Raw genomic sequence first — 72,089 nt, 5'->3', positions numbered from 1 at the left:
TCGCGCATATGTGCGCCTAGTCTCGCGCATATGCGCGAGGTTTTCTGCCTCGGCATTTGCTGCTCGCGCATATGCGCGCCTCATCTCCGCGCATATGCGCAAGATCTTCTGGACTCCACACACATAATATCCCATGCTTTCCCAAAATCTTTCTCGGAGTTGTCCTTCTATAATCACATCAATTCATCAACTAAATAATTTCGGATTAAATGATATAATCTCGGACGTTACAATTCTCCCCCTCTGAGACATGATTTCGTCCTCGAAATCGCAGGAAATCAAATCACATAAAATAAAAATACATAACAGAAGCTGAATAAGAAAATCACATTAGTGAAACAACTTTCGAAATTTCTGTCTCATGTTTGATTCAGTTTCCCAGGTAGCTTCTTCAATGCCATGACGACTCCAATGAATTTTCACAAGTGCAATAGTCTTCGTTCTGAGTTGCTTTTCTTTACGATCTAGAATCTGAAGTGGTTTCTCAAAATAACTCAGTGTTTCATCGAGTTCTGCCTCATCAGGCTGAAGAACATGAGAAGCATCAGGAAGATATTTCTGTAGCATAGACACATGAAAGACGTCATGTATTCCAGATAGAGAAGGAGGAAGAACGAGTCGATATGCACGATTACCAATCTTCTCAAGAATCTCATACGGACCGATATAACGTGGAGACAATTTCCCTCGCTTGCCAAATCTAACAACACCTCTGAAATAAGAAATCTTCAGAAATGCTCTATCTACTTGCTAAAATTCTAACGGTCGACGTCGAATATTTTCATATTTGGCCTGTTTATCCCGAGCTGTCTTCATTCTTTGCTGAATCAGCTTTACTTTCTCAGTAATATCTCGAATCATGTCAGGCCCAAGTTCAGGTACTTCGGAGATATCATCCTAGTAAAGACGGGATCTGCACTTCTTGCCGTACAAAGCTTCAAACAGAGCCATCTCTATACTCGTCTGATAGCTGTTGTTGTAGGAGAATTCACAAAGTGGTAAGGAATCTTGCCAACTAGTGCCAAAGTCTAGCACTACAGCTCTAAGCATATCCTCCAATGTCTGGATAGTCTCTTTGATTATTCGTCTGTCTGAGGATGATATGCAGTACTCAAATGTAATTTCGTACCTAGAGCTTGTTGCAAACAGTGCCAAAAGTGCGAAGTAAATCGAGGGTCACGGTCTGATACAATGGATTTTGGTACGACATGCAATCTAACTACTTCTCTGACATAAATCTCTGACATCTGGTCGTGTCTATATGTCATTCTGTAAGGAATAAAACATGCTGATTTGGTTAATCTATCAATAAAGACCCAAATCACATCACAACCTCGGAAGGATCGTGGTAGATTCGTAACAAAATCCATGGAAATGTGGTCTCATTTCCATTCTAGAATAGATAAGCTATGCTACAGACCTCCTGGTTTCTTCCTTACAGCTTTCACCTATTGGCAATTAAAGCATCTGGACACAAACTCTGCGATATCTGATTTCATCTGTTTCCACCAAAACTGTTTCTTCAGATCGTTGTACATTTTTCTGCCACCAGGATGAATACTAAAACAACTACAGTGTGTTTCTGTCAAAATCTGTTGTCTCAAGTCCGAAACATCTGGCACAACAAGACGATTATTCACATATAACACACTATCACGTACCTGATATTCTGATTGATGCCCTGATCTGACCATCGCAATCAAATTCTGAATATTATGATCGAATTTTTGTGTTTCTTTGATTCTTAAAATCGGCTCTGGTTCAACTTGAATGATATAAAGTCTCAGAGGTTGACAATCTGTCTCAAATACTAATCCAGAAAGACAACAATCTTCAATCAAATTAGAGACACCAATCGTCGATAGGGATAAAGAACATACCTTTCGACTCAGTGCATCAGCTGCTGCGTTCGATTTTCCCGGGTAGTATTTGATTTCACAATCAAAATCTTTCAACAAATCAAGCCATCTACGTTGCCTCATATTCAGTTCTGACTGTGAAAATAGATATTTCAAACTCTTGTGATCAGAATAAATTTCAAATTTCTCACCATATAAATAGTGTCGCCAGATTTTCAATGCAAATACAATGGCAGCCAGTTCAAGATAATGAATCAGGTATTGAGTCTCATGTGATTTCAATTGTCTCGAAGCATAAGCAATAAAATGTCCTCGCTGCATCAGAACACAACCTAGTCCACTGTGAGAAGCATCACAATAAACAACAAAATCACCAGTACCTGACGGGATAGTCAACACCGGAGCACTGGTCAATCACTTTTTCAAATCCAGAAAACTGGATTCACACGCTTCTGACCAAACAAAAGGGGCATTCTTCTGAGTCAGCTGAGTAATCAGCTTAGCAATACAGGAGAAATCATTGATGAATCGACGATAATAGCCCGCTACACCCATAAAACTGCGTATCTCTGGCAATGATGTTGGTCTAGGCCAACTGATCACAGTCTCAACTTTGCTAGGATCAAGAAAAATACCATCTCCAGATATAATGTGCCCCAACAATACAACTTTTTTCAGCCAAAATTCACATTTCGATAGTTTTACGTACATTTTCTCAGCTCTAAGAGTTTTCAATACAATTCTCAAATGCTCAGCATGATCACTCAGATTCTTTGAATAAATCAGATTATCGTCAATAAAGATAATCACAAAGTCATCAAGATATTTATGAAATATACGGTTCATCAAGCCCATAAATACAGCTGGAGCTTTCGTTAAACAGAATGACATGACTATAAATTCATAGTGGTCATACCTGGTTCTGAAAGCTGTCTTCGATATATCAGAATCTATGACTTTCAGCTGATGATATCCAGATCTCAGATCGATCTTGGAATAAACAGAAGAACCCTGCAACTGATCAAATAGATCATCAATACGAGGCAAATGATATTTATTCTTTATCATAGGCTTGTTCAATTGCCGATAATCAATGCAGAGTATAACATACCATACTTTTAAACTATTTGAAATTTGCGGAAAATAATTTTTTTTTCTTAAAAATGAAATAAAATTTCAAATTGCGAGCATCCATAATCCGTTCAAAAAAAGTAACTGCAACCAAACGTTCAAAAATAAAAATATTGCTAAAGCATTTGACTAGGAATCATGACAGTAACATAAAATCATAGTATTTTAAACTTTCATAAATTCTTAAAAATATGGCGGTCCTCGGGTTTAGCCTCCCGCTCAGTCCAAGCCAGCTCACTGGTCCTCACCCCTCGTCTCCTCAAATGCATTCTCACCTGCATCGATCAAGTCTAGTGAGTCTAGAGACTCAACATGTATAAACTGGGAGTAACGAGTAATACATAATAAAATCACATTAAACTTTAAAATAGAGCGTACGTACTTGAAACTTGAACTTGCATACTTAAAAGCCTGAACGTAACATACTTGAAACTTGTGCATACATACATAAACATAGACGTGCCATCATCATAAGACTATTCTTAAACATGCTTGCATACTTGTACATACTTGAACATTCATAAACTTCATCATTTTGCGTAGAGGCATGTTTCAAAGCAAGTGACCCATACATAAATTCGCCTGATCAGACTAAACCAGAGTACTGGGCTGACAGGGAAGATCCACTGCCACATACATGAGATCCTCGTTCATGCTTTAACAGGTGGATTGGTCCCCGTTCATGCTTTAACGCTTCTCAATCCTGATCTAAACCCATTCATGCTTTAACGGGGTGGAGAGGTCCTCGGCCACGTTCACCGACTTCCAAACTCATTCATAATTTGGTCACGAGACATTTAGCATACCTCAAAAACTTAAAATATTTTCTTTTGCACGTCGAACATACTTACTTGGCGTTGAGGGATTCGTTGGACTTCGATTGGGGCCGTTGCTGCACATACTAACATGAATTTAAATACTTAAATTGCATGTCTTAGACGTAGGTACTCGAGCTCACCGCCAAAGTGAATAAGTAGCTTATGACATTCTAGTTCGCTCCGGACTTGACCTCGTTTAACCATCGTAATAAGTCATGATATAGAACCTCAAAACAAATCCTATATTTTTACATAAATAAATTTTAACCATCGTACTAAACCATGATATAGAACCCCGAAGCATATCCAAAAAAAAAAAATTTAAATTTTTTTTTAAAGAGGGGTTACACGGACCCTGTGTAACGGTCCGGGTAGGCTCGAAATTTTCGTATTTCTGAAGGAAAATGGACACGGACTCCGTGTAGCCTCTAGACGTGGAAATTCACTATCTTAATGATTCATTCTTCCAACCCAAGCCTAAGGACCATGAAACAACAACTCAAGACTCATCCTAGGATGCTATTACATTGATTCGAACCCGTACAAACACCCCAAACATCCCCAAGCATCGTCAAACAACTTCAATACACAATAACCTGTAATTCGACATCGTTTCGCTTCCTACGACTCCTATTACATCCCAAGCAAATCCCGACCCAAACGAACCACCAAATAACACTTAAACACATCTCACGACATATCTAAATGTAGTAGCACAAGCCCGGAGGTACCCAACGAAGCCTGCCACAAATAACTTCAAAACATGATAACATCATTTTCATAAGATCGCAGGTTTGAGCAGTCACCCGAAAACAACCATAACTCACTCGTTTCTTATCCATATATTTCGAATTTATAGTCAAATCGAAGATATCAAAAAGTTCTACGTTTTATTTGTTGAAAGGTTTTCCAGAATATCGACCGAAATGTCGCAGTTTTTAAAAATGAGAGCAAACTTGTGTTTTGAGATCCAAAATGTTTCAGAAATCGATTCAATGCATAATCACTAAAACGTTTCTCATAACAATCAAACTTTTACGCATAAAATACATCGAAATATCTACTATGACGAGATCGATGCATAAAACGAAAGAATATACATGCCTTTGATCTTAAAACTCATGATACGGTGAATATCGAAGCGACACGGTGCGGGAAATGATCCGGGCGACTTGAGGCATGATTTTTTTCTGCTAAATCAACGAAGGATTGTAGGAGGGAATTGGGAGAGGTAGATGATGAAAAAGGAAGTTGATGGAAGAGAGTTTCAAAGAAACTTCTCTTCTCCTTCACCAAACCAAAAATGAAAATGTGCATGTGTGTATTTGTAGAATAAATGGGTGATGTGAGTTTGGCCAAAACAAATGAATAAAACGTGTGTGTGTGCAAGTTTAGTAAGTTATTTAGTTAATGATAATTAATGGTTTTAAATTAATAATTAACTTGTTAATTAAGGCTACCAATCCACTAACAACCTTACTAAAAAAACCCAAAAGAAATAAAATAAAATACATAATTGATAAACTTTAAAATCTTAAAATAACCTATTATTTAAATTAGGCTTTAAAATGTTAAAACTTCATAAATCTTTTAAAATGCCTCAATCCTAACTTAAAATAAAATACCACATTTTAAAATTGCCAAAATCGTCGCCGGTCTCTTTCCCTCAATCCCGCATCGAATATTCGCCTGAAACATAAACTCGAGAAAAAATTTTAACGTGCATCAAATAAACATAAATAATTAAAATAATGAAATTTCATAAATCATGCATCTCTAAAATCATTTTAAACTAAAATAATTAATTTAACAAATTAAATAAATGCACGGGTTTTACGTATACTGATTTTGGGTTTTACAGTTTTCCCCCACTTAAATAAATTTCGTCCTCGAAATTAAATCTTACCAAACAGTTCCGGATTGCGACTTTTCATATCTGCTTCGGTCTCCCAAGTGGCCTCCTCTACTGATTGATTCAGCCACCGGCCTTTGACCAACTTGGTCACTTTGTTCCGAAGTCTCTGCTCTTGTTTGTCTAGAATTTGGACAGGTCTTTCCTCATACGACATATCTGGAGCCAACTGCAACGGCTCGAAACTCAAAACATGCGAAGAATTTGCAATATACTTCCTCAACATCGAAACGTGGAACACATTGTGCACTCCGACCAAATTCGGCGGTAAGGCTACACGATAAGCTAGTGTCCCAACTCTGTCAAGAATTTCGATCGGTCCAATAAATCTCGGACTAAGCTTGCCTCTCTTCCCAAACCTCATAACACCTTTCATATGTAAGGACCGAGATTTTATTACTGTAATCTGAGATTAATTTGAAATGATTTATTTATTAATTAAGATGATTATGAACGGAACGGATCAGACCGGGAGAACCGAAAGAAGATTTGACATGAAGTACAAGAAGAGTCCCCGCGCACATGCGCGACAGGCATCGGCGCACATGCGCGAAGATTACAGAAGCATCGGCGCACATGCGCGAGATAAGGCGCGCATATGCGCGACCCGTCCAGAAACTTTGGCGCATATGCGCGAAATGAAGCGCGCATATGCGCGAGTGGTTAAAAGCCGAGACCCGTAGGTCTCGCGCATATGCGCGGATTGTGTCGCGCATATGCGCGAGACGTGTTATGTGAAGGAGTGAGCCACTTGCCTTGCATGCACGAGATATATATATATATATATATATATATGTATAAATCGATTGTTCCTTCAGTAAGGAGAAGAAAGAAGTACGGAGAAGCCTGAAGAACTTCATACATCTTTTGCCTCGTAGATTTGAGTGTTACGCAAAATCCGTCCGTCTGTTTTTGAATCTGATTACAGTACTGTGTTCCTATCAACGCAGGCTACAACTGAACGTGAGTTTTATTACGTTTAGACATGATTTGAAATTATGATATTGTTAGAATTGAATACGAATCAGATATGATGTTTCTGCTACAGTAGACATTGTATAATTGAAGTCAGATTAAAGAATAGACTGGTTATACAATTATTATGAATTTCAGAGTTGATTTAGTTGAGATTCTATATCAGAGTTGTGTTATTATTCAGATTATGAATTGTACTGATACTGATTATGAATTCTGATATTATATCTGTGATGTTGAGATGGACGGGGTTATCAAGACTGTATTGTTATACCATCGAAACATCCGTAAATTGATATTAATCAGACACGGTATTGGTTGAGATGGTATTGTGGTATCATATGTCGATTGGCATTGATCAGATTATGTTTTGATTTGAGTATTAATCAGAACAGGTTTTGAACTTAGTTATATACTGATATTGTATCTATTCGATTGTCATTATCAGATTGGGTATGGACAGAGTTGACTTCGATACGTCGTCTTCGTCGGACCGAGAAGATAAAGGTATAAATTAATGTTGAGTTGGGATTGCACAACTCGAGTGAGGTTTGGCTCGAGTTTCCCTAAATCACATACTTTACCTTATTGTATTGATTTGATTGACGTACTTGTTCTCTTGATTTATAGACAGCAGGTACTAGACGAGTAATCTTGTGACAGAAGTGCCTGATAGTGGTGGGATCGCCACGGGCACATTGCACGATGTCACAAGATAGTGTATTGGCGATAGTGCCAAAGTCTGTCACCGGATGATTGGCTATCGATGTGGATAGAAATGTGGCTTCTTCTATTACTGGTGATCGGTACTGTATCGATGTAGATAGAATCGTAACTCTTCTATTACTGATGATCGATATCATATCGATGTGGATAGAATCGGAGTTTCTTCTATTACTGGTGATCGATACTATATCGATGTGGATAGAATCATAGCTTCTTCTATTACTGGTGATGGATACCCTATCGACGTGGATAGAACTGGAGTCTTTTCTATTACTGTTGGTCGATATGGGAATGCTAACATCTGGAACCGGGATCCCTAGACTAGGATTGAGTCTAGTCTAAAATGTGGAGTCATGAGTCAAATTGACAGTTATATTGATTCATGTTGATTATGTTCCTGAATATGGTACATATGGATTTATGTTCCTGATGATGGTACATGTTTAGAATAGGATTTATTCTTGATATGGATGTATATTCTGATCTGAATACATGTTAGACATATCTGTTATATGCTTTTATATTGTTTTTATGCTTGCATGTATACATGATTTATACTGAGAATGTAATTCTCACCGGAGTTATCCGGCTGTTGTCTTATTTGTATGTGTGCATGACAACAAGTGGGATAGGATCAGGGTCAAGAAGAGAAAGAGGCTGGACTAGATAGCGTGGAGATCCGGGCTTCGAAGCAACTTAGGATTCAGCACTGATATATAGTTGAACCTAGTTGAATTCTTGTAGATAATACAAGAATTGTATGCTATATTTAAGATGTAATTTGAATTGAATTACATTACGTTTCCGCTTTGTATTTTAAAAAAAAATTTAGACCCTGTTTATTATAATTGTTTGAATTATTTCTAAAGACGATTAAGGAATGCATTAGCGTCTGGGTCCCCACAACAGGTGGTATCAGAGCCATAGATCCTTTAGACTGAGATAGAAGAGAATGAGCGGGATAGATTGAGTTTTCTTTCCTTGCATGTGATTGCTAGCATGAGATTTATTTTAATGTTGACTTACATTGTGTGTGCTAGCATGACATTATGCTTTACTGCTTTAAAATACATGTTATCTAATTATCTGATTTGAATTGGTAATATGCATTATTGAGTATGAATCTGATTTGATTCTTGATCAGCAGTTAGATGATCAGAGAAAGATTGGAACAGATTTGTAGTATTTGAGTACTAATGTTTCGATAAGCAGATATACCTCCACGGAGAATTCCAGAAAGGGGTAGTACTTCGACTGAACAGATAGATGTATCAGAAACTCAGATGGAAATACAGTTGGAAGAGTTTCAGTTATTTCAGCTGCCGATTCTGAGTGGTATCGAGACGTCTGAAGATTGTGAGAACTGGTTTGATGGCATAGAAATACTGTTTGATTTACTTGATTATTCAGATGAGCAGAGAATTAAACTGATATTCCACCAGTTACGAGAGACTGCCAGGAGTTGGTGGATTACAAGTAAAAGAATGCTAGAACAGAGAGGTACAGTGATTTCGTGGGAAATATTCAGAACTGAATTTTATCGAAGATTTTTCTCAGTTTTGTACCGGGAGGACAAGAAAGAAAAGTTTGAGAATTTGAGACAAGGTCAACTGAATATTGAAGGATATGTTGCTAACTTCTCTACTCTACTGCGTTTTGCTCCTCATGTAATTGGGAATGATGAAGCTGTAACGGATCAGTTCATCAGAGGATTGAACTCGGAGATAGTTGCATTGATGAATATGCAGCGACCTTCCCATTTTGTTGATGCCTTGAGTAGAGCGAAGAGAGCGGAGGCGAGTCTGATTAGACAACTAAAAAGGGTGTGTGCGATGCAACCCCAGATACAGCAATCCCCTCTCCGATTTGATCGCGGCAGCACGAGTGGAAAGCAAGATTTGCTGAAAGCTCGAAAGAAGCCATTCAAGAAGTTAGGGAGTGGTTCCTCTAGTTCCAGTTGTTCGAGCTCGAGTTATACTGAGTTTACTGCAGAATGTGCGGAGGAAGACATCCCACGGAGCAATGCCAGGGAGTGACTGGTAGTTGTCATATCTGTCGACAGTCTGGACATTTTGCAAGAGTCTGTCCACAGAGAGTTTCCCGCAGATTTTAGGGAGCTGGATCATCTGGGTGTGGTGATCGAGGAACAGACCCAGGGCACACTTGATGATATAGTAACAGGTACTGATCTTTTACGATTATGTGGCTTATGTATTGAGATATATACTAATGCATTTTCTACGATTATCTTTGAATGAATTGCATTGATATATGCTGTACCTGTTGGGTCTGTATTTACTGTAGTATTGATTCCCTTATTTTTGGGAAAGAAAGATTGATATTGGAGATTTCTGTGAAATACCGTATACTACAGTAAGATGAGAATAAGATTGAGTTAGATTATGATGTACTTGTGTTTTCTGATTTGACCGCATTATTGATATTAATATGCTGAACAAGTACAGAACTATTATAGATTCCTTTCAGGAGAGTATAAAATTCAGACCAGATATGGCTGATGAGTAAAGATTTCACGGTAAGGATTCTAGATATAGAATTCCTTTGATATCTGTATTGTCTAAGACTCGATTGATACAGAAAAGAGCAGATGGTATCCTTATGTATTCAGTAGATGTACTGAAATCGAGCCTAGCATTGGCAGATTGCCAGTGATGTACGAGTTGGCTGATAATTGCCAGATAAGATTTCAGATTTGCTTTATATCAGAAAGATAGATTTCAGAATTGAATTGATATCAGGTACTGTTGTTGTTTTAGAATTCAATACAGAAGGATATTGAATGTACAGAATGATACAGAATGAATTGAAAGAATTAAAAGATCAGTAGAAGAGTACCGACCAGGAGTTAAATCTGATTTAGTGTTTCTCTATGACATGTTTCAGTATGTTTAGAGATATTCTGTTGATTTCATGCTGGTTGTATCTATGATATTTTGATATACTTGCAGCATCTGATTGACTGAATCGAATATCTGAAGATTGTGTTGAATTCTCTGAAAACTGTAATTATTGTATACAGAAATTATTCAGATATGAATTCTGCTTGAAACAGATTGTATTCAGAATATGCGATATCTGAAGTTAGTATACCGATTGATTTTGACACAGTTGAGATCAGAATCAGTGACTGAGAATGATACCGATATCAGAGAGATCAGAAATATCAGAAATTTCAGAAATGTCAGAATTGTCAGAAATTTACTTTTGGTCTGAATTGGCAGATTATCTTATACGATTGTTATTTTGTGTCTGCCTGAGTATTGTTATATTTTTACAGCAGTATTTAATACAGATCATTGTGAACCGTTGAGATTATATACAGATTATTTAAACCGAATCAGAGCTGAATTCGAGAATTACGGCAGTTCAGAGATTTAACCCGAATGTTCAGAACTTAATTTCGATAATCAGAGCAGAACATCGATCCGAGTGACAGATATGCGATTTTTACTGTATAAGAATGATTATCTTGTGACGTCAAATATTTCAGAATTGTACAACCGAATTTGATATCGATAATCAGAACCGAATTCCAGGTAGGTATTTTTCTTTAGTTTATATTATTAGCTGATTTCTTGTGCTGCATAGTTCGAATTTGAAATGACAGATAGGGTCAGAAGTGCACAGAAATGGATTCAGTAGTCGTTCAGGTAACAGAAAGTGTATGATAATTCAAACAGACAGTTTTGATATAGACAGATTGAATCAGTTATGATAGAATTATACTGAAATGTTGGCAGAATTGTACTGATATGTCTGAATTGTCAATAAATGAAGACAGAAAAATAGAAATCAGAAGATTTATTACAGAATTTGTATATTTCTGACTAGACCTAGGGAGTATATTTCGATGAATTTCGTAATGAGACCACTGCAATACTTTCCAGATTATGATATGATATGATTGTGATTGACAGATTGTTCAATCTATATCTATTAGTTTGTACAAAATATCGTACAAACATGACCGGAGGACAAAAATCGATGTCAAAGAAATGGTCAGATTGACCAGAATGTTGAAATAGATTATATCAAATTGTGAATTTGGATTGATTTTGTACTTGTGGCAAAATATACCATAAATTTTCTTATATATTATCCATCGACTGACAGATAGTCAGAGGGTACTATCCAGATATTGGAAGGTATCCAGGGAGCTGCAGTGCTGGATGCTAGCACTGATTGATATGACATATGGTCGCTGTGTGAATTATTGTATTCAGATTACCAGATGGATAATGAGATAGTTACAGATGACACATTGTACAGTGAGTACTACAGAGTTCTTTGATATAAGAATAATATCTCAGAGATACCTGAGATAGGGTCTGATACGGTCAGAGATATGACAAAGAAAAGGTAGCTAATTCAGAAAAGAATGAAGATAGCTCAGACCAGACAGACTTAATATGCCAACGTCGGATGGTGACGATTGGTATTCAAGGCTGAAGATGTAATATATCCTTGAATGGGATAAACAGATTTGATAACAGCTGATGGTAGTGATTTGTTATGAGCTGTGGTTTGGTATATACGGATGTTATATAGCCAGTATTGCGAGATTGATTTTGTCAGAGCTATTTTGAGAGATAGAATCTAATATAAGATTGAGATTTCAGAATGGATTCATTAAGATGAGTTTCTGATTTCAACTCGTTATACATTTCTTCTGATAGATCTGAATTGATTACTTACGAGTTCGAGGACGAACTCAGATCCAAGAGGGGGAGAAATGTAAGGCCCGAGATTTTATTACTGTAATCTGAGATTAATTTGAAATGATTTATTTATTAATTAAGATGATTATAAACGGAACGGATCAGACCGGGAGAACCGAAAGAAGATTTGACATGAAGTACAAGAAGAGTCCCTGCGCACATGCGCGACAGGTATCGGCGCACATGCGCGAAGATTACAGAAGCATCGGCGCACATGCGCGAGATAAGGCGCGCATATGCGCGACCCGTCCAGAAACTTTGGCGCATATGCGCGAGATGAAGCGCGCATATGCGCGAGTGGTTAAAAGCCGAGACCCGTAGGTCTTGCGCATATGCGCGGATTGTGTCGCGCATATGCGCGAGACGTGTTATGTGAAGGAGTGAGCCACTTGCCTTGCATGCACGAGATATATATATATATATATATATATGTATAAATCGATTGTTCCTTCAGTAAGGAGAAGAAAGAAGTACGGAGAAGCCTGAAGAACTTCATACATCTTTTGCCTCGTAGATTTGAGTGTTACGCAAAATCCGTCCGTCTGTTTTTGAATCTGATTACAGTACTGTGTTCCTATCAACGCAGCTACAACTGAACGTGAGTTTTATTACGTTTAGACATGATTTGAAATTATGATATTTTCAGAATTGAATACGAATCAGATATGATGTTTCTGCTATAGAAGACATTGTATAATTGAAGTCAGATTAAAGAATAGACTGGTTATACAATTATTATGAATTTCAGAGTTGATTTAGTTGAGATTCTATATCAGAGTTGTGTTATTATTCAGATTATGAATTGTACTGATACTGATTATGAATTCTGATATTATATCTGTGATGTTGAGATGGACGGGGTTATCAAGACTGTATTGTTATACCGTCGAAACATCCGTAAATTGATATTAATCAGACTCGGTATTGGTTGAGATGGTATTGTGGTATCATATGTCGATTGGCATTGATCAGATTATGTTTTGATTTGAGTATTAATCAGAACAGGTTTTGAACTGAGTTATATACTGATATTGTATCTATTCGATTGTCATTATCAGATTGGGTATGGACAGAGTTGACTTCGATACGTCGTCTTCATCGAACCGAGAAGATAAAGGTATAAATTAATGTTGAGTTGGGATTGCACAACTCGAGTGAGGTTTGGCTCGAGTTTCCCTAAATCACATACTTTACCTTATTGTATTGATTTGATTGACGTACTTGTTCTCTTGATTTATAGACAGCAGGTACTAGACGAGTAATCTTGTGACAGAAGTGCCTGATAGTGGTGGGATCGCCACGGGCACATTGCACGATGTCACAAGATAGTGTATTGGCGATAGTGCCAAAGTCTGTCACCGGATGATTGGCTATCGATGTGGATAGAAATGTGGCTTTTTCTATTACTGGTGATCGGTACTGTATCGATGTGGATAGAATCGTAACTCTTCTATTACTTATGATCGATATCATATCGATGTGGATAGAATCGGAGTTTCTTCTATTACTGGTGATCGATACTATATCGATGTGGATAGAATCAGAGCTTCTTCTATTACTGGTGATCGATACCCTATCGACGTGGATAGAACTGGAGTCTTTTCTATTACCGTTGGTCGATATGGGAATGCTAACATCTGGAACCGGGATCCCTAGACTAGGATTGAGTCTAGTCTAAAATGTAGAGTCATGAGTCAAATTGACAGTTATATTGATTCATGTTGATTATGTTCCTGAATATGGTACATATGGATTTATGTTCTTGATGATGGTACATGTTTAGAATAGGATTTATTCTTGATATGGATGTATATTCTGATCTAAATACATGTTAGACATATCTGTTATATGCTTTTATATTGTTTTTATGCTTGCATGTATACATGATTTATACTGAGAATGTAATTCTCACCGGAGTTATCCGGCTGTTGTCTTGTTTGTATGTGTGCATGGCAACAGGTGGGATAAGATCAGGGTCAAGAAGAGAAAGAGGCTGGACTAGATAGCGTGGAGATCCGGGCTTCGAAGCAACTTAGGATTCAGCACTGATATATAGTTGAACCTAGTTGAATTCTTGTAGATAATACAAGAATTGTATGTTATATTTAATATGTAATTTGAATTGAATTACATTACGTTTCCGCTTTGTATTTTAAAAAAAAAATTTAGACCCTGTTTATTATAATTGTTTGAATTATTCCTAAAGACGATTAAGGAATGCATTAGCGTCCGGGTCCCCACATCATAGGTGCTATCTTCACGAATACGTGGTCTCCTACGGCAAACTCAAGATCTCTCCTCCTCTTGTCAGCATAACTCTTTTGACAGCTCTGTGCGGTCTTCATCCTGTCTCGAATCTTGACCGCCACATCTGCAGTTTGCTGAACAATCTCTGGACCAAGTTCTGATCTCTCACCCACATTCATCCCAATGAATCGGCGATCTGCACTTCCTTCCATACAATGCTTCATAGGGAGCCATACCTATAGAGGATTGAAAACTGTTGTTGTAGGTAAACTCAACTAGAGGTAGCTTTGATTCCCAATTCCCATGGAAATCTATCACACAGGCTCGTAACAGATCTTCCAATATCTGAATCACTCTCTCAGACTGGCCATCTGTCTGAAGATGAAATGCAGTACTGAATAGCAACTTCGTCCCCATGGCTGCGTGTAAACGCTTCCAAAATGACGAGGTGAATCTCGGGTCCCTGTCAGACACAATAGAAACTGGAATCCCATGCAAACGAACTATCTCCCGGATATAGAGCTCTGCATACTGAGTCATGGAGAAAGTCGTCTTTACCGATAAGAAATGTGCCAACTTAGTTAGTCGATCCACTATAACCCAAATTTCATTATATCCTTTGACTGACCTCGGCAAACCAACCACGAAATCCATGGTGATATTCTCCATTTCCACTCGGGAATAGGAAGTGGCTTAAGCATCCCTGCTGGCCTCTGATGCTTTGCCTTCACCTGTTGACAAGTGAGACATTCAGACACAAATCGACGGATGTCTCGCTTCATACCTGGCCACCATTAAAGCATCTGTAAATCCTTGTACATCTTGGTACCTCCTGGATGGATGGAATACGGAGATGTATGTGCCTCTGACAAAATATCTTCTCTGATCGAATCAACACTAGGCACCCACATTCTCACTCTGTATCTCACAATATCATCAGAAACTGTGTAAAGTACACTGCCCTTGGTCTCATCCTTCAGTCTCCATTTCTGTATTGCTCATCTGAAGGCTATCCTTTACGGATTCGGTCCAGCAAAGAAGATTGGACTGTCAGATTAGACAGCTTGGAGCTCTGTCCTTAAGATAAACTTCTAAGCCAAACCTCTGAATCTCTGACTGAAGAGGTCTCTGCACTGACAGCTGTGCTAAGATTGCTACCTTTCTGCTCAAAGCATCTGCCACAGCATTAGCTTTCCCTTGATGGTAGCTAATTTCACAATCGTAGTCTTTTACCAACTCCAACCACCGTCTTTGTCTCATATTAAGCTCTTTCTGCGTGAAGAAATACTTGAGACTCTTGTGATCAGTGAATATCTGGCATTTCTCGTCATACAAATAATGTCTCCAAATCTTCAACGCAAAGACCACGGCAGCCAAATCTAGATCATGAGTCGGATAATTCTTTTCATGAACTTTTAACTGTCTAGAAACATAAGCTATAACCCGACCATGTTGCATCAAAACTGCGCCTAATCTGAGCTTAGATGCATCGGTGTACAAAAAAAAATTGCCTTGCCCTGATGGCATGGCTAAAACTGGCGCCGAAATAAGAGTTTGCTTCAAGGTATCGAAGCTCTTCTGACACTCTTCACTCCATACGAATTTGGCATTCTTCTTGGTCAATGAGGTGAGTGGCACTGCTATCGAAGAAAATCCTTGAATAAACTTTCTGTAGTAACCTGCTAAGCCTAGGAAACTGCGGATCTATGATGCATTCTTCGGCTAAACCCAATCCTTAACGGCTTCCACCATTGCTGGATCCACCTCAATACCACTGCTAGATACAATATGACCCAAAAATGCTATTTTCTCCAACCCGAATTCACACTTACTGAATTTTGCATACAACTTGTGGCTCTGCAAAACCTGCAACACTGTTATCAAATGCTGACTGTGCTCCTCATGGCTCTTCGAGTATATAAGAATGCCGTCAATGAACACTATGAAGAACTGATCTAAGTAGGGTTGAAATACTCGATTCATGAGGTCCATAAAAATTGTTGGAGCATTCGTCAGTCCAAACGGCATCACCAAGAACTCGTAATGCCCATACCTAGTTCTGAAGGCTGTCTTATGAACATCTGCATCCTTTACCTTCAGCTGGTGATACCCTGATCGAAGATCTATCTTAGAGAAAACTGTAGCTCCCTGCAATTGATCGAACAAGTCCTCGATCCTTGGAAGTGGGTATTTATTCTTGATCGTTACCTTGTTCAGTTCTCGGTAATTGATACACAGCCTCATGCTCTCATCCTTCTTCTTTACGAAGAGTACTGGTGCGCCCCATGGTGAGAAACTAGTGTGATGAATTCTTTTTCTAGGAGCTCCTGAATCTGCTGCTTGAGCTCTAACATCTATGCTGGAGCTAAACGATACGGTGCCTTAGAGATTGGCACGGTTCCTGGCAAAATATCAATGGCGAACTCCACCCCTCTCTCTGGTGGAAGGCCTGTGACGTTATCTGGAAAGACGTCAGGAAATTATCTGACTACTGGTACATCAGATAATGACGGAGTGGTTACGTCAGGTGCAGAAACAACGCTGGCCAAGAAAGCCTGACAACCCTTGTGCATAAGTCTCCGCGCCTGCATGCAAGAGATCATGCGAGGGAAACTCCTCCATCTAGCTGGCTCAAAGAAAAACTTCTCCATGCCCAACGGTCTTACCAACACTGACCTCTTCTGGAAATCAATAAGAACTCTGTTCTTCGCCAGCCAGTCCATTCCCAAAATAATATCAAACTCTGGCATTGGCAGCATAATCAAATTGGCATACACTAGGTGGCCCTGCTGTTCCAGATCGATGTCTCTGACCACGCTAGTAGCTGTTAATTCTTCCCCTGATGGGACTGTCACTGTATAGCTCACGTCGAGTTCAATAGACTTGACGTCTAGATGATCAGCGAACGTCTCCGAAATAAAAGAGTGGGTGGCCCCTGAATCTATCAAGGCCTTTGTGGCTACTCTCTTTATGAAAATATTTCCTGAGAGACGTTGGTACAACACAAAAACTTATATCCCAAAAATTCTAATCTTAACCTCAAGCACAGTAGAAAAATCTCTACCCAAGTCAACCAAAATACTACTAGCACACTAATAATCCCAAAAATCAAATTCAAAACATGAATGGCAAAACTAATACTCTGCTGAATTAAATAAGATACCAGTCAACATGGTCGTGTCCGGGTCCGCCTCATGAGCATGCATGGCGAACACCCTTCCCTGGGTCGGCTGCATCCACTGTGGGCAGTCCTTCAACATGTGGTCACTGGCTCCACATTTAAAGCATTTGCCTGATCCCCACAAACACTGTGCCAGATGTTGACGATTACACTTCGGGCACACCGGGAAATTACCAGGCCTTTGAGGAGCCTTCTGCTGAGGGATAGGACCCTTGCCCTTCGGCGGTCTCTGAAATGGCCTCTTCCCCTGCTGTCCCTGGAAAGGTCTCTTAAACTGGGGTCGCTGATGTTGCTGCTGTTGAGAGCCTGATAGGGCCTCTTGCCCTGTCTATCATTCTTGATGTCTCTTTGGTCCTGCTCTGCCGCCAAGGCTCTAGATACGGCAATAGTATAGGAAGGCGGACCAGCAACCCTCAAATCATGGCACAAGATCGGCCGTGACCCATCAATAAAATGCCTTAGCTTCTCCCGGACATCATTTGCAATTAATGGCATGAAGTGACACCCCCTCTCGTTCTTCCTCACAAACTCTGCTACGCTGCTGTCTCCCTGTCGCAGCATCATGAACTCCCTGGTTAGTCTGGATCGTACTTCATCAGTGAAGTACTTGGAGTAGAAAACTTCTTTGAACCCATTCCACGTCAGTGTTTGCAAGTTCACTGACACTGATGCACTTTCCCACCAAAGCCTGGCGTCTCCTGACAGAACAAATGTGCCACACCTGACTCTGTCTGCGTCCTGCAGCTCCATGAAATAAAAAATCACCTCGATGGATTTAATCCATCCCTCAGCCACCATCGGGTCAGTAGTCCCCGAGAACTCTTTAGGATCCATCCTCCTAAACCTTTCATACACTGCCTCTGGTTTGGGCCTCGTCTCTGTGTCCACTGCAGCATTGTTCCCCGCAAACTGTGCGAAGCACTGAGTCATACCTGCAAGCATCTGTGCCTGCATATCTGGCGGTGGCGAGGAGGGGTGGCCCTCTCCCCATCACAAGCCTCTCTGTCCTCATCCTTTGCTCCACGGGAAACCAAACGTTTAGGAGGCATACCGTTCTAAAGTTTACCCAACACATAACCCAGCATACAATAACCTAATATCAGTGTCGTACGATGCACGAAATTTGAACTTAAAAAATGTACATGCTGAAATCGTGACTTGATGCTTACTACATGAAAGAATTTAAAACTTTAAAACTTACAGACTTGATGTGTGACTTTGTGAGCTTCTCGCAACTGGCAGAAGGCATAACCCTTTACAAGAACACCGCTCTGATACCAACTGTAACGTCCAAGATTTGACGACTGTCATCACTGTACCAAGACGGATCTTTCCAGCGTGCTTATTTCCTCACTCACACGCACCCTAGGAAACTTCCCAGGAGATCACCCATCCCAAAATTGCCCCAAGTCAAGCACGCTTAACTTTGGAGTTCTTATGTGATGAGCTACCGAAAAGAAAATTCACTTTCGTGATATGAGTAGTACCAATCAAATCTTTTAAGCCCTCTTCAACGGTACAGTCCATTACATTGAACAGTCTCGGAATCCCTCTCATTCCCGTGTGGGATCGGTTCATTCATGTTCCCTCCACCTAGAAGCCTGCCAAGAGCCGCTCATTGTCCGTGCAAGCTCAGCCACCATCGGGTCAGTAGTCCCCGAGAACTCTTTAGGATCCATCCACCTACACCTTTCATACACTGCCTCTGGTTTGGGCATCGTCTCTGTGTCCACTGCAGCATTGTTCCCCGCAAACTATGCGAAGAACTGAGTCATACCTGCAAGCATTTGTGCCTGCATATCTGGCGGTTGGCGAGGAGGAGTGGCCCTCTCCCCATCACAAGCCTCTCTGTCCTCATCCCTTGCTCCACGGGCAACCAAACGTCTAGGAGGCATACCGTTCTAAAGTTTACCCAACACATAACCCAGCATACAATAACCTAATATCAGTATCGTAGGATGTACGAAATTTGAACTTAAAACATGTACATGCTAAAATCGTGACTTGATGCTTACTACATGAAAGAATTTAAAACTTTAAAACTTACAGACTTGAGGTGTGACTTCGTGAGCTTCTCGCAACTGGCAGAAGGCATAACCCTTTACAAGAACACCGCTCTGATATTAACTGTAACGTCCCAGATTTGACGACTGTCCTCATTGTACCAAGACGAGTCTTTCCAGCGTGCTTATGTCCTCACTCACACGTACCCTAGGAAACTTCCCAGGAGGTCACCCATCCCAAAATTGCCCCAAGTCAAGCACGCTTAACTTTGGAGTTCTTATGTGATGAGCTACCGAAAAGAAGATGCACCTTCGTGATATGAGTAGTACCAATCAAATCTTTTAAGCCCTATTCAAGTGTACAGTCCATTACATTGAACAGTCTCGGAATCCCTCTCATTCCCGTGTGGGATCGGTTCATTCATGTTCCCTCCACCTAGAAGCCTGCCAGGAGCCGCTCATTGTCTGTGCAACCTCATGGCACCGGCAATCACCCCCCCTTCTTCGGCCCCGGGCCTCACATGCCCACCAGCTTCCGCTTGGTTCGTCCCCGAACTACACCGTACTAAGAGAGGTCGGCTCTGATACCAACTGTAACATACCATACTTTTAAACTATTTGAAATTTGCGGAAAATAAATTTTTTTTCTTAAATATGAAATAAACTTTCAAATTGCTAGCATCCATAATCCGTTCAAAAAAAATAACTGCAACCAAACGTTCGAAATTAAAAATATTGCTAAAGCATTTGACTAGGAATCATGACAGTAACATAAAATCATAGTATTTTAAACTTTCATAAATTCTTAAAAATATGGCGGTCCTCGGGTTTAGCCTCCCGCTCAGTCCAAGCCAGCTCACTGGTCCTCACCCCTCGTCTCCTCAAATGCATCCTCACCTTCATCGATCAAGTCTAGTGAGTCTAAAGACTCAACATGTATAAACTGGGAGTAACGAGTAATACATAATAAAATCACATTAAACATTAAAATAGAGCGTACATACTTGAAACTTGAACTTGCATACTTAAAAGCCTGAACGTAACACACTTGAAACTTATGCATACATACATAAACACAGACGTGCCATCATCATAAGACTTTTCTTAAACATGCTTGCATACTTGTACATACTTGAACATTCATAAACTTCATTATTTTGCGTAGAGGCATGTTTCAAAGCAAGTGACTCATACATAAATTCGCCTGATCAGATTAAACCACAGTACTGGGCTGACAGGGAAGGTCCACTATCACATACATGAGATCCCCGTTCATGCTTTAACGGGTGGATTGGTCCCCGTTCATGCTTTAACGCTTCTCAATCCTGATATAAACCCGTTCATGCTTTAATGGGGTTGAGAGGTCATCGGCCACGTTCAACGACTTCCAAACCAATTCATAATTTGGTCACGAGACATTTAGCATACCTCAAAAACTTAAAATATTTTCTTTTGCACGTCGAACATACTTCACTTGGCGTTGAGGGATTCGTTGGACTTCGATTGGGGCCGTTGCTGCACATGCTAACATGAATTTAAATACTTAAATTGCATTTCTTAGACGTAGGTACTCGAGCTCACCACCAAAGTGAATAAGTAGCTTATGACATTCTAGTTCGCTCCGGACTTGACCTCGTTTAATCATCGTACTAAGCCATGATATAGAACCTCAAAAACAAATCTTATATTTTTACATAATAAATTTTAACCATCGTACTAGACCATGAAATAGAACCCCGAAGCATATCCAAAAAGAAAATTTTTTTTAAAAAGAGGGGTTACATGGACCCTGTGTAGGGGTCCGGGTAAGGGTCCGGGTAGGCTCGAAATTTTCGTATTTCTGAAGGAAAATGGGCACAGACTCCGTGTTGAGGTCCGGGAAGAGGTCCGTGTAGCCTTTGGACGTGGAAATTCACTACCTTAATGATTCATTCTTCAAACCCAAGCCTAAGGACCATGAACCAACAACTCAAGACTCATCCTAGGATGCTATTACATTGATTCGAACCCGTACAAACACCCCAAACATCCCCAAGCATCGTCAAACAACTTCAATACACAATAACCTGTAATTCGACATCGTTTCGCTTCCTACGACTCCTATTAAATCCCAGGCAAATACCGACCCAAACGAACCACCAAATAACACCTAAACACATCTCACAACATATCTAAATGTAGTAGCACAATCCCGGCGGTACCCAACGAAGCCTGCAACAAATAACTTCAAAACATGATACCATCATTTTCATAAGATCGCAGGTTTGAGAAGTCACCCAAAAACAACCATAACTCAATCGTTTCTTATCCAAATATTTCGAATTTACTGTCAAATCGAAGGTATCAAAAAGTTATACGTTTTATTTGTTGAAAGTTTTTCCAGAATATCGACCTAAAAGTCGCAGTTTTTAAAAATGACAGCAAACTTGTGTTTTGAGATCCAAAATGTTTCAGAAATCGATTCAATGCATAATCACAAAAACTTTTCTCATAACAATCAAACTTTTACACATAACATACATCAAAATATCTACTATGACGAGATCGATGCATAAAACGAAAGAATATACATGCCTTTGATCTTTAAAACTCACGATACGGTGAATATCGAAGCGACACGGTGCGGGAAATGATCCGGGCGACTTGAGGCATGATTTTTTTCTACTAAATCAACGAAGGATTGTTGAAGGGAATTGGGAAAGGTAGATGATGAAAAAGGAAGTTGATGGAAGAGAGTTTCAAAGAAACTTCTCTTCTCCTTCACCAAACCAAAAATGAAAATGTGCATGTGTGTATTGGTAGAATAAATGGGTGATGTGAGTTTGACCAAAACAAATGAATAAAACGTGTGTGTGTGTGCAAGTGTAGTAAGTTATTTAGTTAATGATAATTAAGGGTTTTAAATTAATAATTAACTTGTTAATTAAGGCTACCAATCCACTAACAATCTTACTAAAAAAAACCCAAAAGAAATAAAATAAAATACATAATTGATAAACTTTAAAATCTCAAAATAACATATTATTTAAATTAGGCTTTAAAATGTTAAAACTTCATAAATCTTTTAAAATGCCTCAATCCTAACTTAAAATAAAATACCACATTTTAAAATTGCCAAAATCGTCGCCTGTCTCTTTTCCTCAATCCCGCATCGAATATTCGCCTGAAACATAAACTCGAGAAAACATTTTAACGTGCATCAAATAAACATAAATAATTAAAATAATGAAATTTCATAAATCGTGCATCTCTAAAATCATTTTAAAATTAAATAATTAATTTATCAAATTAAATAAATGCACGGGTTTTACGTATACTGATTTTGGGTTCTACGCAGAGTCTCATTGAACCGTCTTTCTTTCTGACAAACAGTACTGAAGCGGCCCAAGGAGAAACACTCGGTCTGATGTAACCCTTGGCTAGTAAATCTTCTAACTGATCTTTCAATTCTTTCAGTTCAACTGGTGCCATTCTGTATGGAGTATTAGAAATAGGTATTGTACCTGGTATCAATTCAATGCTGAAGTCTATTTCTCGGACTGGAGGCAAACCCGGAATTTCATCTGGAAAGACATTGGCAAACTCACATACCACTGGCAAATCTGCCAATGAAAGGCTCGACTTCAGTACATCTTCTGAATACACAAAGAATCTCTCTGCTCCTTTCTGTAATAATCGAGTCATAGACAAAGCAGATATCAAAGGAATTCGAGCTCTGGAACCCTTACCGTAAAATTTCCATTCTTCAGCCATCTCAGGTATGAATCTTACAATTTTCTGGAAACAATCTACGGTAGCTCTGTACTTGGTCAGCATATCAATACCGATAATGCAGTCAAAATCAGACAAACCGAGTACAATACAATCTAACTCTATCTCATTACCATCATACTGCAGCATACAATGTCTAACAAACTTCACTGATATAAGACCTCTCCCCAAAGGTGAAGAGACAGATACTATAGTAGATAATAACTCAACATTCAAATCACATATCAATGCAAATCGCTCAGAGATAAAAGTATGGGATGCGCCGTATCTATCAACACATAAGCAGGGTAACCACAAAGAGAACAATTACCTGCAACCACATCATCAGGTGCTTTCTGGGCCTGTTCCTCGGTCAATGCAAACACTCTGGCCTGCTGTCTCGGAGGTTGGCTAACAGTCTGGCTTCCTCCTGGTCTCGGCTTTGACTGGGTAGTTGATGGCTGGAAAGAGTGAACAGAAGATGATCATCTACCAGCCTGAGCCACTGATCCAGATGATTCTGCTCCTTGGGATCGTTGAGAACCTCGCTGTGGACAGACTTTGGCAAAGTGTCCCGGCTGTCGACAGATGTTGCAACTACCAAACACTACTTGGCATTGCTCTATTTGATGTCTTCCTCCACATGTTCTGCAATAGACCCCTGTATAATTCTGGCCAGAACCGATCTGTAGTGAGCCACTGGAGCTAGATGAACTACTTCCAGATTTCTTAAACTGTTTTCCTCGGGCTTTCAGATTATCTTTCTTCCCACTGCTGCTACTGCCACTATCAAATCTAGGAGGTGGTTGGTGGAGCTGGGCTGAAGGTTGTGGCTGTTTCGGTGTCTGAGCGACATACAAAGTTCCTCGCTGTTTGATCAAGCCCGCTTCAGCTCTCTTTTCTTTGTTTAAGGCTTCAATAAAATTATTTGGTCGCCCTGTATTTACCAGTATAAAAATATCTGGATTCAATCCATTGGTGAGCTGATAAGCCACTGCTTCATCATTCTCAGCAACATGAGGAGCAAATTGTAGCAAGGTAAATAATTTGGCCACGTATTCTACAATATTCAGATGACCCTGTTTCAAGTTAGCAAACTCTGCACCCTTGTCCTTTCTAGTATGATACTGGGAAAAATCGTTGATAAAATTAGGCTTTAAAGATCTTCCAAGTAATCACCGTACCTCGATGCTCCAAAGCTCTCTTAGTTGTGAGCCACCAGCTTTTTGCAACCTCGTGTAACTGGTGCCCAATCAGTCTGACTCTACGCTAATCTGTATAGTAAAGTGAATCAAACAACATCTCAATATCATCAAGCCATCTCTCGCAATCGATAGAATTCTCAGTGCATTTCAAAGTTGGCAGTTTGAATGAATGAAATCTCTTTAACAGTGTTTCCATGGGTGTTGCTGTAACATCCATCAGATTATTTGAAGTACTACCCTGTTCTGGGATTCTTCGATGAGGCATATTTAATTATCAAAATGGTTAGTAATCAAATCTAACAAATCTGTCTCAGTCCTCCTCTGATCATCATACCTCTGATCAAGAATCGGTTCTGATTCATTCTCCAATAATACACGTTTCCAATCAAATCAGATAATTAGGTAAACATGTATTTTCTAAGGCAGTAAAACATTCTGTCATACTAGCAAAAAATTATGCAATTCAACATTACAATAAACCACATGCTAGTATCACAGAAGCAAGAAAGAAAACTCAATGTACCCCGCTCACTCGCTTCTATTTCAGTCTGAGGAACATACAGCTCTGATACCACCCGTTGTGGGGACCCGGACGACGCTAACTCATCTTCTTGAATCATCATTGGGATTAAATGGATCAATTAAATACTATGTCGAATTTTTTTTTAAAGTTGAGCATCTCATAAGCAAGTGTACAAAATACTACAACAAGTTATGCTCCATCTTATTTACTTACAAGATCAAGTGCAATATCTACATCATAATCAAAGATACACAACTGTTCAAAATAAATTCATAATCAAACTAGTGTTTATCAACCACATATCATTTGTTGAATAACAGCTCTACTTCTAAGCTCAGATCACCACTCTAATCTCGATCTTTCATGCTCTTCTTGACCCTGATCATGTCCCACCTGTTGTCATGCACACATACAAACTCAACAACAGCCGGATAACTCCGGTGAGAAACATATTTCCCAGTATAAACAATATATACATGCATTTCATGCAAGCATATACAAAAGCATATAACATTTAACAAGAAACATGTAACACAGTCTAAGAAACATAAATCGATACAATGCTTTAAATAAAACTCTTTAACTCTTACTCTTAGACTCGACTCTTATCTAGGGATCCCGGTTTGAATAAGAACGTAACAAGTCTCCCACCTACTCTTCCCTGCTAGGTGGTGGTACGTTCTTATTCCCAGACTTTGGCCCACTATATCAAGTATCTACAATAGGAGTCGATCTTCTCCTAAGCGCATCGATATAAACCAAACGTCCAGTGACTTGGCACCTCTGCCAAAGACTCATAATACATGCTTTGCTATAACTCAATAGACTAAGCATATTAATCTCAAGAATTGTAAACACATCAAAGCAATAACAATATAGTATGTGGTTTTGGGAAACTCAAGTTATATCTTACTCGAGTTATCTCTCCTGGTTTAACATTGATTTATACCTTTCTTTTCGTAGTTCTTGGTTTGACGCAATCAAATCTCAATCTGGCTTTGTTCGTTCTTCGAAGTCTTCAATACCGAATCTGGAATGACATTTTCGAGGAGTACAATATCAACATACAACTCAAAGCAAGCCTTGATTGATCAATCTCAATCTAATTACGTTTTGACTGCATAACGACGCAATATCGAGATACAAACCACAACTCATAATCAATAACAATTTCAACCCCATTTAACTATAGACTGGAAAAATAATAACAATTGCATAAACTGTCTGTTCTACGATCTGGTTTCGATTATAGACTTACCATAATCTCAAGAACACATAATATCAATCAAATTATGATTTCTTCAATACCAAATTTTCGAACCATATAGGAAAGTAATAAACTTACATCCCTTCGAAGCTCTTGACGAGAGAAGCACGGAACTAAACTCGGATTGAAAATCGGACGGCCGGATCTTGCACAATCAAAATTCTAAAATATGAAAGGCTTGAGGACTCTTCATGCCATGGAGGATCTCGATTCTTAGTTGCAACTTCTGAATTGGAATGAGGTTGGAGGGGTTTATACATGTTCAAGTGCATGGCAAGACAAGTGTCACCTTTTCATACATCACTGCTCGCGCATATGAGTGCCTGGTCCTCGCACATATGCACGAAACTTTCTGTCTCAACGCTTGGAAAATCCATCTGCTCGCGCATATGCGCGCCTCGTCTCGCGCATATGCGCGAGACTCTCTGTCTCGGCACTCGGACATTACACATGCTCGCGCATATGCGCGCATAGTCTCGCGCATATGCGCGAGGTCTTCTGCCTCGGCATTTGCTGCTCGCGCACATGTGCGCATCATCTCCGCACATGTGCGCGAGATCTTCTGGACTCCACCCACATAATATCCCATGCTTTCCCAAAATCTTTCTCGGAGTTGTCCTTCCATAATCACATCAATTCATCAACTAAATAATTTCGGATTAAATTATATAATCTCGAGCATTACAATTATGTATTACTTGCTATTCTCAGTTTATACGTGTTGAGTTTTTAGAGGCACTAGACTTGATCAATTCTGGTGAGGACGAATATGATGAGACGAGAGACGGGGATTAGTGAGTTCGCTCGGACTGTGCGAATGCCTAACCGGAGGACCGCTTTAGTTTCAAGAGTTTTATGAATGATAAAATTGTTTGCTCTGATTTTAATGAAATTACTTTAGGTTGTTTTAAACAAGTAATCGTTGCAAGTTCGTTTACACTTCAAATAATTGTTCAAGCATTTTATTTTTATGGCATTTTGAAGAAGAATTACTTATTTGAGAAAAAAATTTATTTTCCACAAATTTAAAGTATGTTTAAAATTTACGGTATGTTATATATATATATATAGTTTAGCTACTAAACATAGTCATGAAATTATCAAAATAATGATTAATAAAAAGTTCTTAAACTAAAAGTACTAGAAGAAACAAAGAAAAGAAGAAACGCTGCATACAAATCCCAGTTCATCTTGCCTCCTCGACACTTGTCTTTTTTCTCTCATGCGACAGCTCTCCAAAGTGAAGTTGATATGTCGAAAGTAATGAATGATGCTAAGAAATCGTGTATTAGTGCTTCTCATGTAGGTAGGAATCAAGAAACATGGAAATAAATCAATCGAATCTTGTTTCCTAATAGGATTGTGCAGGGTGGTTGGTGTGCTGTCGTTGAGCCACAAAACTTGAATTCCTACTCCCTAAATAAATTAGTGTAATGGTGAGCAGGGTCGAATTCACAGGGAATAAGATATGATTTCTTTCGAGGAAAAATAAATAACATGGCGGTTTTGTTGAATAAGAATAAAATCAAATATCAAAACTAAAATCAGAAAGCAATAAAAATTAATACATATAAACGAGAATTAAATTATCAAACTCTGATTCAAGGGGATTTTCACTATTCAATTGTGTCACTGTTTATCAGCTAACATATTATTTATTCATGCAGTTACAAGTAATTAACCTTAGAATTATAGGGATAGCCGCTAAAATTCTCGTGTGTTTTCGTAATTTAATTGACAAAACCCAGCACCCAATCAAAACTTATCAATAGTTAACTGAGCACGATAGCGTTCCATATTAATTAAAAATAGCATTTTCGTTTTGTGAAAACAATTAATCCTAAAATTTAACTATCGAGATAGCTGCAATTGATAGATCGAGTTTCGTTGATTTATTTAGATTAAATATGCTATGATAGCACAACACACCTAATCTATCGCTACTAATGTACCAATCGTTAATGAAAATTACGGATCACTGACATGGATAGCAATAGAAAATTATATATCGAATTAAATTTTCAGATTAACTGAGATACAACTTTCATAGATTTAAATCATAAATTGACAAATACTTGGAATAACAAGCATATTAAATATACGAACGGGTACCTCACTATGATAAATTAAATTGTAAAAACAAACCTTAAACTAGACTAGGAAATTGTCCAAGCATTGCTCAGTTTACAATCTCCATAAATATAAATAAAGAAGGGAAGAGTACTAGAATTGTGGAGAAAATTGGAGAGAAATCCTTGAGCCATTTTCTTCTTCTTTTCGTGAGTTATTGGTGATAGAAGAGTTCTCTTCCTGTGCCTCCTTGATCGCGAGGTTTTTTTTTCTCTTAGGAGGATGCTTCTCTTTTCTTTTTCTTTTTCAATCGTCTTGTGTGCCTTCTTCACGTGAGTTATAGGCAATCAAAAGAAAGAAAAATGGGTCCAAAAATAACCTAAAATAAAACCTAATCCTTAAAACTTAAAAGATACTAGAAAATATCATCCAAGAATATAGAGTTTTTTATGGAAAAAAACTTTATCTTGTATTTTTTCCTTGATATAAAAATTCTTTATCTCACTAGGCAGACAAAGAGTAGTCACAAGGCGTGATCACTCTTGTCCAAAAATCACTTCTGAATTTTTCTGCTTCAACTCTTCCATGAAGATCTTATCGGCAACTTTAATTGTGATATAAAATCACTATTTTTAGCCCATATTTATCGCAAGAGCAGGAAACTTCCTCCTACAATAAAATCACACAAAAATGTGCCAATTAAGCACACTGAAAGTAGTAACAATGAGATATATGACAACAAAAATGCAAACAATTGTGAGCCTATCAAATCTCCCACACCTAAACCATGCTTATCCTCAAGAATAAAAGAATTCAATTCATTATTTCAACTCATTATCCTCTTTTTGCTTCATTTACTTGTCCTTAAAATATTTTTTCATGCACCAAAGCAATTTTATTGTTAAGCATCTAACATATCAACATTATGAACAATTGCTTCCATTCGAATGTGTAGAAATAAAAATGCATAGGGTCCAAACACTCCTCACATGATTTGCTCATTTCACTCATCAGTGTCTAGGTATGTATCAAATAACTCTCATGTCAAAACATTGAAATTTTTTACTATAAGCTTGCAAATATATCACATCCTTCACCAAATTAATGGATTGAAAATGGGTTGTACCGTGGTCAAAGGTCAGGAAGGAAAGAAGTACAATGATTTATGGAACTGAAGAACACATACTCACTTTCCACAGAGACAAATTGCATCCAACTAACAATAACATCTTCAATCTCATTATAATATCCAAGAACACTTTTTTTTCGTTGCTCTTATTTTCCTTCTCACTCCCCTCTTTTCTTCTTTTTTTTACATAAGAAGTTTTTGTGACAACAACTTCGAGCATGAATAACTCTATCTTAACAATTTTCACTTTCTTGGCTCAAAGTGATGCTAAATACGAAAAGTTTGTATGATTCTCGAATGAAAGGTTCACATAGAGGAATAACAAACAAAAGGGATTTATCATGGCTTGTAACGTGTTTATTTTCCAACAAATAGGCTTAGGCTCGAACTTAGCTCACTATGGGTAAATGAATTAGGGTAGACTCAAAAGAACGGAACTGATGATGCGAAAGAAAACGGTTTGAACCTAATTACCTTTACTTTGTTTATGCCTCTAATCCTTCACAAGGTGTCAACAAAGACATGTAAAATCAACAATGTATGACCAACACACAATCAAATAAAATGGAGCATGATATAATGTTTGCTCATAGACTTAAAATTCACTAAATAAAATGGTACGTGTGCTAGACCCCATACACATCATTTCAACACATCATCCAGAGCAAATACCCGTAAATGTAGTAGTAAGAATGCAAAATCAGTCTCATACAAAGAAAACATCAGGTTTTTTCACAAACTCGCATCAGAGATATTCAAGATTCAAATGAGAGAGATAACGAATGAACACTAAATTCTTTATGGATCAAACATCTTCACTCTGCCATATTTTCTCTCTTTTTTTTCACTTATAAAAATGAATTTTTTTCAAATAAACATGCAAAAAATAAAATAATAGAAATTAAAACTAGAAATAAAGATATATTTCCCCTCCCACACCAATATGTGGCAATGTCCTCAATGAAACAAAAATTAGATGAACAACATCGAAAGTAAAAACGCAAAAGAAGTTAGAGAACTCCTCTGAAATTTTGTTGGACATCGTAGAGCAAAGCTTTCTATTGCTGTGGCAGGGAGAATGGTGGATCGAATCCCATGTGTTTGTAGAATGCCAAATGATTTTGTTCCATGCGGTTCATGCGCTGCGTGATCTCATCAAGTTCCACGTCAAAACGTCGGTGACAAGGTGTGGACGAAGTGGGTGGAAGCTCACGTGAATCTAAAGCCTCAGGCCAGAAATCAGACTCATAATGGGTATGGGTGGAACGTCCCACTGTAGTAACTGGTGGAGAAAAAGAGAAAACTCCATGGGATTGTTCTATTAGTCCCATATTTTCTAAACAATGCAAATCCCAAGGCTCCATAGAACAAGTGATATGAAGATCATTATTATTAAGATCAATAAAATTCAAGTTAACAGCAAGTGCAGTGATCAAAGAACCAAGAATCAGATGACGTTTGTGCGCGACCACTGTAACGCCCCAGATTCGACGACTATCCTCACTGTACCAGGACGAGTCTTTCTAGCGTGCTTATGTCCTCACTCACACATACCCTAGGAAACTTTCCAGGGGGTCACCCATCCCAGAATTTGCCCAAGTCAAGCACGCTTGACTTTGGAGTTCTTATGTGATGAACTACCGAAAAGAAGATGCACCTTCTTGATATGAGTAGTACATATCGAATCTTTTAAACCATCCCAAACTGCACAGTCTCATACCTGAATAGCTTCGGAATCCCTCTCTTTCTAGTGTAAGATCGGTTCATCCATGTTCCCTCAGCCTAGAAGCCTGCCAGGAGCCGCTCATTGTCCGTGTAATCTCATGGCACCGGCGATCACCCTCCGCACTCTTCGGCCCCAGGCCTCACATGCCCACCAGCTTCCGCTTGGTTCGTCCCTGAACCACACCTTACTCGGATAGGTTGGCTCTGATACAAACTAAACGCCCCAGATTCGATGATTGTCCTCACTGTACAAAGGCGAGTCTTTTCAGTCTGCTTATGTCCTCACTCACACGCACCCTAGGAAACTTCTCAGGGATTCACACATCCCAGAATTGGCCCAAGTCAAGCACACTTAACTTTGGAGTAATTATATGATGAGGTACCGAAAAGAAGATGCACTTTCTTGATATGAGTAGTACATATCGAATCTCTTAATCCCTCCTCAACTGCACAGTCCCGTACCTGAACAACTTTGAAATCCCTCTCTTTCCAGTGTAAGATCGGTTAATCCATGTTCCCTCCGCCTAGAAGCCTGCCAGGAATCGCTCATTGTCCGTGCAACCTCATGGCAATGGTGATCACCCGTACCCTCTTCGGCCCCGGGCCTCACAAACACAGCAACGAATTGGGAAACTAACTAATAGCCAAGATCCACTTTAATTTGATTTTGCATACACCACAGAAAAAAATTCCGCTTTCTTCAACACACCCGCATAAAACTTACGACCCGAAAAAGTAAAAGCATAGAATCTATGAATATATTTCGAAGCTGGATTATGTAGATGATAATTTTTTGATTTGCTTGGATCGTAGTCATGTTGTGTGGAACAAGCTTGATAGAAGGCAATGAGATTTAATTGATCATGAAAATAACATGCACTAGTCAAATATTCATCGGTGGTTGCAAAGTCCTCGTTGATAAAATCGAAAGCAAGATTAAGTTAAGTGATAAAAAATGTTGGAACATTTCATGTTCGCTATCTTTATTTTGATGTTAACAAAACTTTTTATTGTGTTTCTAACATATTTACTTAAGTGTGAAGTTATTAAAACAAGAAGCAAGCTGAAACTGAATTTTGCACAAACTGAATTTATGGCAAGTTTCGGTATTTTGATGATAGCTCTCAACTGGATGATTCAAATGATAATCAACTTATCTTATTAGAAAACACAATTTGGAACAAGTTTTATTTCACGTCAGTTGGGAAAATTAGGATGTTATCAAGGTCTAAATGATCGCTCAATTACCGAACTGATTGCACGAAAATAGCAATCAGTTAGGAATGAGCAGTTGCGGTACTTTGGCCATATATCTCAGCTAGGTTATTGGAATGAAGCGATTCAAGAAGTGTTGGAAATATAAGACAATGATCTACAAATCATCTTCAGAAGTCAAAGTCTGAATCGAAGCTTAAGATGCTGATAAATGACAATGAAGCTGCTGGTTCAGCTGATCAACTGAACTGAAACTGAACCAGAACAACTGAAGACCAGCTGAACTGAACCAAACCAGTTGAACTGAACCAGACAAGCTGAAATTGAACAAGACCAGTTGAACTGAACCAGACTAGTTGAACTGAACCAGACCTGAACTGAACTGAACCAGCAGCTGACCAACTGAACTGAACTGAACCAGCTGGTGACCAGTTGAACTGAAAAACCTGTTGAACTGACGACCGGCTAAGTTGATCAGAGTTGACCAGTTGGCCAGTTTAAGCCCAGCAAGACAAATATGACCATTGCAATTTCAGAAACAGTACATAAACTTTCTAAACGGTCATATTCTTGTGTCTAACGTATATATCATTGTTGGGGCATATAAATACAATATCTTGAAGATCAAACAAGAGCTGTTGAAGGGGATTCAAAGCATGGGCAGCTAGTATGATGAAATCAGCTAGTTGAGAGAACAAACCCTTGTGTGAGGATACATTTGAGATGTACACTCTAAATGATAAATTCCTCACACACAATCACTCACACATATACAAGAGAGTTGAATTTCAAATTTTAGTTGAGTTAGTCTTGCACAAAGACAATAAACTTGTGTATGTAATATTTGCAAATGAGACATTAAACAATATGTTGATTGTGAGGTGCTTCCTATAATCTTGAGTGCTAGGAGCTCAGTTAGGCAGTAACATAAGTCCTAGCTAAATGAGTTTGTACAAAGAGTTGTATAAATCAAAATCTTCTAGTGAATCCTTCCAAAGGAGAAGAAGGAGTGACGTAGGCGCATTTGAAGTCTCCGAACATCCATAAACAAATTTGTGTCTATTTATTTTTATTGCATTTCTGTTCATTTCCACTATTTTTAAAGAAGCATTATTGAAACATTTTATGTGTTCTTCAAATACAAAACTATTGCATACCAAGTGTTTGATAAAATGATTCAACCAAAATATTTTTACTCATTCAACTTGCATATATTTTAAATGCTTTACAAAATGTTTAATTGGTTTCTACGAAGGATTATTTCGAGTGTGTTCCGCTTGGTTTGAAAACCAAACTCGATTAATTCATCGGTGTTCAATATTTCAAGAATCGAGATATTGTAGCTCAACGTTGATCTCCCTAATCGATACTGTCAGAAAAGTTAAAAGTGTTACCCATCAACCGAAATCGGACTACCCCTGGGCTGGAAAGCAGTGAATTGTCAGGTTTTGTGAATTCGAACGTTGCATAAAACTCACGCACAAGTTCAATATAGTTAGGGCAAGAGATTGCAAAGTAAGGCGCCCAACCAATATTTTTTATGAACTCAAACACCTCTGTTCGAATATTTAAAACTTCCAAGGTCGGGTGATGAATATATTTGCAAGGGATGATTTGTTTTTGACATAGTTCTTTATACCTATCTCTTTTAGTTTTCCTAGTGAAGGTTAAATGTTCGTGCAAATTCGAATCGGCAGGCGGTATGACATTCATCTCCTTTCCCATTCTAGCCCTTTTTCGCCCCAGCGAAATTGTGTTGGTATGATCGTGAGCTAAACCCGTTGATGTTCTTTGGGTGCCGACTTTCTTATGCGATGCTTCAGAACCCCGACGCATTTTATCATCAAATTATACTGCTCCACACGATTCTTCCACAACCAACAACAGACATGAGCCACAAGCACAAATACATCAAGTAATAATAGGCACACACAACGATATCCAATTGCTAGTGAAAAGAAAAATTTAACAAGGCACCGTATAAACACCGATAATCTAAATATGAGAGGGGTAGGAAAGAAATCAACTAGAGTGGCGCGACTGCCTTGCAAGCTGCTGCGGTGAGGTTGGTGATCTGCGCTGTGGGCTGGTGGACGAGCGATAAGATGTCTGTGCAAAAATCGGATTGGTGTTCCGTGCACTATTGTGGAGAACTGAGAGATGGAGGTCGACGGAGAAGAAGAGGAAGCCTGCTAGAAATTGAGAAGGAGAAACAAAAATAGGGTGAGGAAAGTATCCAATCTTATTTATTCAAATTCTATTTGCAAACTGTTTTGTTTTATTTGACATCGGAAGAGGTATTTGGGTAAGGCATGATCATGCCTTAGCCGAATACATCTGTTGTGTTTTGGCCCTATAATTTATTTTAAGACCAGAGGATGTTTTTGGGCAAGGCGTGATCACGCCTTATCGAAAGACATCTACTGTGATGGGACTACAGAGGAAGTATACGTACAAGGCGTGATCACGACTTGTTAAAAGACTTCATCTGCGTTTAGGACCGCCCTTCTTTGTTTTTTTAATATCAAAAGAAGTTTTCTTCTAAGGATTGATCAAGCCTTAGAAAAGACCTCTTCTACCCTAAAGTAACAAAAACTTATAAATTTTAAGAACAAAAAAATTTTAGGTTGCCTCCCAAAAGCGCAATTTTTTTACATCGTTATGCTCGACATTTTTTGTCCATTTAAACTTCCAAATAGCGTGGTTTTTTCTGCTCAATTTCGAGCATGTTTGCCACACTTTCATCCTTGTGAAACTCCTTCAGTCGATGTCCATTCACCTTGAAATTTTTTTTAGTATCCAAACTCTTGATTTCCACTGCACCATAATGGAACACATGAGTAACAACAAATGGTCCAACCCATTGGGAATGAAGCTTACCTGGCATGAGATTTAGCCGAGAATTGTACAAAAGTATTCTTTGGCCGACAATAAATTGTTTTTGCAAAATTGAATTATCGTGAAACAAATTCGTTTTATCTTTGTAAATTGTTGAATTCTCATATGCTTCCAATCTTATCTCCTCCAACTCTTGCAGTTGCAACTTTATCAATTAGCCTGCTTCTTCCAAGTCCATATTGCAGTGCTTGACCGCCCAATAAGCTTTATGTTCAATTTCCATAGGTAAATGACACGTTTTTCCAAAGACTAACCTGTAAGGGGACATCCCTATCGGAGTTTTGTATCCCGTCTGATAAGCCCAAAGTAAATCATCTAGACGAAGGCTCCAATCTTTTCTTCTCGGATTGACAGTCTTTGCTATGATAGACTTGATCTCCCGATTGGGAACTTCAGCATGGCCATTCGTTTGTAGATGATAGGTAGTGGCCACTCTATGATGTACCCCATATTTCTTCAATAACGCTTCAATTGTTTGATTGCAAAAATGAGTTCCTTGATAACTTATTAGCGCCCTTGGGATTCGAAACTTGCTGAAAATATTAGACTTGATAAAATCTGCAACAACTTTAGAATCATTAATCCTAGTGGGTTTCACTTCCACCCACTTTGAAACATAATCAACTGCCATCAATATATAAAAATAGCCTCCCGATGAAGGGAATGGTCCCATGAAGTCCATGCCCCAAATATCGAAAATATCATATACAAGAATTGGGTTCTGGGGCATTTCGTTTCTATGGGACAACGAACATGTTCTTTGGCATCACTCACAGCTTTTACATAACATATAGGCATTTTTAAACAGTGTTTCCCAATATAGCCCGCTGTCCAAAATTTTTCTAGCCGTTCGTTTTGGTCCAAAATGACCACCACATGCGTAATTATGACAAAAAACCAAAATTGCTTTATGTTCATTTTCAGGACCACATCTCCTAATCACTTGATCAGCACAAAACTTCCATAAATGAGGTTCATCCCACACATAATATTTTTCTTCACAACGAATCTTTACTTTGCGGGATTTACTAAGAGTGTTAGGTAAAACTCCGGTGACCAAATAATTAAGAATGTATGCATACCAAGGATTCATACCTGTCACTTCAGACAATTGCTCATCTGGAAAAAATTCAGAAATAGGAAAAACACCGTCATCTTTCACAAGTCTGCTCAGATGATCAGCGACTGGGTTTTCATTTTCTTTTTGATCCTTGATTTCGATGTCGAATTATTTAAATAAGAGTATCCATCTTATCAACCTCGGTTTTGGATCCTTTTTGGCCAGTATATATTTCAATGCTGCATGATCAAAAAACAGAATTACTTTAGAGCCAAGAAAATATTATCGAAATTTATCTAGGGAAAAAACAATAGCTAAGAGCTCTTTTTCCGTAGTGGTATAGTTGCACTGCGAATGATCCAATGTTTTTGAAGCGTAATATATGACATTAATCCTTTTGTCAATTATCTCGCCTAGAACAGCTCCCACCGCATAATTGCTTGCATCACACATGATTTCAAAAGGAAAATTCTAGTCAGGTGGCTGGATTATGGGCGCTATGGTCAACATGATCTTTAGTTTGTCAAAAGTCTCCTTGCTATCTTCTCCAAAGTTGAAAGGTGTATCCTTTTGGAGTAACTTGGACTTTGGTAGAGCAAACTTAGAGAAATCCTTAATAAACTTGCGGTAAAAGCCTGCATGTCCAAGAAAACTTCGAACTTCCTTAAAGTTAGTAGGGAATGGTAAGTTAGTGATTATTTCAACCTTGGCTTTATCAACTTCGATTCTTATAGAGGAGACAACATGTCTCAACACAATTCCTTCATTCACCGTGAAATGACATTTTTAATAATTCAAAACCAAATTGTTTTCCATGCACCTTTTCAAAATCTTGGACAAATGATTCAAACAGTTGTCAAAAAAATCCCCATATACAATGAAACTATCTATAAATACTTCAATGCATTTCTCAATATATTCAGAAAAGATACTAAGCATGCATCTTTGAAATGTACCTGGAGCATTACAAAGTCCAAAAGGCATGTAAAAGTCGTCTTCTCCTGATCCTATTGAGCAATGATGAAGGATCGTTTGCTCAGCATCTTTGGGATGCTTCAAACAAAATATTCTCCAATGAGCTGCAATAGCTCGTGTTCTAAGAATATTAACACCGATGGATTAAATCGAGTTTGATTTTAGAATCAAGCGGAAGAAACTCAAAGTAATCCTTCATGAAGAGTACTGATATGTTTAGGAAACATTTTAACTGACTAACTTAAATAAGACAGATTAGTTTTTGCATTCTTTAGTTCAGTTACGGTGACAACTGAACTGATGAATACTCAAACTGATCAAAATAATTTGAAAACAATAGTTAATCAGTTAACTACACAAGATATGTTTATGGATGTTCGGAGACTTCAACTGCTCCTACGTTACCCCTTCTATCTCCACGGATAGGATCCACTAGAAGAGTTTTGATTTATACAACTACATGTACAAACCCACTCATCTAGGACTTATACTACTGGCTAAACTGAACTCCTAGCTACGACTGAAGGCAGCACCTTCCAGCCAACACTTCTTTAACGTCTATGTGTCAAAGACTACATACACAAGTTTAACGTCTTTGTGCAAGACTATTTTTGGATTGATTAGAGAGAGTTTGTGTGTGTGAGAACTGAACGAGGATGTTCTCACATATTGAGGGAAATATGCTTCTACTCTAAGCTGATATATCTGTGAAGAGTTCCCTCGACTGGGCTGAATGATTCCCTCTTCATGCCGATATTACTTTGAAGCGTGCTCTTTATTTTCTCTCTTGTGTTGTGTATCTATAGAATCTTCCTTGATCTTCTCTTTAAATAGGCGGGAAAACTGATCGTACAGTGAAACTCATTGGTTGAATCCGTTGTATCTTGAATTTGTTTCTTTGACTTTTTGTGTCCGCCCTTCTGAAACGTTTTGTCTTTAATGCACTGATGCAACGTCTATTATTGTCCTTTGACTAGATAATGGCTTTGTACCTTCACGTACAGCTGGATTCCACTTGAGAGAGTTTGCCTCCATCCATAACTAAAAGATTCTAACTGATGCTTCGAGCTGGTCAGTTGAACTGATCTTTCAGTTGGGCTAGTGAAATAATTTGACTCGTCAGTTGAACTGATTTAACACTAGTTCAGTTGGACTGATCAGTTGGGTTTCTTCATCAGTTGAACACTCCTTCGGCTGGCCAGGCTTCTGAGGTTTCCTGCTGAATTACCTATCAACTGGACAATCAGCTGGACTGCTCAATTGATGTAATCAGTTAGACTGATTCATTTTGACTGATCAGTTGGGTCTTTAGTTTTGCGATGTAAACATCTCGTAAGTGATCCTAGATGCTGCACACTAAGGTAGATCATTAGTAACATAAATAACAGGTTTTGTTATCACCAAAATAAAGATTGCGAACTTGTAAAGTTTCAACAATCTCCCCCTTTTTGATGATTACAAAACCTGAGCAGTTAAGTGCAATATATTCAGTTCAAGGATTAGCAAGTTCAAATATCATTAAAGGCTCCCCCTTTATAACTGAATTTAATGAAATTAAAATAAACAAAAACTCCATCTCCAAAACTGAGTTAAAAACTTTTAAAAGAGATTGACAGAATTAAGAAACTACTTTTCAGTTGATGAAAAGAAAAGAGTTTTTCGTAACAACTGAGTTTTAAAGCTAATTGATAATATTTTTAGATTGAGAGAAATAACATGAAGCTCCCCCTCAGAAACTGAATAAAAGTCCGTATCTGAAAGATATTTATATAGTCATTCATTCAGAGATTATAATCATTCAAGCAATGCAGACAAGAGATTTTGAAATATCCGTTCAGTTACATTAAAGCACAGCTGAACAAATACGATGTTTATTTAAAGAAATTTCCTTGTATTTACATCTAGGAACACATATCATTTGAACAAGAAAGATTACTACAAAGGTAGCATATTTTAAATAACATCAGATATCAGTTGGTTTGTGTGACAGAACTGGATATACCAACAACTGGTTGCTTGACTGCTTGAACTGCTGCATCAGTTGTGAGTTTATCTTGCTAGAGAAACGAGTTAAACTGCTTGAACTTGACTTCTTAGCAGACTAACTGGTCGAGCAGACTCTGACTAAGCTCAACTGGAATGCAGCCAGTGATTTTAATCATCCAACGTTCCAGCATGGATGAGTTTCGTCTGAAGAACAACTGACCTGGTAGGCTTACAACTGAAGGCTTGTTCAAGGAGCAATTTAGCTGTGCATCTTTGCAGATGATTCTTAGTCTCTTGCATGCTAATTAAAAATCCCTAGTAAAGAGTCTAAAGAAGTGGCTGCAATATTAGTCGCAGAGCCAATCCTCTCAACTCTTTACTAAAGAGCGACAAATAAATATTTTCAAATAGTTTTGAAAATCATATGAGATACTTTTAAATAGATTTTAACACTATTTAAAGTAAGATTTTTAAAACACAGTTTTTTTCCGATGTTCTTCTTAGAATAACCTACTCTGATACCACATGAAGTATCGTTTGCTCAGCATCTTTGGGATGCTTCAAACAAAATATTCTCCAATGAGCTGCAATAGCTCGTGTTCTAAGAATATTAACACCGATGAATTAAATCTAGTTTGATTTTAGAATCAAGCTGAAGAAACTCGAAGTAATCCTTCGTGAATAGTACTGATATGTTTAGAAAACATTTTAGCTTATGTAAACTGACTAACTGAAATAAGACAGATTAGTTTTTGCATTCTTCAGTTCAGTTACGGTGATAACTGAACTGACGAATACTCAAACTAATCAAAATAGTTTGAAAACAATAGTTAATCAGTTAACTACACAAGATATGTTTATGCATGTTCGGAGACTTCAACTGCTCCTACGTCACCCTTTTTATCTCCACGGATAGGATACACTAGAAGAATTTTGATTTATACAACTACATGTACAAACGCACTCAGCTAGGACTTATACTACTACCTAAACTTAACTCCTAGCTACGACTAACGGCAACACCTTCCAGCCAACACTTCTTTAACGTCTATGTGTCAAAGACTACATACACAAGTTTAACGTCTTTGTGCAAGACTGTTTTTGAATTGGTTAGAGAGTGTTTGTGTGTGTGAGAACTGAACGACGGTGTTCTCACACACTGAGTGTAATATGCTTTCTACTCTAAGCTGATATATCTGTGAAGAGTTCCCTCGACTGGGCTGAATGCTTCCCTCTTTATGCCGATATTACTTTGAAGCGTGCTCTTTATTTTCTCTCTTGTGTTGTGTATCTATAGAATCTTCCTTGATCTTCTCTTTAAATAGGCGGGAAAACTGATCGTACAGTCAGACTCATTGGTTGTATCCGTTGCATCTTGAATTTGTTTCTTGGACTTTTGTGTCCTCCCTTCTGAAACGTTTTTCTTTAATGCACTGATGCAACGTCCATTATTGTCCTTTGAGTGGATAATGGCTTTGTACCTTCACGTACAGCTGGATTCAACTTGAGAGAGTTTGTTTTCATCCATAACTAAAAGATTCTAACTGATGCTTCGAGCTGGTCAGTTGAACTGATCTTTCAGTTGGCCTGGTGAAATCAGTTGACTCTTCAGTTGAACTGATTTCACACTAGTTCAATTGGACTGATCAGTTGGGTTTCTTCATCAGTTGAACACTCCTTTGGCTGGCCAGGCTTCTGAGGTTTCCTGCTGAATTACCTATCAACTGGACAATCAGCTGGACTGCTCAATTGACGTAATCAGTTAGACTGATTCATTTTGACTGATCAGTTGGGTCTTTAGTTTTGCGATGTAAACATCTTGTAAGTGATCCTAGATGATGCACACTAAGGTAGATCAATAAGAAACATAATTAACAGGTTTTGTTATCACCAAAATAAAGATTGCGAACTTGTAAAGTTCCAACAATCTCCCCCTTTTTGATGATTACAAAACCCGAGCAGTTAAGCGCAATATATTCAGTTCAAGGATTAGCAAGTTCAAATATCATTAAAGGCTCCCCCTTTATAACTGAATTTAATGAAATTAAAATTAACAAAAACTCCATCTCCAAAACTGAGTTAAAACCTTTTAAAAGAGATGGACAGAATTAAGAAACTACTTTTCAATTGATGAAAAGGAAAGAGTTTTTCGTAATAACTGAGTTTTAAAGCTAATTGATAATATTTTTAGATTGAGAGAAAAAACATGAAGCTCCCCCTCAGAAACTGAATAAAAGCCCGTATCTGAAACATATTTATATAGTCATTCATTCAGAGATTATAATCATTCAATCCATGTAGACAAGAGATTTGGAAATATCCATTCAGTTACATTAAAGCACAACTGAACAAATACGATGTTTATTTATAGAAATTTCTTTGTATTTACATCTAGGAACACATATCAGTTGAACAAGAAAGATTACTACAAAGGTAGCATATTTTAAACAACATCAGATATCAGTTGGTTTGTGTGACAGAACTGGATATACCATCAACTGGTTGCTTGACTGCTTGAACTGCTGCATCGGTTGTGAGTTTATCTGGCTAGAGAAACGAGTTAAACTGCTTGAACTTGACTTCTTAGCAGACTAACCGGTCAAGCAGACTCTGACTAAGCTCAACTGGAATGCAGCTGGTGATTTCAATCATCCAACGTTCCAGCATAGATGAGTTTCATCTGAAGAACAACTGACATGGTAGGCTTGCAACTGAAGGCTTGTTCAAGGAGAAATTTAGCTGTGCGTCTTTGCAGAATATTCTTAGTCCCTTGCAGGCTAATTAAAAATCCCTAGTAAAGAGTCTAAAGAAGTGGCAGCAATATTAGTCGCAGAGCCAATCCTGTCAACTCTTTACCAAAGAGCGACAAATAAATATTTTCAAATAGTTTTGAAAATCATATGAGATACTTTTAAATAGCTTTTAACACTATTTTAAAGTGAGATTTTTAAAACAGAGTTTTCTTCAAATGTTCTTCTTAGAACAACCGCTCTGATACCACATGAAAGATCGTTTGCTTAGCATCTTTGGGATACTTCAAACAAAATATTCTCCAATGAGCTGTAATAGCTCGTGTTCTAAGAATATTAACACCGATGAATTAAATCGAGTTTGATTTTAAAATTAAGCGGAAGAAACTCGAAGTAATCCTTCGTGAAGAGGACTGATATGTTTAGAAAACATTTTAACTTATGTAAACTGACTAACTGAAATAAGACAGATTAGTTTTTGCATTCTTCAGTTCAGTTACGGTGACAACTGAACTGATGAATACTCAAACTGATCAAAATAGTTGGAAAACAATAGTTAATCAGTTAACTACACAAGATATGTTTATGGATGTTCGGAGACTTCAATCTGCTCCTACGTCACCCCTTCCATCTCCACGGATAGGATTCACTAGAAGAGTTTTGATTTATACAACTACATGTACAAACCCACTCAGCTAGAACTTATACTACTGCCTAAACTGAACTCCTAGCTACGACTGAAGGCAGCACCTTCCAGCCAACATTTCTTTAACGTCTATGTGTCAAAGACTACATACACAAGTTTAACGTCTTTGTACAAGACTGTGTTTGGATTGATTAAAGAGTGTTTGTGTGTGTGAGAACTGAACGAGGATGTTCTCACACACTGAGAGAAATATGCTTCTACTCTAAGCTGATATATCTGTGAAGAGTTCCCTCGACTGGGCTGAATGCTTCTCTCTTTAAGCTGATATTACTTTGAAGCATGTCCTTTATTTTCTCTCTTGTGTTGTGTATCTATAGAATCTTCCTTGATCTTCTCTTTAAATAGGCGGGAAAACTGATCGTACAGTGAGACTCATTGGTTGTATCCGTTGCATCTTGAATTTGTTTCTTGGACTTTTGTGTCCGCCCTTCTGAAACGTTTTTCTTTAATGCACTGATGCAACGTCCATTATTGTCCTTTGAGTGGATAATGGCTTTGTACCTTCACGTACAGCTGGATTCAACTTGAGAGAGTTTGTTTTCATCCATAACTGAAAGATTCTAACTGATGCTTCTAGCTGGTCAGTTGAACTGATCTTTCAGTTGGGCTGGTGAAATCAGTTGACTCGTCAGTTGAATTGATTTCACACTAGTTCAGTTTGACTGATCAGTTGGGTTTCTTCATCAGTTGAACACTCCTTCGGTTGGCCAGTCTTCTGAGGTTTTCTTGCTGAATTACCTATCAACTGGACAATCAGCTGGACTGCTCAATTGACGTAATCATTTAGACTGATTCATTTTGACTAATCAGTTGGGTCTTTAGTTTCTCGTAAGTGATTCCTAGATGCTGCACACTAAGGTAGATCATTAGTAACATAATTTACAGGTTTTGTTATCACCAAAATCAAGATTGCGAACTTGTAAAGTTCCAACAAATGACTATCTGATAATAACCTGAAAATCCATCAAGAAAACAAAAAAAGTTTTTCCAGCAAGTCTTTCCAAAGTATGATCAATAAAAGGCAAGGGAAAATGATCCTTTCTAGTAGCTAAATTAAGCTTTCAAAAGTCAATAACCATACGCCATCCATTTTGCACCCTTGTTGGGACCAACTCACCATTTTGATTTCTTACCACAGTGATACATGTTTTCTTTGGTACGACATGGATAGGACTCACCCCTTACTATCAGAGATAGAATATATTATCCATTCCTCTAAAAGTTTTAGGATTTCTTTCATTACCACTTCCTTCATCAGCGGATTCAGTTTTCTTTGGAATTCTCTTATCGGGTTGGCATCATTTTCCAAACGAATTCTATGCATGAAAATAGAAGGGCTTATTCCTTTGATATCTGCGAGAGTCCAACCAATTGCAGTTTTGTGCTTTTTAAGGAGTATGGCTAACCACTCTTCTTGTTCTTCGGTCAATCCCTTCGAAATGATCACTGGCAAGGTAACATCATCACCCAAATATATATACTGCAAGTGTTCTAGAAAAATTTTTAACTCCAATTTGGGTGCTTGTAACATAGAAGGAAACAAATTCTAATGAGGGATTGAAAATTTGGATTCTAAATTTGTTACCACTGTTTGTTATTCCATTTCAGCTTTTGAAATTTCCCAAGTTTCGGCTACTTCTCCTTCCACGTCCAATTTTTCATGCATATGAAACATGTCAAATTCGTATTCCTCCTCAAAGTGTTCCTGCACAATTGAATCAACAATATCAATAGAACATATCGAGTGATTTTCATTTGGGTATTCATAGCATCGAAAATACTAAATTTCACAATCTCATCGTCGAATTCAACGAAAATAATACCCTCTTCCACATCAATCTTGGTTCTAGAAGTTTTCATGAAAGGTCTCCCTAATAGAATTGGCGCTGACATCGCAGTGAAGTCCTCTTCCATTCGCAATATATAGAAATCTGCAGGGAATATCAATTCTTTAACTTGCACCAAGACATCTTCAACAACTCCTTCCGGATAAGCATTGGATCGGTACGATAATTGAATCACCACTCTAGTATCTTTCGAAGGACCCAAATTTAAAGCAAAATCAATTGAATATTTCATGACATTAATGGATGCAACTAAATCTGGCATGGCACATTCAGTTTTCATATTACCGATAACACAAGGCATCGTAAACATACCCGGGTCCTTGCATTTATTTGGTAGTGACTTCTTAATAACCGCAGACATGTTCTCTCCCACACTTACCTTTTCATCACCTCTCAACTTCCTCTTATTAGTGGAAAACTCCTTCAAAAATTTAGCATATCTTGGGATCTGTTTGATGGCATATATCATAGGAATATTTACTTCCACTTTTCTGAATGTTTCCAACACCTCTTTCTCATAGTCAATGTTTTTGGATTTTTCTAATCTAGAAGGGAATGGAGGAACAATAGAAGTAGTAAATGAAGGAGATTTAGAATTTACCTTCGTTTGCTTGTCAGATTCTCTTTCAACATCATCATTTGTGTCTCTTCCTTCAGTGTCCTTCGTAAATGGAGTAGACTTATTCTCAATCTCTTTCACATTCCTTAATACTATGGCACTTGCATTTTCCTTTGGATTAACTACCGTTTGTGACGCCAGTGTGCTGGAATTCATTGCCTCCAATTTGCTAACTGACGTAGCAATTTGAGAGATTTGGTTTCCTAGATTCTGAATGCTGATCCTCGTTTCCTGTTGAAATTTTTGAGTGTTTTCAGTTAAAGCCTTCACAATTTCATCTAGGGACATACCTGAGTTAGAGGCTTGCGTAGGTGGTGGTTGTTTTTAAAAATTTTGTTTTGGATATCCTTGTTGGCCTCCTTGATTCCTACAACTGAATTTGGATGATCATTCCATACCGGATTGTATCTATTAGAAAACGGATCATGTCAGCGCTGAGGCTGTCTAGGAAAACCACCGATTGCATTAACTTGCTCTGTGGGATCTTCTTGTAATGTAGGGCACATATATGTCAAATTTCCAACAATCGCTCATATACCACAAGCTTTAGCATGTTGTACATGTCCTACAACCAACGTTTCCAAAAGAGATGTCAAAGAATCTAACTTTTGATCAATAGGATTAGTTCTTACCTCATTAACTTGTCGTGGGTGGTTATCTTGCCTAGTGCCAAACTGCTCCACATTGGTAGGCATCTTAGAGATTAGGGCTCGTGCCTCTTGAGGTGTTTTGTTTACTAATGCACTTACACTTGCAGCGTCAATCATGTTACTATCGAAAAAGGATAGACCCTCGTAGAAATATTAAACTAGGAGCTGTTCTAGAATCTGATGTTGAGGACAATTGGCACATAATTTCTTAAATCTCTCTCAATATTCATATAAAGTCTCCCCTTGCAGCTGTCTAATCCCACAAATGTCTTTCCTTATATTTTCTGCTCGCGAAGCTGGGAAGAACTTCTCCAAAAATTGTTGTTTCATATTGTCCCAAGTCGTTATTGTCCCAGAGGGCAAGTAATAGGGTCAATCCTTAGCTTTGTCGGCTAAAGAGAATGGAAAAGCTCGCAATGAGATTTTCTCCTCAGTAATCCCTTGTGGTTCACACAATATGTAACTCTTTCAGATGTTTGTGAGGATCTTCACCTACAAGACCACATAAAGTAGGCAATAAATGAATCAAACCTGATTTTAATTCAAAAGTAGCTTCAGCAGCAGGGAATTTAATGCATAATGGCTGCTGAATAACATTAGGATTAGCTAAATCCATGAGGATTCTTTGAATTGGTTTTGCCATTACTTCTTCGTCACTCTCGCTTCTTTCAGTGTTGAGATCAAGATAGGATTCTCTTTCAGTGTCAGTTGAATCCAAAGCTATGTTTAAACCAGGATGTGATGATGATGATGATGATGGTTGTTTACCCCGTAGCCTTGTTTTTTTCCTCAATCTTCTAGTCGTCTTTTTGATTTCTGGAATATATATTCTAGTTCACCTGTACGAGAAGAGCGAGTCATAAAAGAAAATAAAATAACTAAACTTGAAAGAAACTAACCTTGCACCATTCCCCGGAAGCGGCGCCAAAATTTGATGTGCTGTCGTTGAGTCACAAAATTTAAATTCATATTCCCTAAATAAATTATTGTAATGGTGAGCAGGGTCGAATCCACAAGGAACAGTAGATGATTTCTTTCGAGGAAAAATAAATAACAGGGAGGTTTTGTTGGATAAGAATAAAATAAAATATTAAAACTAAAATTAGAAAGAAATGAAAAATAATAAATATAAACGAGAATTAAATTATCAAACTCTGATTCAAGGGGATTTTTACTATTCAATTGTGTCACTATTCATCGGCTAACATATTATTTATTCTTGCAGTTACAAGTAATTAACCTTATAATTATAGTTATAGCCACTAAAATCCTTGTGTTTGCCTAATTTAATTGACCAATCCCAACATCCAGTCAAAAATTATCAATAATTAACTAGGCACAATAGCGTTCCATCTACCGACTGTACGTGAGTCCTAGCCATGCTAGGGTTCCTCCTAATACTGAGCCACGTTCAGCACAGTCCCTGCCCAAGCCCTGGCCTGGCCGCACGCGAGTTCCATACCTAGCCGACCCCAAACACCATAAAACCCATGATGAAACCCTAGGTTCGTTTCTTCCTAGCCAAGCTCGATTCTAGCCTTCGTTTCCATCATAACTTGTCCTTGTTCTATACATAATTCATCATATGTTGGCAGCCATTCCCTTGGAAATCACAACGTTTTCAAAACAAGCGTAAAAGCATCAAAACTTTGAAAATATTTGTACTACCATTAAAAAAATCGTGCATACTATGGTTTGAATGATGCGTCAAAGGGATTTAGAAACCTGCTTTTGCGTTTTAGAACGCTCGAATATGCGATCGTCGGCGTGGGGTGCGAAGAAGATCGAACGGACGACGAAGACTCGTAGTTTTCTTCCTCTCCCTTATTTCGAATTTTAGTCTGTGTAAAGTGTGTGAGGATCGGCTGCTATGTGGTCTCCAAAGCCTAGGTTTTTATTTTATAGGATTTAATTTGTTTGATGATGGGCTTGGGTTTTCGGCTTTAAAATTTAGGAGCAACTGGGCCTACTCATCCCAGGTAAATTAGGTCCAATAACACATATTTAAATGAAAAATAAATTTTACAAAAATTAGTTTTCAAAAATAATGCATTTGATATTTTAAAATTCCCTCATTTGCCCAAAATTGGTTTCCCAGATAAAATCGAGCGTGTCTCGTAAAATAATTTGAACTCTATCATTTTTAGTAAAATTTAATCATATTAATAAGCTTTGAAAATATTTATTGAAAAATATTTATTTTTTCTTGGTCGTCCCCGATCTCTTTTCCCTGGCCTATTATCAAATATTCGGGTAAAATCCTTCAATTTCATTAAATCATGCACTTTAAACATTTAAGAATGTAAAATATATTAATAAAGTATTTAAAATAAATTCAGTAAAATAAATATGCTATTTAAATCATTTGCATGCATGTGATTTACGGGTACTGCTTTTTCGGGCGTTACAGGAAGAAGGGGTGACGTATGAGTTGTTAATCTCCGAACATTCATAAATAAATTCGTGTCTACTTATTTATTGTATTTCTTATCATTTACATTGTTTTTAAAGATACATTGTTGAAGTATTTTATGTGTTCTTCAAATACCAAAATATTGCATACCAAGTGTTTGATAAAATGCTTCAACCAAAATATTTTTACTCATTCAACTTGCATATATTTTAAAAGCTTTACAAATTTCATCATTGTTCAATATTTCAAGAACCGAGCTATTGTAGCTAAACGAATTACCCCTAATCGATCTTGTCAAGTGGTGTCAGAGCGGGTTGTTCTTGAAAGAATATTGAAACTGATTTTGATGTTTAAAATTCGAAAATTTCATATTTTTTTAAACATAAATATGCAAAAGTGAATTTTTGTGCAGCTTACAGCGATCGTAGGAAAAATGACATATCTCCTTGCTCGAGTGCACAAATGACGAACCGCTTTTTGCGTTGCAAACTAGACTCATAAAGGATTATAGTAGTACAAAATTTGCAGCCTATTTATGCAATAGAATAAGCAGTTTATTCAGTAAAGGCAGAGAATATGTGCTGCGGCAGAAATGAGCCATGGATAAAATTGGTTAGTTACTCCTCTAGTTTATAAATTTCAAACTTTCAAAAATATAGGAGGAGAACTCATTATAATTTTAATGAAGATATTATTTTTAAATATTGAGGGGGATAAAATTTTGTTCTTAAAATGTATTGAATATATGACTTTTTTTTCACACAAAAAGAGTGATATATATATGTTAGTTGAATCGATTGTTTATCCAAGCTTCGTGATCATAAAAAAGGGAGAGATTTTTGGAAAATTTCATGTTCACAATCTTGATTTTGATGTTAACAAAAACTTGTTATTATATGTGAACATATTTATTCACGTTAGAAGTTGCAAACACAAGAAGCAAAATGAAACTGAATTTAGCCAAACTGAGTTTCTGGCGAGCTTCGGTTTTTAGATGATATCTCTCAACTGGATAATTCAAATAACAATATGCCAACTTGACTGATTAGGAAACTCAATTTGGAACATGTCGTATTGCACGCCAGTTGAGAAAATTAGGATGTTATCAAGGTCTAACGGATCGCTGAATTACCGGACGAATTACACGAAAATAACAATCAATTGTTTATGAGCAGTTGCGGTAGTTTGGTCATATCTCTCAGCTCAGTTATTGAAATTAAGCAATTCAATATGCGTTGGAAATATAAGACAATGATGTACAAATCATAATCAGAAGTCAAAGTCTGAATCGAAGCTTAAGATATTGATAAATGACGATGAAACTACTGGTTCTACACAAATTAGCTGATTTCATAACACTAGTTGAAACTGAACCAGACCAGCTGAAACTGAACTGAACCAGCTGAACTAAACCAGACCAGTTGACCTGAATTAGACCAGAACTGAATCGAACCATACCAGCTGAAGTAGAACCAATTGACCAGAGTTGACCAGCTGACGAGATGATCGGCTAAGGAGTTGACCAATTTAAGCTCGGGAAAATGTCCAGCAAGGTGAATTTGACCGTTGTAATTTCAGAAACGGTACGGAAACTTTCCAGTTCCATTATTTTTAAAGATGCATTGTGGAAGCATTTAATGTGTTCTTCAAATACCAAAATATTGCATACCAAGTATTTGATAAAATGCTTCAACCAAAATATTTTTTACTCATTCAACTTGCGTATATTTTCAATGCTTTACAAAATATTTAGTCGGTTTCTAGAAGAATTTTTTCGAGTATCTTCCACTTGGTTTGAACACCAAACTCGATTTAATTAACCGATATTCAATATTTCAAGAACCGATCTATTGTAGCTCAACGATTTACCCCCAAATTGATCATGTCACAGTCTGAAATGGACTCTATGTATTCAAACCAAGTCTGGACATTAGTGGATCCATATGAGGGAATCGTTCCAATAGGAGCAAATGGATCCGCAAAAGAAAGCTTGGGGCGCATGGGAAGATATTGTCCTTCAAAGCAAAATTGGTTGCAAAAGGTTATACTGAAAGACAAGGAATTAACTAAGAGGAAACATTTTCACCAGTTGCAATGTTTAAGTTCATTAGAATACTACTAGACACAGCAGCATGGTATGACAATGAAATATGGCTAATTGATGTAAAAACAACATTCCTCAATGGAGACATTAAAGAAGATATTTATATGTCTCAATATGGGGATACACATCACTAGGAAGTGAGCATAAGATATGCAAATTTTAGAGATCAATATATGGTCTAAAGTAGGCGTCATGAAGTTGGAACCTCATATTTGACAACACTGTCAATGGATTTGGTTTTTCCAGAAATCCTGAGGAAAAATATGTGTAAAAAAAGTTAGTGGGAGTGCAGTGACATTCTTAGTACTTTTATGTTGATGATATCCTACTCATTAGGAATGATGTAGAATTACTGCAATCAAGTAAAGTATGGTTAGCAAGTAAATTCTCCATGAAAGACATGTGTGAATAAACCTATTTATTGAGAATACAAATCTATATAGATAGATCAAAGAGGATGTTGGGGCTCACCAAAATTACTTTTACCGATACCATTTTTAAAATATTCTATATGGAAGAGTCCAAGAGATGATACTTATCAATGTGTGATAGTGTTACTCTATCTAAAGCAATGTGCCCCAAAACTGATGCAGAGATAGAAATGATGACACGTATTTCATATGCGTCAGCCATTGGTAGTATCATGTATGGTATGATATCAACAGGCCATGATGTTTCTTATGCTCTGAGTGTTACAAGCATATATCAGTGAACCCTAGTTCAATGAATTGGAAGGCCGTGAAAGATATTCTTAAGTACCTAAGAAGGACCAAGAACTTGTTCATGGTCTATGGGAGTGGAGAATTATTGGAAGGCTACACTGATCCTAGCTTCCAATGTGACATAGATGATTCAAAATTGACCTTTGGTTTTGTATTCATGTTCCATGGTGCGGCTGTCTCTTGTAAGAGTTCCAAGCACGACACCATTGTGGATTCCACCACTGAAGCTGAATACATTACTGTAGCTGTTGCAGCCAAAGAGGCGGTTTGTATGAGGAATTTTGTCAAATAGTTGAGAATTATTCCTAATGGAATTTATCCAGTTCTGGTGTACTGCGACAACACTTTTGTCGTTGCACATGCAAAGGAACCAATGTCTCATCAGCGATCCAAACATACAATGAGAAAATTCCACATCATCAAGGAGGTTGTGGAAAGAAGTAATATTTCATTCGAGAGAGCCACCTCTACAGATAATGTTGCTGATCAACTTACAAAGCCCTTGCCAGGACCATTGTTTGAGAAGCATCATGAAACAATGTGTAACGTCCCGAAAATTTGAAGGTCTACGTAAACTACACGCATGCAAGTTATCAATTTCTTATGGATTTTAATTAAAATATTTTAATGCATTAAATGTATGATTTTAACATGAATAAGTGTTTAAAATTATTGGTTTATTAAAGTTTCTTGCATTAGGGTTTTAAGTTACATTTCGCACTTGAATGAGGAACGGTGACAAGGGATAATTAGGAAAAATATTTTTTATTGAACGATTAATTTTTAATTATTTAATATGAGGTGTTTTTAAGTGTATTTTTTGAAAATGGGCCTTGTTTGGTAATTTTTACTTGTCGGGTCATATTTTTAACCGGTACGCAAAATTTACCTAATTGGGAGAATTTTTGAGGGCTCGGGCAATATTTTCAAAAACGTACCTAAACGAAATATTTTTCCAGAATGTGTTTGGACTTGATGGGTTTATTTTATTGATTAATGGGCTCAAAACCCTTTTGATCCATTTTGTTTAGGGCCCATTAGCAACTTAATTACCATCTTAACTAAAACCTAAACTTAATTTTTAATCATTGGCCGCCCACTTCTATTTCCCATCAGCCATTCTCACGTGAAACATTAGCTCCTCTCCTTATTTCAGCAGCAAAGTCACGGCCCCTTAGATTTTCAAGAAAAACTTCTTCTCCGCTTCTCCGGTTCACGTCCTACGCGCATATCTTCGAGTTTTAGAGCGTATAAAAGCAAAGCCACACCCAAAATCTCATTTTTCTCATCATTCACATCATAATATGCTGGTTTGTGTGTTTATGTATGAGAAATTTTTTGATCTATTATATGGTATCGTTTTTGCATAGTTTTTGATATGAATCCTCATACGCAAGAAAAAAAAACACGATCAAATTAGAATCGCATCCTCAATTCAATAGAGAACAAGGATTGTTGTTGTGTGTCCCGATATTTTTGAATCAAGCATTGCACGATCTTCACCCCTAAACTACGTGGTTTAGTAATAAACGATCACAAAGAATAACCGACACTCAATCGAACCTTCAAAGAACTCGTCTTTGACAATCCGAGTAAGACACGAGCGACAAACACCACGAAATAAAACTTTGATAAGTTTGATTTTGAAAACAAAGCAAAAAGCCTTGAAAGAGTTGAGAGAAAACTCAAAACTATTGCATAAACTCAATGAATAATCTTAATTGTGTTCAAAATTTCGTCCAAAATATGTTTACACACTCAAAAATATATCAAATCTTGTTACCAAACTAATTAGGATTCTTAACAAGGAAAATAGGATTTTCTTGCAGCTTGGGCGCGCTTGGGCGGTCGGATTTGACCGCTCGAGAACGGGGTCTTTTGGACTTTTGGCACTTGGGCGGTTATATTTTACTGCTCGAGCGCGTGGCATTCTCGAAGTCTTCCTTGGACAGTAAGTGTGGCGCTCGGGCGATAAGATTTGGCCGCTCGAGCGCCAAAGCTTCTGGTCTCCTCATCATTTGTCACATGAATAATGTTCCTATGACTTCCAAACGTACTCCCATGCATCACGAACTCTTCGGCACTCTGCACCTCACTTGTAAGTCCACTCATAAGCCCATGCAATGCTTCCTTGAATCTCTTAAGTCGTCCCCTCGTGATTGGTCCCTTTGGCAACTCTAAAGGATCTCACGCCTTACTTGGAGCTTGGCCTACCATGATCGCATCATCCTCCCCCCTTGAAAATGATTTGTCCTCAAATCTTTTTCATCACCTACAACAAACAATGAAAGATCACTTACATGAAATGTTGAACTGACGTTGTACTCACCTTTAAATCGCTTGTAGGCATTGTCATTGATCCTTTCAAGGACTTGAAATGGTCCGTCTCCCGTAGGAAATATCTTTGAACGTCTTTTCTTGGGGAACCTTTCCTTTCGCAAGTGCAGCCACACCCAATCACCCTTCTCAAACTCCACCTTCTTCTTCCCTTTTGTTGGCTTACTTGGCGTATTGCTCAGTTTCCTTTTCTATGTTGGCCTTGACCTTCTCTTGAAAACTCCTAAAAAATTCAGTCTTCTTTTTGCCATCTTTGTTTAGCCTTTCACTCACAGGTAAAGACATCAAATCCAATGGAGTCAAATAATTAAAATCATACACAATTTCAAATCGCGAATAATTTGTACTAGAATGAATGCTACGGTTATAAGAAAACTCAACAAATGGTAGAAATTCTTCCCAATTCTTTAAGTTATTTTTAAGAATAACACGTTATAAAGTTCTTCAACGTCCGATTAACAACCTCAGTTTGCCCATCAGTTTGAGGATGAAACGTCGTAAAAACAATAATTTAGTCCAAGTTTAGCCCATAACTTTTTCCAGAAATAACTCAAAAACTTAACATCACGATCAGAAACAATAGTCCTAGGCATGTCATGCAACCTAACGACTTCTCTAAAGAACAAATCCGCGATGTTAGATGCATCATCAGTTTTATGACCAGCAATAAAATATGTCATTTTAGAGAATCTATCAACAACAATAAATATTGAGTCTCTCCCCTTCTTAGTCCTGGGAAAAACCAAAAACAAAATTCCTATATATGTCAATCCAAGGTTCACTAGGGACATGAAGTGGTGTATATAATCCATGTGGTTGTGTTCTAGACTTAGCTTGTCTACATGTTATGCTCTTTTCACATACACGCTCAATATCACGTTTTATATGTGGCCAATAAAAATGTTATAACGTCCGAAAAACCAACCTACGTAACCGCATGCATGCAAAATTGTTTTAATTGCATAATTGTTTTATTTAATTGATTTTAAATGCTATAATGATATTTATTATATGATTAAATGTATGATTGCATGATTAAATGATAATATGACATGATTACTTGAAATTAAAGATTTTACCCGAATATTCGATAATAGGCAGGGAAAAGGAGACCGATGACGACCAAGACAAGAATTATTATTTTTCATTAAATGGTGGAAAGACTTCCTAATATGATTTGAAAATGATTTAATTTTACTAAAAATACTAGAGTTCGAATTATATTACGAGTCGAGCTATATTTTTCCTAGGAAGTCGGTTTTGGACAAACAAAGAGTTTTAGAAGATCAAAAATATTATTTTACGAAAATTATTTTATAAAATTGCACTATTTAATTAATTAAGTGTTATTGGGCTCAATTTAATTATTTAAAGTAAGCCCTATTGCCCTTAAACTTGCAAACCCAAAATCAAAGCTCATTAGCATGTTAATTTATTTATAAATAAGATACCTAGGCTTTCAAAACACCACAATTAACCCTACTAGAAGCCGAAATTCACCTCAAAGCACACACACAATTTTCAAAAATAAGGAGGAAGGAAAAGGCTTATGTTCTTCGTCATCCAGTCGTCCAACGTCGCACCCACGCCAACGATCGTATATTCGAGCGTTATAAACGCAAAGGAATGTTTTCTAAACCCTTTTTAAACATCATACAAATCATATTATGCATGATTTAATTGTTTATGCTTGAAAAAAATAGTTGTTTGATTATTTTTACGGTGGAACGTTTATTTTCAAAAATACGATTTTTTAACGCAAATATGAAACACGTTATGATTCCCAACAAGTACGCTGCCAATATATGATGAAATATGATTAAAACATGATTAATTTAAAGGTAAAACAGGGCCGGAACCATCGCATATCATGAGTCAAGAGTCCTTTGGGTTTTCTAGAACAATTCTCAAGCATGGCATTTAGGGGTGGCTCGATAGTTTGCATTGGAGTTTGGGCTCAGCCAGGGCTAGTTAAGGAACAATGGTGGTCTCGGTCTAGGGCTAGGTTGGGTCCTAGGGAAGCTAGGGTTCGAGCTTTGGGCTGGGGAAGAGTCCACGTGAAGAGGGACTCTCCCCCACGCTCGTGTATGTGCAGCAGCGGCCATGGGGGTCGCTGTTGGGGCTGGGTGGCTCAGGGTAGATCCAAAATGGTAAAGGGAGGTTTTTCAGGGGCTGGGCCATGGGTTGGTGCAGGGTGTCTTGACCTGGCTCGTGGGAAAACATGAGGTAACAATGGGGAGCTACACGCAGGCTGCTGATCTCTTCAGGTGGCTTGTGTGAAGGTTCGGGTCAGGGCTGGGCTTGGTTGGGTATGGGCGTGGAACAAGGTCGGTTAGGGTCAGGTGGGCTTGGGTGGTGGCTCGGCTGGAAGAGTCCTAGTGCCATTAGGAGTCCTTGGGCTAGAAGGGAACCTTTTGCACAGGCTGTTGTCTTCATTTCTGGTGGTTCGTGCATGGGTTCCAGGGTCTGGGCTGGGCTTGGCTAGGGTCTGAGCGTGGTATAGGGTCAGTAAGGGTCATGGATAGTCAGTTAGTAGATGCCTTTATGAGTCTTAAGGGAACTAGGAAACCCAATACAACTAAGACACCAACACCCGCACACAAGCATGCACTCGGGTCCTGGGTGCAGGAGCTCTAACGTGGTTCTAAGGGCTGGATAATGGGCTGGTCTTTGTCAAAGAGGGTGCCTAGGTGGGTTGGCTTGGGTTTGGCTCGAGGTGGCTCGACCATGGCTCGAGTATTTTAGGAGATGGCTCGGTGTGGCTCGACCATCACTCTTTTTTTTAGCCATCTAATTTTTGTTCTCAAAAAACATCTCATTTTTTTGTTCACTCTTTTTTTTCGGCCTCATCTCTCTTGTTTTTTTCAATTGATCCTCCAATACTTTCTTTGAGGATAAAGGAAGTAAAACAATATGTTCCTTCTCGAGGACAAAATAATACCTATTCCTAAACCCATCATGCGTCTCTCGACTATCATATTACCATGGTCTTCTTAACAAAATATGACAAGCATGCATTGGAACCACATCACACAACAACTCATCAACATACTTCCAAATAGAAAAAGACACCGACACTTGTTTGTTCACCTTCACTTCCGCAAAATCATTCAACCATTGAAGCATATATGGTTGAGGATGCTTCAATGTAGGTAAACCCAATTTCTCAACCATCTCAACACTAGCCACATTAATACAACTCCCCCCATCTATGATTATATTGCAAAATTTTTTATTTACAAAACACCTAGTATGGAATAATTTTTTCCTTAAACCGTTGTGCACAGCTGGATTCCACTTTGATAAGCTTGTCGTGTTCTGCAAACTGGTTGATTCCTAATTGATGTTCTGAACTGGTCAGTTGAACTGATCTTGAACAGGTTTGGTGAAATCAGTTGACTCATTAGCTGAACTGATTTCACTGCTTCAATTGAACTGGTCAACTGTGCTCTTCATCAGTTGAGCTATTCATCAGCTGGCCGGGCTTTTGAAGGTCTTCTTATGAATTTCTTATCACCTGGACAATCAGTTGAACTGGTCTTTTGATATATCAGTTGAACTGGTTCAATTTGGACGATCAGTTGGCGCTTTCAGTTTGCGTCTCGATAGCTTCAGTGTGGCTCAATAACTGATCAGTTCGAATCCTGCTCAATTTCTATTTATGCGCACTTAGGTAAAATCATTATAAACAAAATAGCAAGTTTTGTTAACATCAAAATCAAAATTACGAAGATTAAAATGTTCCAATAATTTTCTCCTTTTTTTATGATCACAAAACTAGAGCGATTAAAGCGATTTAAAATTTTAAAATTTAACTGATTCTCCCCCTTTGTGAAAATAAAAAACATTAAGAATGATTAAAAGGAATTTTTCAGTTCGAGCGATTAGAAAACTCCCCCTCAAGAACATAATTTAAAGAAGTTAAAAACGAGTTAAAAACATTTTTCATTTCGAGAGATAATTTTATAGAAAACTCTCCCTCAAGAATTGAATTAAAAACTCTCCTTTAAAAATATAATCATTTACGTGATTTAATGAAGTTTTAGCATCTTTCAACATTCAAGCAGTTTAGGCAACACATTAACTGAAAATATCAGTTTAGTTACATTCAAACCAACTGGATAAATATGATGTTTATTTAATCAAATAAGCGTCCCTTTTATTATACATTTAAGCACACCAACAAGTGTAAAGGAAATGCTACTAAACTAGAAAATATTAAACAACATCAAATATCAATCGGTTTATACATAATAGAACTGAATGTACCAATAACTGGTTGCCTTGAACGCTTTGAAATGCTGCATCGATTTTAAGTCTCTTTTTGCTAGAAGAGCAACTAATTTGCCTTGGACTTGATCTCTGTGCAGGCTAACTGGTAGAGCTGACTCAAACTAGACTCAACTGATGCTGAACCGCATTGATCATCTAATCTGATCTGATATGGCAGTTAAGAGGCGGTATACTGCTGATGATTAAGCTTCACTTTAATCATCCAGCATTTCAGTTTAGCTGGGTTTCGTCTGTTGATCACCTGAACTAGTAGGCTGGCAACTGAAATCTTGTCCACCGATCAGTTTAGCTGTTCTGCTGTTAGTTGAACTCAAAACCCTGCAAGATGCTAAAACAACAAGATTACGGAGTCGAGAGATGTTATCACAATGTTAGTTGCAGATCCAACAATCTTCTCTCTTCCAACGGTAAACTCATATAAAATTTTTAAGAGGGTTTTGAAAATCATTTTAAATATCATTTTGAAATATATTTTAAAATATCAGCTTTCAAATGTCCTTTCTATAACAACTAGCTCTGATACCAATTGATGGATCGGTTAGGGCACCTTTGAAGGGTGCTTCAAACACAATATTCTCAATGAGCTGCAATAGCTCGTGTTCTAAGAATGTAAGCACTGATGAGTTAGATGAGTTTGGTTTTAAACTAAACGGAAGATACTTGAAATAATCTTTCGTTAAGAAAGCTAGTTAGTTTAAATCTTTTAACTTGTGTAAACTGATTAACTGGTATAAAGGGGATCAGTTCTTGCATATATCAATTCAATTATGGTGAGAACTGAATTGATAACAGCTCGAACTGATCAAATCAGTTTGAAAACAATTGTTAAACGGTTAAATACATAATATATGTTTATGGATGTTCGAAGACTTCAACTGCTCCTACGTCACCACTTCTACCACCTCGGGTAGGATCCACTGGAAGACTTTGATTTATACAATGCTTTGTACAAACCCACTCAGCTTAGGACTTACACCACTGCCTAACTGAACTCCTATCCTAGATTGAAGGCAAAACCTTCCAGCCTAACATTTATGTTTTAAAGACTACATACACAAGTTTTATGTCTTTGTGCAAGACTGTATTTGAGTGGTAGTGTGTGTGTGTGTGAGAACTGATCTCTGAAAACAACCCGAAAGATGTTCTCACACACTGAGGGAAATAAGCTTCTACACATAGCTGATATAACTTGAAGTGTTCCCTCGACTGAGTTGATTGCTTTTTTGTAAGCTAATATGCAATAAGCGTGCCCTTTCTTTTCTCTTTTTTTTCCACACTTGTTTCTTGATGGTCTTGATCTTGTATTTATAGAGGCAATGTTATCGTGCACCAAGACTCATCAAATATGTTTGTTGCAGTTTGAATTCGTTCTTGGCTTTAAGCTCTACTGCAATGTTAACTATTGTACTTTGATCGTACTATTGCTTTTATACCGTTGTGCACAGCTGGATTCAACTTTGATAAGCTTGTCATGTTCTGCAAATTGATTGATTCCTAACTGATGTTCTGGAATGGTCAGTTGAATTGATATTGAACTGGTTTTGTGAAATCGGTTGGCTCGTTAGCTGAACTGATTTCACTGCTTCAGTTGAACTGATCAGCTGGCTCTTCATCAGTTGACCTCTTCATCAGCTGGCAGGGCTTCTGAAGGTTTTCTACTGAACTGATTATCAGCTGGACAATCAGTTGAACTTGTCTTTTGATATATCAGTTGAATTGGTTCAGTTTGGGCAATCAGTTGGCGCTTTCGGTTTGCGCCTCGATAGCTTCATTTTGGGCTCGATAACTGATCAGTCTTAGTTTCTGCGCACTTAGGTAAAATCATTAGAAACAAAATAGCAAGTTTTGTTAATATCAAAATCAAGATTGGTATAACCCGGACACTAGATCAGTTATTGAGTATTCAAAATATTGAAAATTGTAGAGCATTTAATGGAAATTTATCATAAAAGTAATATATCTTTTTCGGACAGATGGAATCTTTGGGAACCCGGAATTATAACAAGGATGCGGCTCCATGTTTGAATAATATACCAAGGTCTCATGATTCCCAAGATTAAATAATATATAATGGGCTCATACCTCCTAAGCATAAATAAGATATCGGGACATCATTCTTCAGAGGGTTAGATTAGATGTCGGGGCCTCATACATCTCGGGCTTAAATAAGATGTTTGGGGCCTCATGCCTCCCAAACTTAAGAAAAATTTCGGGGCTTCACGCCTCTCGGACTTCGATGAAATTCTAGAGCCTCATAGCCCCTGGGCTTAAGTTAGATTCCGGTATAGACCTCTTAAGAGATCGATCCTAGTAATCTTCCTGATTCGACACACTGGACCACTTTGTAATGACCTTCCCATGATCTTGTATCTTTCCTACTTATCATGTCCGGTTATTTTTCTTTAAGATTAGATCTTCAACATGGAAATCCCAAGGTTGGATTCATTTGTTGTAAGCCTGCATGACCAGACCTCAGTAAGCTTCCATCCGGACAGCATCTCTCTCTCTCTTTTACCTCGACCCTACACTTCTCTAACCGAGTGCACTTCTCCTCTTCTTGGCCTTCTATCATCTCCTTTCCTTCTCGCCTTTTTATTTTCCTCCTGTTTTGTCTCACCGTAACACTTCTGAGAGGAAGGTTGATCTCCTCGGACTTCTTCTATTTTGCCTCCCATAGGGAATTTTATTTTCTGATGATAAGCTGAGGCTATGGCCATGAGGGAATTCATGGTCGCACATCCCAGAATAATGTTATATGGAAGGAGTACTAGCAACTGTGAATCTTGTCATGACCGTCTTCCTCATGTTCTCGGACCTGACTAACAAGGGGAGCACTATTTCACCTTTTGCAAACATGGTATGACCAGCGAAGCAAAATATGATGTTTCCATTGGTTTCAGCTTGTAGCCCTTCATGTTCATTTGTTCAAGAGCCTCGTGAAATATGATGTTTATCGTGCTCCCTGAGTCTACCAACACCAGCTTCACATCATAGTTATCAATCTTGGCTTATATGACTAGTACATCATTGTGAGGTACGTCGATACCCCCATGATCTCACAGTCCAAAGCTTATCACTGGCCCATCCCCCGACCAGCATTATCCACTCAAAAGTTTTCCCTTAGACTCTGAGCCTTTTGAGCTCAATTAGAATCTCCATCTGTCGATCCTCTTGGGACCATCTTAATTACACCTAAAGTAGAGGACTATCCCCGATCTTTCTCTTCTCGGCCTCTGTCACCTCATGAGGGACCTAAACTTTGGCACCCGAGGAGGTCCCTGGACTCTTTTCGTTGATGGACCGGCTTCGGTTGAGCTCGATCAAGAATGGGCCTTCTTCAATTTCTTGAATACATTTGTATCATGGGCGTATTCCTGATGCAATGTGAAGAATTTCATTATAATCCATTGGTTTTTTTATTGGGGGGCGTGGGGGGGGGGTGGGTGTCGTGAGGGCTTTGGTAAAATCTTGTCATCGTCGCACATGTGCACTACCCAATCTCTCGAATCCTTCAAGGTGTATATTGGGAGAAACTCCCCTGAGGATTTCCTCTGTGTATCCAGTCCTTTGCCCTTCATGCCCGGTCTTCTCTTTATTTTTTATATTTTCTCTTTTCTATCTTTGGGGCCTCTTTCATATTGATGTTGTTTTCCACCCAGGACAAAATAACTTCAAAGTCCCGAGGCAACGATTTCACAAGGGACCGAGGTAAACCTCTCTCCCGGAGCCCTTGAGTGAAAGTTGTAGCCTTAATCTCAGGGTCACAGGATGGTACCTCCAAGGTCTCTTTGTTAAACTGGCGGATGTATGCCCCCAATGTTTCCTCCTCATTTTACTTCACTTCGAACTTCCTATTACAATCTTGTTATACTTCTTGTTGTTGGTTAAGTGATGCAAGAATATGTAGTTGAAGTCTTCGAAGGAATGGATGGTTTGAGATTCTCAAACGAACGCTAGGGAAAGTCCACTGGTGTGGTAAGAAAACCTTTGCACTTGATTATGTCTTCATGGTAGTGCAACATGGTCATGTTCTCGAACCGAGTCAAGTGTTCCTCTGGATCGTTATTTCCATTATAATATCTGATCTTGGCTGGATTGTAGTTAATGGGTAAGGGCTCAATCACTATCAAGCAGAGCAAAGGAATCCTCTCGACTAGGTTTGGAAAGTCTGGGAATACCCAACCTCTCCTTCTAGCCTCTTCACCTTCTTTCTTGATTTTTCTAACTCCTCGGCCACGGTACGAGTGTTTCAACCCACCTGAGAACTCTCTTATTCTTTTTAGACTTGTAAAGAGGATGGTATTCGTCTTTAGATTCTTCCTGAGAGTGTAAATGGATCTTGTTGGGGGGTTATTTCCCTACCATGGCCTCTTGAGCAACCGTCATGATCCAATAGGCTAGATCTTGAGGGGCAATAATGATGGTTTATTGAAGGCCGTTATTGGGCTGATTGCCCTGAGGGACCCCTGAGTCTGAGCTCTCCTTTCCAGAGATATTCCTCTGTGCTAATTTTTGAGTAGATATCATATCTATGTCTAAAGATATGATTTTCCACAGACGATGACAATGATGCAACTCGGGAATATTGGGTGATCTGGGTGGGCAATTGCCCAGGCAGAGATGTGTTCCTTCCCTGTGAGTGCTGGTGACCGGGTAGAATGAACCCAAGTTGGATGGTCTGCATACTTGAAAATAAGAAACATTAGTGGGCGACAGAATGGTTTCTGGCATGGTCACTCTAATATTCAAGTCAGCCACGTATCCATGCAGAAGAAAGAAAGTGCTTGATAATATAGAGTGAGTTCTTGTGAGAATTAAAAGTAAGCTCGATGATTTTACCACTACTGAGTGTATTTATAGGGTACTATACTCGTTGACCGCTCCAAGATACTCGGGTAATGGCCATGATGTGAGGATGTGGCCCAGATCTTGGTTTCCGCATGCTCTGAGGTCATGAAGGGGAACATGCCCCATGATTATCACTAGACACGGTCCATGATCAATTGACTTAGTCTTCTTGTGTCACTCGATTGGGGCCATGGGCCCGAGATTGTACAATTTAGTAGTGGTTTGATAGGTTTCCTAGGTTGATGTGTGCCCAGGGTGGTTTAAACAAGGTGCTTTTTTTTACCCCAGCTAGCTTCCACCCAGTCTCTTCTTGGCTTTCCGAGATCAGCTCTGGGTTCCAAGTCTTTCTTCCCACGCCGAGTCCATGATGACCTACTCCCTTTCCGGGTATCAATATTTATTTATAATTATTATATAATATTATTTATCATTCTATTTAGGTAATTAAAAATTATTATGAATTAGTTTCATTATTGTTCTTTTATTAAAACTATTAAATTTTTATTTATATTATTATTTAAAATAAGTAAATGATAAATATTTATTAACAAAAATGTTTAAAAAATAAAATAAGATAATATATTTATAAATAAGAAAATTGTGAGAATGTAAATGAGTGTTCAACCAACATTGTGGGAAATTATATTCTCATATTCATATTCTCATTAGAACTAGTTTTCCATTCCAAAAGGTTTAACAAGCAAAAGAAAGGAAAATGATATGAATAGTATATTCCCATGTTCATGGTAACGGATATTTTCAGTAGAATTTGTTTTCCACTCCAAATGTTGTAACAAGCAAAAGAAAGGATAAAGGTTACGACTTATTATCCCCTATTTCCAAAAGAGTTCGTAGATTTCCGCCCACAATGATTTCCTTCTTTCACTTACGTTCCATTCCGTTTTTATTTATAGGAAAATTTCAATTAACTCCCCAATTCCTAGTTTCATTTATAATTTACTCTCGTGTTTATCAAAAGTTTGTTTAAACTCCCTACTATATTTAAGATACTGCGAAATCATCCTTGAACCCCTTTTCGGTATGTGATGTAATTATGTCTATAGAGCCTGCACAAAAGCATAATGGCTACTCAAGGTTTACAGCCTATATATCATTAATTATGTTTTTTCTAATAGCACATCATACTTTCGTATACTAAATTAAACCTTTTATCTCTTTGTCTGAAATGTCGTCGGGTTGTATCCACTAGTTTATATAGACTGCTCTTTATAGCCTGACCGCGTAGTCGCAACATATTATTCTTGATGTAGTTCCCTTCAACAGTACTTAGCACGACCTTGTATTGTTTCCTAACTTAGGATGAATATTAAAGAAGTATACTTTTGAAACTAATACATGAAAAGGGTCGTAAGCTTTGCTTATTTACAACATATTATTACATAGTAACCTCTTATGGAGGAAGAAAAACTTGTTTAGTTACTTAAAGTAGCTGGAATTACAACACACATAAACTGAAAATATTACAAATTTTATTTTGAAAATAAACGAAGAAATTGAATAATCATTTCATCTTCCTTCTTTTCTAACATGTATAGAAGTCTTTGTGAATTTGAAATCAAGACCTCAAAATTGTGAATTTCATTGCCAGTTGTGGCCGACATTTTTTAGTTTGTGTACCACTAGTTAGTGGTTTGCCATGGTGTGGTGGTTGAGTGGTTCATCCTCGACTAATGGAGTTGTTGGATCACATGTCTTTTTTACCTTTGTCGGGGAATTTTTTCCTTTTTTATAGTCCCTGAGAAAAACGTGACTTGTGTGGACCTTCACCACTTGAACATTCTCCATATTATGTTTTCGGTCAGATCTGAGTCTAAAACCTTTCCTGAATTCTGGCTCTTTTTGGTTTGAGGATTTTGGGCAGATTCCTACCGGCCATCTTCCCACATGGGTCATATTATAGAATTTCTGACGAGTTTTTACTCCCCGATAGCTTGTTGTTCAACAGAAGATTTCTTTTATTTTCAAATATTTCTTCTACAAAGCTTGTAGTTTTCCTGTCTTGGTACTTAACAGAAAAGCTTCATTTATAAAATTTTGATAAAATTTAAATAGAAACTTGACTTGTCTATCTCTGTGAGATAGACTCATAATTTTCATGATCGTCTATTGGTGAAGTCGTCTTCAGTGAGTGATGAAATAAGACGTGTTTCATTCTTCGAAGGATCCTTGATGAACTTTTGAATGTTCATGTCCTGGCATATCAACATGATGAAGCGAAAGGCTTCATGCGAGCCTTTCCAAGCTAGTTCTGGTGCTGTACTAAAAAAAATAATGCTCAAGAATATCCAATCTTGACAAATAATCATTATTTTCCCAAGTTTCATTAACAGCTTTTTGGATTCATTTTGGTAGTGCTGAGATTTCTGGTAAGTTGGGTGATGTAATATAAACTGATGCAAGAGCCCCAAATTCATACCATGATTTTACCTCATTGGGATAGGAATTTGGTTTCATCTATATCTTAGGATACTTTCCTGCTATATCAACTCGGATTGTGGCTACGTTGATAAATATCTTTGTTTTCAATTTCTCCCAATTCTGTGGTTATACCAGGAATAGAAAAACTATAAGCTCGTTAGCACCAACCTTAGATTTTTCCTTTTCAGTTTGAGATCTAAGGTTGATCTCCTCTCCCTCTTCAATCCCCAAGGCGAAAGGTTAATTTTAAGGCTCAAGTTAAGGATCTGGAGCCTCAATTTTTTCTTTGGCCAACTCATCTAAAGATGATCCCGACTTAGCACTTGTACTACGGGTACCTGAATGTTAAGTAGGTGTCCGGCAAGCAAACTTGTGGCTCCGATTTTATTGACTCTGATGTAAATCAATTTATTTTAACAATATTTTACGATTTTATTCGATTATGGAATTATACTTTATCTGTATACATATGCAAGCTGCATAGATAAAGTCCTTGAATATACAATGGGTACCATGAGGTCTGCATCAAAACGCAAGATCATGAAACTCATTAGGAAGTGTACCGTATATTTTAAACAGGTTCTTAGTCGAATTAGCCGCCTAAAACAAGGACAAAGGTCGCTTGAGCTCGAGACTAGCATCTGTGATGTAAAAATCATGTTTCATTGGAAAAGGCATGGATATGTCCATTCACACAGATGGGTGATCATATGATGATGCACTGAACAACCCTCCCTCGAACTGTCCAAGTGGTTCTCACTTATCGAGTGGAATAGTCAGCAGTTATGGTTCTACACCATTAGTCCTTTGACCCTGAACAATGTAAGAGTTATACGTACTAGCATGCACTTTGATCCGTTCACCGACTCCATCGAGGATCATCAGGTGGCGAGGTTATGTGTAATTTCGAAATACGTAGGATCAAGTGCATTGTAGTCGGTGATTCACCGTTTATCTACGGGTAAATATATCCAATGTGGTCTGATGAGTCAATAGTGTATGGAATCTCTGGCCGGAGCATGACATTTGCAGTTTGGAAAGGTGTTTCCTCACTTGCACATACCATGACACTATTACTTAAAGATAAATCACATCGTTATTGGATTAATATGCAACTCTCGATATACCAATGTGTTGAAGGGACCTTACTGTATGTTAACAATGACTAAAGGTCTTGTAGGGACTATCAGTGATACCTCGTGGATCATGGGGCGATGCTACTAGACGCTCTTACCATGATCTGATGGGTGCAATCAGAAATGAGTTCTGACATTCTTGATCAAGGAGTTGATGAAAAGAATGAGATTAATTAGGGTAAACTCGAATAAGAATAAATGTTATTCTCAATCACATGGAGATATGAACCCACGTCTAGCTGTATCCCTGAACCATGGAGGGTCACACAAGTACCGTTTTATCTGTTTTCGTTGAGATAGTCAAATGTCAAGGAGTTGGAATTTGGAGAATATAATTTGATAAAGATCAAACAGAAAGCTTATAAAGGAGTTTATGAGCTGATTTCATAGAATGGAAGAGATGGAAGTTATCATTATTCCTAAATAAAGAAGGAGAGTGAGACTGTCTGTTTTAGTAAAGCTGTTTACAAAACTTGCAGCTACCAAATATGGTAACTCTCATATATGGTAAGTTCTAAATTTGGTAAATGAAAATTTTGATCTTCGAAATTTTCGATTTTCATTATATAAACAATATTTGTATCCTTGGTACATCAGTGCTCTCGGATCGTCGATCGGGTTATAATGAGTTCGGAATCATTTTTTTGTGAATTTGGAATTTACTAATTTAATGATTATGCTAGTAGTGGTGACTACTAACATACACAAATTCTCAAAACTATTTAGAGGAGTCTATAATTAAATTAAATAATACGTTAGTTTATAAATTAAGTAACAGTCATTTAATTTAATTTGCATATACATGTATATATTTTATATAGTGATATAAAATATGAGTATATGATGCTATTATATCATGTTTATTAAAGGTTAATAAATACAGTATATAAATTATATGGGTTTAAATATAATGAAATTTTTAGAGTACTTGTGAGAGAAGTGTAACGTCTGAAAAACCAACCTACGTAAACCACATGCATTCAAATTATTTTAATTGCATATTTTTTTTATTTAATTGATTTTAAATGCTTGCATGATATTTATTAAATGATTAAAGATATGATTGCATAATTAAATGATCATATGATATGATTTCATGAAATTGAAAGATTTTACCTGAATACTCGTTAATAGGCAGGGGAAAGAAGACCGAGGACGACCAAGACAAGAATATTTATTTTTCATTAAATATTTTCAAGGCTTCTTAATATGATTAAAATTGATTTAATTTTTCTAAAAATGGTAGAGTTCGAATTATTTTACGAGTCAAGTTCGATTTTCCGGGAAGCCGGTTTTAGGCAAACGAGGAGTTTTTAAAAGATAAAAATTATTATTTTTGGAAACTAAATTTTATAAAATTTTATGTTTTGGTTAATTAAGAGTTATTGGACTCAATTAAATTAAATTAAGTAGGCCCAATTGCTCATGTACTTGGAGGCCCAAAACCAAAGCTCATTAACTTGCAATTAAATCTACAAAATATGATACCTAAGCTTACCGAGCACCCTTATTCAGTCGATTTTTACACAATACACAAACCATATTTTCGAAAATAAGATAAGGAAGAAAAGCTAGGATTCTTCGTCGTCCGGCCGCCAATTTCGCACCCTCGCCAACGATTGAAGATTCGAGCGTTTTAAACGCAAAGACGCGTTTTCTACACCCTTTGGCGCATCATTCAAATCATAATTTGCATGTTCTAATTTTTTACGCATGAAAAATACGTTTGTACGACTGGTTCATCGTTTTGTCAAATATTTTCAAAAGTTTTCAACGTTTTTATGTATATGTGATCATGACATGATTCCCAACGAGTACGCTGCCAACGAAGGACTAAATATGAAGGGAATATGAATAAAATTAAAAGAAAACAAGGCTGGAAACCGAGGGATAACAAGGGAGAGGAGTCCTATGGTTTTCGAGTCAATCCCCATGTGCACTATGGGGGTCATGGGGTGGCTAGCTTGCATGGGTTGTTGGGGCTCGGCCAGGGCTGGTTCAAGGGCAGTGATGGCCTCGGTCTAGGGCTAGGTTGGGTCCTAGGGCAGCTAGGGTTCAAGGGAGCTGCTAAGGAAGAGTCCTAGTGAACTAGGACTATTCCCACACTCACGCAAGGGTAGCAGCGGCCAAGGGGGGGTTCGCGGCAGGCTGGGGCTGGCTACGCTGGTCCATTAGAGTCTAGGGAAGGTGGCTCGGGGTTGAGGCTGGGCCTGGTGCAGATAAGACTCGAGGCGGCTCGAAGTGAAGCAAGGTAGAAGGTCGCGATCTAGGGGCATTGAATCCATGGGTGTATGCGGCTTTTATCAGGACAGGGGGTTCGGTGCTGCTCTAGGCTAAGTCAATGAGGGGCAAAGGGTGTTACGGAGGTTGTTGGCTCGGTGGTTTATTGAAAGCGGATCGATTATGGTGCCCGGAAGCGCAACAAAATTTCGAAAAAACATATTTTAAACAAGAAAACCGAGGACCCTTTTAGTGTGTAACAAATACCAAAATAAACACATACATAGTGTATTAAGAAATGTACCTATCAATCACAAGGATTAATGTTTTGGCTCCAACTAAATTGTAAACAACTTAGCTCTTAAAAGTAGACAATCTGCAAGCTTCCAAGACAATTCCTTGTTCAAATGTTCTCTTTCCTTCAAAATTAGGTCTACCACTAACAAGGTAGATCCACTCTAATTTTGCAATAGAAAAATTAAAGAATTGGAGTGAAAGGAATGGGAAATTTCGGCCATGGCTAGGAGTGAAGGGGGAGAGAAAAATTTTCTTGGTTGTGTAAAAAATTAAAAGTTGCATTATTTGTTGAAAAAGTTGCCTTCAACCCTTCACCTCCTAAGCATGCAATTTTATTTGGGCTTGTAACAATAACAAAGCCCATGGACTTTAATTTAATGTCTCAAACAAATTTGAGATCAATTAAACCTTACTTGAATTTACTCAAGCCTACTCGTTGAATAATTATTACTAATTGAGCTCTACAAGACCCAATATTATTTAATTAATTCAACACTTGAATTAATTTAATTATTTGGACTCTAATAGGTCCACTAGTGTTTAATTAATTCAACACTTGAATTAATTTAATTTAATCCATAATAATATTTGTGAAAATCACAATTTTCAAATACATTATTTATTTGAGCCATTTTTTAATTTAGGAACACTTTTATAAACTAAATGTTACATTACCCATAATTCTCTTATAGAAGTCATACTTCTATTTTTCATTACGCTTATAAACTCCTTTATAATCCGTTCAATACATTGAACTATTTTACTTCTCAACGGGATCTAATAAGTTAGCACTTGTGTGACCCTCAATGGTTCAATGATACAACTAGCCGTGGGTTCACATCTCAATGTGATTCGGGACTAAACATATCCTTATATGAGCATATCCCAGTTGCTCCATTCTTATTTATCAACTCCTTGATAATAAGAACGTCAGAACTCAAGTTTGATAGTACCCAACCAATCATGTTAAACGCCTAGCAGCATCGCTTACATGATTCCCTAGGTATCAAATGATAGTTTCTGCAAGAACCAATCAATGATGGTTAGCATACAGTACGATCCCTTCATCTCATATATCCCGACCGATTCGAAAACTATTGGTATATCGAGAGCTGTCAAAGAATCGATACTATGTGTCATGTTGTAGTTGCATCGATGGTGTAATCTAAGAAACCCTTTCTTAATTACCACCAACACTCTGATCAGATATTTCAAACTACATACACATGAGATAATATAGGATATCCATACCTGAAGGTAAGCGGTGAATCCCCGACTACAATGCATAGACTCCTATATGTTTCGACATAATACCCAACTTTTCCACCTGATGACCTTATATGAGTTGGTAAAAAAGTCAAAGTGCAATGCTAGCTTATAGAGTCACAATGTTGTCCCGTGTCATAAGGACTAATGGTGTAAAACCATAAACTATGACCTTTCCATTCGATAAGTGAGAACCACTTAGAAAGTCCTTTATGGAGGGTTGTTCAGTGCACTCTACAAGGAGCATCTATCTGTATGCTCGGACATCACAATGTCCCCTACCAATGAAACATGCTACTCACATCGCAGATACTGGTCTGAAACTCAAGTGGCCTTTTATCCTTCTTAATGGCGGTCGAATCGACTAGGAACTGTTTAAAATATACAGTATTCAAAATATGAGTTTCATGATAGTCATCATATGAGCATCTCATATTCTTTCTACTATTTGTATATTCAATGACATTATCTATGCAACAATCATGGGTATAAAGATAAAGATGTGCCAAAACAATAATTTCAAATATTATTAAAATAAAGATTGTTTATACATAGAGTTTCAACATGAAACCTCGGTCAACACTTGGCTCGACGGACACCTACTCTAACAATCTACCACTTGCACTAGAGCCAACTACCCATATTCTTCAAACCCATTGTTTTGCGATGCTTCTCGAATAATGGTCCAGGTAAAGGCTTAGTTAGTGGATCAGCAACATTATCTTTGGAGCCGGCTTTGTCAATCGTCACTTCTCCTCTTTCCACAATCTCTCAAAGGATGTGGTACTTTCTCAATACATGTTTAGATTTCTGATGAGACCTTTTCTCCTTTGCCTGAGTAATGGCTCCCGTGTTGTCACAAAGCACCGGGACTGGAGCAACTCCATTAGGAATGACGCCCAACTTTTGGACGAAATTCCTTAACCAAACAGCCTCCTTTGTTGCAGCTGATGAAGCAATGTATTCGGCCTCAGTGGTAGAATCCGCAGTACTGCCTTGCTTGGAACTCTTCCAACAGACAGCAGCACCATTGACCATGAATACAAACACAGAGGTTGACTTTTAGTTATCGATATCGCTTCGGAAGCTAGAGTCGGTATAGCCTTCCAATTTCAGTTCTCCACCCCCATAGACCAAGAACAATTTATTGGACCTTCTCAAATACTTGAGGATGTCTTTCACAGCTTTCCAGTGTAGAAGACCAGGGTTCGATTGATATCTACTCACTACACTTAGTGCAAAAGCCAAGTCAGGACGTGTAGATATCATCCCATACATGATACTACCAATTGCGGATGCATATCAATTGCCAAGTCTTGGACTCATCCATTGAGAACCGCTTAACGAAGCTATCAGTGTATGTGGACTGGGTGAGACCAAGCAATCTTCTTGATCTATCTCTATATATTTGTATTCCCAATACAAAAGATGCCTCACCAAAGTCCTGCATCAAAAACTTACTCGCTAACCATATTTTAGTTGATTTCAACATCCCTACATCATTTTCAATGAGTAGAATGTCATTAACATAAAGCACCAGGAATGTCACAACATTCCCACTGACCTTCTTATACACACAGGGTTCCTCAGGATTCTTAGTAAAACAAAACTCTTTGATTGTACTTTCGAATCTAAGGTTTCAACTCCTAGATACCTGCTTTAGACCATAAATAGATCTCTGAAGTTTGCATACCATATGCTCACTTTCGATAGATGTAAACCCTTCAAGTTGAGACATTTAAATCTCTTCCTTAATATCCCCATTAAGAAAGGCTATCTTTACATCCATCTCTCATATCTCATAGTCATACCATGCAGCTATGGCTAGCAATATCCTTAAAGACTTGAACATTGCAACTGGAGAAAATATTTCCTCAAAGTCAACTCCTTGTCTTTGAGTATAGCCTTTTGCTACCAATCGCGCCTTGAAGATCAATATCTTCCCATCGGCCCCAAGTTTCCTCTTGTGAATCCATTTGCAACCTATGGGAACAGTTATCTCAGGTGGATCCACAAGATTCCACGCTTGGTTCGAATGCATGGAATTC

General features: G+C 37.9%; 1 protein-coding gene and 1 non-coding gene across 2 annotated transcripts; one reads left to right on the top strand and one right to left on the bottom strand.

Annotated features, from left to right (window-relative positions):
• Positions 1-44,444: 44,444 nt before the first annotated feature.
• On the bottom strand, positions 44,445-46,083 carry LOC142554585 (uncharacterized). Its single transcript, XM_075665247.1, has 4 exons — positions 45,949-46,083; positions 45,855-45,881; positions 44,642-45,547; positions 44,445-44,555 (listed from the first exon to the last, which is right to left on the bottom strand). Exons 1-4 carry the CDS (start codon positions 46,081-46,083, stop codon positions 44,445-44,447), a joined length of 1,179 nt encoding a protein of 392 aa, XP_075521362.1.
• A 58-nt stretch (positions 46,084-46,141) lies between these two features.
• Positions 46,142-46,248, top strand: LOC142554898 (small nucleolar RNA R71). Its single transcript, XR_012822262.1, has one exon. It is a non-coding gene; the product is annotated as a small nucleolar RNA R71 (small nucleolar RNA).
• Positions 46,249-72,089: the final 25,841 nt, after the last annotated feature.

Source organism: Primulina tabacum, chromosome 8 (genome assembly GCF_025594145.1).
Source record: "Primulina tabacum isolate GXHZ01 chromosome 8, ASM2559414v2, whole genome shotgun sequence".
Lineage (NCBI taxonomy): Eukaryota > Viridiplantae > Streptophyta > Magnoliopsida > Lamiales > Gesneriaceae > Primulina > Primulina tabacum.
The sequence above is the reverse complement of the archived record's forward strand: the minus strand, read 5'-3'. Positions and strand labels throughout refer to the sequence as shown.

Excerpts from the sequence above, each read along its gene's own strand:
- LOC142554585 (XM_075665247.1), bottom strand. The coding sequence starts at position 46,083 with ATGATTGACGCTGCAAGTGTAAGTGCATTAGTAAACAAAACACCTCAA. Across the intron at positions 45,882-45,948 it reads ACCCACGACAAGTTAATGAG|GACATGTACAACATGCTAAA; the intron begins GTAAGAACTAAT and ends CGTTGGTTGTAG. Across the intron at positions 45,548-45,854 it reads ACAACATGCTAAAGCTTGTG|GAAACGAGGATCAGCATTCA; the intron begins GTATATGAGCGA and ends AAATTTCAACAG.